This window comes from Lactuca sativa, chromosome 5 (genome assembly GCF_002870075.4).
Source record: "Lactuca sativa cultivar Salinas chromosome 5, Lsat_Salinas_v11, whole genome shotgun sequence".
In the NCBI taxonomy this organism is placed as follows: domain Eukaryota; kingdom Viridiplantae; phylum Streptophyta; class Magnoliopsida; order Asterales; family Asteraceae; genus Lactuca; species Lactuca sativa.
Genome location: NC_056627.2, coordinates 337,836,200 through 337,908,288, shown reverse-complemented (window position 1 = coordinate 337,908,288; position 72,089 = coordinate 337,836,200). Strand labels below are relative to the sequence as shown.

General features: G+C 34.9%; 3 protein-coding genes across 4 annotated transcripts; all 3 read left to right on the top strand.

Annotated features, from left to right (window-relative positions):
• The first annotated feature begins 27,965 nt into the window (after positions 1–27,965).
• LOC111921048 (calcium-transporting ATPase 1, endoplasmic reticulum-type) lies at positions 27,966–32,642 on the top strand. Its single transcript, XM_023916634.3, has 9 exons — positions 27,966–28,227; positions 28,639–30,112; positions 30,192–30,264; positions 30,346–30,467; positions 30,546–30,827; positions 30,915–31,292; positions 31,380–31,489; positions 31,562–31,790; positions 31,871–32,642. Exons 2-9 carry the CDS (start codon positions 28,700–28,702, stop codon positions 32,450–32,452), a joined length of 3,189 nt encoding a protein of 1,062 aa, XP_023772402.1. The 5' UTR covers positions 27,966–28,227; positions 28,639–28,699; the 3' UTR covers positions 32,453–32,642.
• Positions 32,643–48,752: 16,110 nt separating this feature from the next.
• LOC111921047 (histone H4) lies at positions 48,753–49,548 on the top strand. Its single transcript, XM_023916633.3, has 2 exons — positions 48,753–48,946; positions 49,045–49,548. Exons 1-2 carry the CDS (start codon positions 48,768–48,770, stop codon positions 49,373–49,375), a joined length of 510 nt encoding a protein of 169 aa, XP_023772401.2. The 5' UTR covers positions 48,753–48,767; the 3' UTR covers positions 49,376–49,548.
• Positions 49,549–55,433: 5,885 nt separating this feature from the next.
• Positions 55,434–60,299, top strand: LOC111921046 (protein GAMETOPHYTE DEFECTIVE 1). 2 transcript variants are annotated; one of them, XM_023916632.3, is made up of 7 exons: positions 55,435–55,966; positions 56,197–56,271; positions 56,408–56,488; positions 56,585–56,739; positions 56,826–57,652; positions 59,809–59,926; positions 60,021–60,299. In XM_023916632.3, the coding sequence occupies exons 1-7, from the start codon at positions 55,541–55,543 to the stop codon at positions 60,043–60,045; spliced, it is 1,707 nt and encodes a 568-aa protein (XP_023772400.1). In that variant the 5' UTR covers positions 55,435–55,540; the 3' UTR covers positions 60,046–60,299. The 2 variants fall into 2 exon arrangements, with proteins under 2 accessions (XP_042751421.1, XP_023772400.1); XM_042895487.2 differs by lacking the exons at positions 59,809–59,926; positions 60,021–60,299 and adding an exon at positions 58,257–58,617 and having other exon boundaries at positions 55,434–55,966.
• Positions 60,300–72,089: the final 11,790 nt, after the last annotated feature.

Genomic DNA, 72,089 nt, shown 5'->3' with positions numbered 1-72,089 from the left:
GAAAATATAAATTTTGAAAATAATATTTGAAAATTCTTCAAAAATTTTCAATTATTTTGCATTTTAAAAATGTTTTTTGTTTTATCTACCAAATGAATGACTAAGATTGCGCCTCACGGTTTCACAAAATTAGGTCGTCTCACATGAACTTAACCCTATATATATATATATATATATATATATATATATATATATATATATATATATATATAATTTAGGCCCTGTTTGAGATGTGTCTGACCGAGTCAAGTCAGACATTTTTGGCTGACTCGGTCAGCTAAAGGTGTTTGATAAACAAATTTTGGACATCTGACTGGGAAAGCAACATCTGACTGAGAAAGAAATGGGCAATTCACTAACTGAGAAAGGAAAAATAGTTTCCGATTGTACCCTTGCCCTAATTCAACTTTTCAGATCATACATTCACCCAAAAAAATCCATCGTGTTCTTCAATGTCTTCACCGAGTTCATCAAATGAAAATTACATTCACTGATTTCCAGATTAAAAACATCAGCTCCAATTACACAGATTATCTATTCGAATCTCATGGAATAACTCAACCTGATCGATCAAATAAGAGACGAAAAACATAACTAGATCTATAATCAGAAGTGAGCAAATAAGGGAAATCAATCGAGAATCATGACATCGATGAAGAAAAATTGATCCTAGCAAATAAACTAAATCAGATTGAATGTAAATCACAAATGATATATGATTTGGATATTCGTTTTGTCGATTCATAAACTCAAAAATGTGAATCGGTGAAATTTGATCGAACATATATGCATATTACAAATCAAAATTGATAAGAAAGAATGTTCGATCAAGAGAATATCGAGAATCAACGGACAAAAAAAAGAACACAAAATTAATGAAATTTTGAATCAATTGACGCAGGAAACGGGAATAAGCAGATACAAATTTATTGATTTTGGGCCAATGAACATACATTAGTGGACTGGGCTTACAAATCGGTTTGGATGAATAGTAATAGATAGAACAAAATTTGAACAATAATTGGATCAACACTTGGGATACATCAAAGCAATTGGGCTAAAAACAGGGTAAAATAGTCAATTTTTTATCAATCAGCATATTCAGTCAGGTGTACATTCAAACAACATGTTTTCTTACTCTATCAGAATTTATTACTCAGACAGATCTTTTCCAGTCAGCAACTATCAAACGGGACCTTAAACTAGTTAAATTTTAATGTCTATTAATTCTAAATGGACATGAAAGGACGCAATGTCAATAATTAATACATTCAATCAAGATCTAATTCCTTGACTTTTAGTTAATTAGTTAAACAATTAATTGACTAATTTAAACAATGAGCATAATGTTTTCCAACTTCTGTAAAATTGACAAATTTACATGTTGAACTAAATTGAGACAAATAACTTAAGGGGCAAGCAATGAGGCAACTAATATTTTTATTTTGTAACGAAATTTGTGAAAAATGTCGCCACGTCATGATAGAGAGGTCTCCACGACATGGTGCAACACGAAACCATGTTTTTCTAATCAGACCCACCACGTTGTGGAAAAGGATATACCACATTGTGGTAATTAGTGTAGATTTAAGCAAACACGATTTTTCAAGCAATTCCTTTTCTAGAACATTTAAAATCATTTAAATCAGGAACTAGATCAGGTCTGAGCATGCAAACTCAATTTAACACACAAGAACGAAAAGCTTAAAAGTGCAATAGATGTGTATATACCACTCTGGTACCACCGATGGGTTATGAAGATCATTAAACAACATTAAAGGGATATCAAAAACAACAATTTTATTTATCCTTAATAAGCCCTAAACCGAATCTATGAACAAATTATCAATTGAAACTTTAATATAAAAGAATTCATAGCTTGTAGTGTTGTAGAAACCCTCGTAGATCCTTGATTGATTGATGAGAGCTAAGAGTCCAACATGACTCCTCTTTCGAAGTCGCATCCAAGGCACTAAGATCAGCAACAACCGACAACAACTCATGCAACAAACACCATGAACGAGGACTCTAAAATCCATAACTGCTAGAAACAGCGACGCCACGTTGTGGCCAAGAAGCCACCACGACGTGGTGTATGGAATTTGGTGGTTGCGAGAATCAAGAGTGGTAACTAAATTTCTCTTAGACTTTTGAGAAATCTCAACATCTAAATTCGTCCACACTGCCCTCTATTTATAGGGAATTATATAAGACTCTAAAAGATAATTATCTAGTCACCTAATAATTAACCATATATAAATGATAATTATCTTACTGTTGGAATTATCTTCTTTTGTCCTCCGGAATATTCTAGAACCTTTAGATCTCAGTTAGCTAATTGAAGACTATTAACTAATTAGCAAATCAAGTCCCTATAATTTTCTCAAGTCGTTTATTGTTTTTTTTTTGCCTTTGCATGCAACACAAAAGACCCTACTATTAATAATAATATTACAAATTGTTGTAACTGTGGGCACAATTCTCCATCACATTTTACGTTAAAATTTTGAAGATTTATCACTAAATTTAAAACTACCAATGAATTTAATGTAGTACAATCAAATTAATGATAGTTAATTAATTAGAAGTTAAAGAGTTGTGTATGTTTCAAATTAATATGGACTAAGAAATCAATAACTTTGATATATTTTATGTTGAAAATTAAAAATTTAGCATTGAATTTAAAATTAAAATAAGCTTAATTATTAAAAATCAAATTAAAAATAGTTAGTTTGTTGGAAGTTGATGAGTTATGTATGTTTCAAATAATTAAATAAGTTTAATATACTAAAAATCAAATTAATGAAGGTGAATTCATTGGCTTGTGCAAAGTTTATATGTTTCAAATCAATATTTGTGAGAAATCAGTTATTTAAGTATATTTTCTTTAAATATTGATAAGGGGCACTGAGTTAAAAATTAAAAATGGGTTTAATGTATTAAAGTTAAATTAGTGATAGTTAACTAGTTGGAAATTAGTGGATATTGTGAGAGAAAGATAACCTCTATTATAAGATATGAAAAATAAAAGTGAAAAAAAAAATTAAAATACAATTGTAATTAATAAAAGACAATAGTTAAAATTACATATCATGTTTTTAATATAGGCTGGTAAATAATGTGCAAACATTAATACTGTTTATTAATTATTTATTTAAATAACCAAAATTTATTAAATATATAAACAATGATAATTTTAATATTAAATTTTAGATAACAGAATTTGTTATAACTAATTATCCAATTTTAATTATTCATTTTAAATAATACAATAACCCTTTATAATTTTCATAGCTCTAAACATCATTTACAATTTTCTTTTTGTTATAGCATAAATTCAAACATCTTTTATATCAACAACACCAAACAAACATAAACAATAGTTATATAAAATTTTAATTTTTAGATAAAAATTTTAATTTTATAAAATTTAATATAAAACTTAAATAAACATTGCATATACTATAATTGACATTGAGCTATCTATATTTCTAGGAAAATATAGATCCAACCGAAATTCATTTTCTATATATAGATAATATGATTGAGCTAAATGGAAAAACGTTTAGCAATATCTATATTTTGGTTGATCTCCATTTGTGATTTTTCTTCGAGTTTAGATTGAATGATTAATCAAACTATTGTCCCAAAACATTACAATTTTGATTATATGAAATTTGTCAAAAATATGAACACAAAACATTAGCAACATTACATAAACAGCTATGGCAAACAAAAAACTTTTTAAAAAAAAATAAAATATGAACTCACATATAATAGTTTATATAGCATGTTAAAACAATTAATAATCATTATTAAAAAACATTATTAAAAGTCATTGCGGTGTCTGGAAGTATGTATATATTATAATAGATATATAGAAACTTTAAGAAAAAATGAATTTAATTTATTAATTGTAGTCACCGTTTGGTAGCTTATATGTATGTATTCGTTTTATGCACTTTTCAACTATAGCTAATAAAACTACTATTTTTCACGGAACAAATATATTCGATTAACGATTAATGGCTATAATTTCAACTAATCAATAAGATATGATTTATATCATTACAATCATGGTTGTTAAAATTGTGATCTTGAATGTAGGATCGTATGATCGTACGATCCCACCTACGTAAATCGATACCGATTTTATCAGGATAGTTTTTTGGTAGTATATATATATATATATATATATATATATATATATATATATATATATATTAAAAAAAATCATTTTTTTACTAATTACATAGAATACCTCTTTTGAATTGTTTATCATTAAATAATATATTAGAAATGTACTTTTTATTATGTTTTAAAGTATTTATTATTAATCGGATGGTTAATTAATGGATGAATATGGATTTTTTATGTTTTAAAATGTTTTTGGTGCAATCTTACGAACACAATCTTGCAAAATAAAAAACGATTATATATAAGATCTCAATCTTAACAACCTTGGTTTACTTTAACTTCCAAATAATATAAGATTTTGTTTGAAGTAGACATCCCGAAGCTTTCAAAGCTTTGAGGAGAGATGCATTTCTTCTTTCAAATGCCAATCTCCAAAGTTGTGCATATCACATGTTTTGTGCAAATAACTTACCAAATGTGACTCAACGATAAATTAATCAGATTTAACATATTTTTGGTAAGAATGTCGGATTTGATTCGTATGTTTCTTTTAAAAGAGCATCTGTTTTTTTGACTTCGTGGATTAACAAGATCCATAAAAAAATGTCGATACCATAATTTAAAAAAAAAATTTGTTTTATGGAAAATTATAACATTCTTTGTCTTTTTTAAGTCCTATGTGAACAACCGTAAACAGATATATGCACAAATTTATTTTCTTGAAGAAAAAAAAACATAAAATTTTGTTTATTTATGTATATGCATTCTTTTATTGAATAGGTTAAATTCATACGAACAAACACAATAATACTTTATCCGTGTTGGTTTGCTTAAATTATGACGAAATTTACATTTTTAAAAACATGTCATCATGAAGGTTGTGGCTTATTGCCACGAAAATCACTAAATCAGTCACTTTTTTTTTATTTGCTGTAAAAAGTGGGGGTGTACGGGCTTTAAACACGAATACTAAAATAAAACTCATAATTCATAAATCCTCAAAAATATGCTCATTGTGTAATTGTGTGTAACGGTAATATCAAATGTTCTAAAATAAAATTTGGTGTGAAGCGTGACGGGATGATAACGTCGAGATTTAAGTTTTATGTACTTTTTTAATAGCCACATTTTTATAAAAAAGAACTACCAAGAAGCTGGATAAAAAACCAACTGCAAATAGTCATAAAGAATAGAGTTTTGGAACCATCGGATCCAAGATATGCTATTTTGTTACTTCTATAGTTCTACTAGAGAACAAATTGAAAGAATCAATAACAATACTTTCAAAAATATGACTTTTTTGTATGTTGTACGTCTTGAACACCTCATTATTCCTGTAAGGCTAGATAACCCAGGCCGTGGTGGTTATAATTACTTCAAGCTTTCTTTTTTTGTACGGTGTCAAAGGAATGTCATCCATCCATTCTGGTATCTCTAGAACATTCACAAACAAAAGAAAAAGGAGTTCAGGCCAATTAATCACTTTGTTCCAAATTTCATGTACCACACTATAACCAACAAACACGTAACCGCAGTTTTCAAATTAAGCAGAGCATAAAGGACATAACACATAAATCAAATCTATACACATGAAAGCCAAGTTATAGCGAGTAGGAAGTTCATCAAGAATGGCTCTCCAAAAAATGAATATTAAGTGTAATAGGCACTAGCCTGCACCAACACGTCCGAATCATGCCTTCATGCAATAAAATGGATTCAATCTATTTTATAGTGTTATTGATGGTAAAACACTCATCTAGATCAACACCTCACTCCTATATATCTGGTTGGTCGACACACGTAACATGAGAAAGAGGTTTGATCGAAGTCGAGAACTGAGAAGTCGTGCACCCATCATAATGGAATTGGCTACTCCATTCCCAAATCCATCCTCTAGCATTCCATCTATCTGCCACCCAACAATCTTGGACCTCTTCCAACACAAATAGTCTCTAGAAACGAGAAGAAATCCTCTCATTACTAATCCAAATGTCACTCCAAAAAAATATGTTTCTCCCATTACCAACTCTTCTAAGAAAAAGGAGTATGGAATAATTTGAAGAGTATTAAGCTTATCATAAAACTTCATGAGATTAGCCCATACCCCCTCTCCTCAGTTTTGAAGAGGGCGCACTTAACCCGTCGTGGACACCATGAATATTATGAATCACCTTAACGCAAAGCGCTTGATTTTCATTATAAAAACGCCACCTCCATTTTAAGAGCAAATTCATATTAAAAGATTGTATACTCCCAATACCCAATTTACCTTTTTGTTTAGAATTTAACACCACATTCCATTTAAACCAAGGGTCTTTCTCTTCGAATCACTACCACCCAAAAACAAGAACATAAAGACTCAAGATAAGAGTGATGGTATGTATCGATCAGATACACTTCAAGTATAACGATGAAAGTAAAACTAAGAACATAAAGTAAATAACAAAGAAAGTTCTGCAGATTGTTCTTTCACAAAGAAAGAATTTGTCTTCACCAAGAAGACGGTTTGTCACAAAGACGATTGACACAAAGCCGAACTCTCTACATTAGGGTACATTAGGGTTTACCCTAATGTAGATTATATACTAATCTATACATGTGAATCCCATGATTTACAGGATTGTATCTTATCTATAATAAGAATCGATCTTCATAACAAAGATAACAGATCTTTTATCTATTATATACTTAGCTATATCATTTCCTAATATACAAAAGATTACAATAGAATAACTATACTATGCGATGATGCTAATAAGTTTGATACATTGACGTTGGTAGTAGTGAATACACTGATCCTGACAGATGTGTAGAGTGTTTGACTCATCTAATCATAAGGTGTGGCCTTACAATCTCCCTTTATCTGATGATGTCACAAAAAATCTTTAATGAGTTCTTTAGCTCGTGCTCCCCCTAAGAAAAAGAATGAAGTTTTAACTCTTGAGCTTTAACGATTGCTCCCCTTGGGAAGATGAATGACTTCCTGTTTTTTATTTTCAAGCAGTTGAGGCAGTATTTATGAATTGCAGCAGACAAATGATGAGCTAAGAATGTTGATATCAACTTAAGTTCCCCTTAGATTGTGCTTGATTGAACATACAATAGTTCTTCATCTTTGGCAAGATTATTCTCCCCTTTTTTGGCAAGATTATTCTCCCCTTTATTTTCATCAGCGTGTGGTTTCATACACTGACTCATTAATCACTTTTATTATAAGAAAAATGGCAAGAGTGGTATGATGCGTGAAATGCATTCTGGTACAGAATGTACCCATCGGCATAGATTTTTCAAGTATTCATCAGTGTCTGGTATTTGACATTGAATCATCTGTCACACCCCAAAACATGAACGGCAGAAACGTTCGGGGGTGGAGGACGTCATGTACAGTATCACAACAATGCATAATAGTAAACAAGCAACAACATCATCCATTGCATTAATAATATAACTTCAATACAAATGTGTTCTGTGTAGTTTATAAGACACCAAAATTATGAATCAAAATAAGATATGAGTCTTGAACGTGCTCCATCTTCTCAAAACCTGGTCATCGGTACATGTCTACTGGTGACCTGAGAATACAAGTGATTTTGAAAGCGTAGATCGACATTAAAGCTGGTGAGTTCATAAGTATTTTAGTGTCATTGCTTGTATGAAATTGTTTGTAAATTTTCGATGTAAATTTTTGTAAGTGTTTGTGGTGATTGTTTGTATCTCCTAGAAAATCCTATATTTTCTACTAAATAGCAGCCTTCTACCGAGGCCCAAATGTTCTGTGTGTTGTGTTGTTTGTAAAAGTGTGTATCATTCCCAAGTATGACTATCATTACCAAAATATAGTTTACATTACCGTTTATGTGAGAAGATCACAATGTGAATGCAATGGGAAAATAACAGTGTACAGTAGTATTGTATGTAAGTAACTACCAATGTACTAACTACCTTAAACCAATTTGTTAATTAAGGTAAAATGTGATGTGATTGTAACCATACTTGATCGACTAGTATAACACGACGCTCTAAGGCATCGAAATGGTATGATATTAGTCACCCGTAGACCTGCAGGTTCCACTGTAGTTAGCAGCAAGGTGTAGGATAGTCAATCCCGTATAGATCTATACACCAATTCACGCTCTCCATCCAGGAGACTCTGGTTGCAAAACATGACACAACAGTAGATTGTCATGCCATGAAGTAGTGGCTCACATTAATGTTATAGTGTTCTAGTGTTTGTATAGTATGTTCTAGTGTATTGTATGTTCTCTCTGTACTAGTGTATTGTATGTTTTCTTGTATAGTGTAGTGTACGTTGTCTTTGTTTCTCATCATAGTATGTTCTTTCTGTTTCTCATAATAGTATGTTCTTTCTATTTCTCATAATAGTATGTTTGTATTGACTCATAAATGAACTGACTCTTGTATGTTTCATTGTTCTAGTAATTGTATTAGATACTTCCTAAACTATACCTATTATAGTTTACTGGAAATGTTGTTTTCATGAATGAACATGTTTGTACACCTTTGCTACCCAAAGGTAATGAACTGAATGAAGAACTTTAATATCTATATACATACATATAATATATAACTAAGATTCAAACGACCTTCGTACAAACAACTGATACCCTAAGTCCACAACCAAACAAGGAACAGGAAGTAAGGCGAGTTATCAGTTCTAAGTCTTTTCAATCATACTTATATAACTATATCTATATAGACATGATTTGACAAAATATAAGTTTGAAAGAGTTTAAGTAAAGAATTTAATATGTAAAAGAGTTTATAAAGCGAGTTGAAGTAGTTTGTTTGATATCACAGTCTTGAAATATAAGAAAGCCATTTGCTTGATAGTTATTAATCACATGTGATTGATATAATAACTATGATGTTTCTACTTGTATCCCCCCCCCCCATAAAAGCATTTAAAATCATTTAAAAGATAATTTAAGGGGTATGAACCCACCTGTAGTGAGTGATACGAATGAAAGATCGTTTTTTAGGAAGCTAAGCTTCAAGTGAAGACTCGAGCACAACGGATCCTAATAAGCATATAATGACACATATATGTATATAATTAGTGTTTATATAGCTAATCATGTAAGGAAAACACCCTAGGACTTAGGAAACACTTAGATTGAAGTGTTAGAAGTACAAAAGGGTTGCATCTAAGGGGTGTATGGCCACACAATTGTGTTTACGGCCAAGTGTTCACGTCCCTTAGTGTTTACGGCCAAGGTGTTCATAGCCACATGAGTTTACGACCGTAAACTCATGATGCTTTTTGCCAAATGGTGTTTTAAATTCCTATAGTCAACAAGGAAATGTTCTAGACTCAAATCCAAGCCTTAGGAAGAGTTATGACCACAATTGCACCCTTAACAAGGGTTTGCGGCCAAGGGAGATGCTCTTGGCCGTAAACTCCTAGTGTTAATGGGAAATGGAGGTTTTCAAGGTGCTAATCAAGTGTTCTTACTAGATAACAAGTATAGGGAAGTGATACTTACGATATAGAAGCTAAAAGAGTTGATTTTGGCCCAAAACACTATTGTGTGTTCTTGGTGTTCTTGAAGATTAAACCCAAAAGATGAAGTTAATGGATGAAATCAAAGGGTGATGCTAGTTAAGAAGATGTATCAATTAATCAAGGGATGAAACACTTACATCTTTGAAGAATAAAATGAAGATCCTTATGATACTTGAGAGAGAAATCGAGTTCTTGACTTAGAATGGTGAATAATGAGGAAGAAGTGAGAGAACATCATGTATAAGGCATGAGTTTATGGCCACCATGAGTATACGTTCATAAACTCATATGGTGTGGCCGTAAATTCCACATGATGAAGTTTAAGGCTTGATTGGTGGTTTAGAACTTCAACTGACACTTCCTATCACTCATTCCTTGGAGGTACTAGGCTTAGAACACTCAAACAGACTTTAAACAGTGCTAACAGATAGCAGAAACAAGTATGAATTTGATTGAGTTGAGTGGTTGTACAAAATAGAAATTTCGGGTTGTCACATCATCAAACTTTATAAGAGGAATTTAAGGGAAAGAATGGATTGGTGTGTAAGATAAACTATGGTACATAGTCTAACCATCGGCACATACTGTCGAACTTTTATCAGTGTGTGGTTTTACACAGTAAATCATCAAGTTCTTATAAAGAATACTTGTAGGAAAGAATGGATTGTTTCAGTTACACCGAGGGGAAATCAGCATGTATCATTAACAAATATAACCTATTAGCAGGAAATGGTTTAATTCTTACATCAAAGAGTTTTAGTTGCAATCTAGAATCAGATATTTGTCGTCAATTCATAATGGTACCATGTCATACCTCAGCCTAGGAGGTCAGGGAAATAAACAAACCTTTTTCATTTAAGAAACAAACAAGTATCTCTTACATTGATGACTATGCAATCAGTGTAAGCCATTCGGTTATGCTCAATGTTACATCAGAACAAATGACTTGATGCATACAGCAAGCATGCTTCGAGGGACGGAGTCAGGTAAGAGATGATTAACTAAGAAAGTTATCACCCAAGCCTTACAATAATTTTCTGATTAGGACCATGCAATCTCACTTTGAAAGTTTAGACAATGCTAGACAGTCAGCATGAGTGGGTGACTCAATGTTCTCAACAGATGGTCTCACTGATGAGAAACTTAGAGAGATTTTGTCACAAACAGTATCATGCTTATAGGGATGATGATGTGTCAGAAGTTACATATTAGGCTTAGAAAATCTTCCATCAGATTCCCCTAAAAATATACAAATACAAACAGAAGAGTTAGTCAAGAAAGAAAATATTATTAACAGCGAAATATGTGCAGCTTTTTCAGAAAGTAGACAAAGATGCATTCCATCAAATCTTTAGAATTTAATGGTCATTAATGCACTTCCATTTTCCAATATATATACTCCTTGAATTTTTGGCTATATAAGAGAGCAAACAAACAAAGGTATGCACATCAATATAAAACTCATAATAAACCACAAGTAATGAAGCCTTTTATTATTGAAGCGTTATAGATGGATTCCACGCTTCATATTCAACAGGAGCAAGAGAGAAGTAAAGATCAGTCTTTGTAACCAACGAGTTAACTAACTCAAATCCATAAAACCATCGTGTCTTCAAGATCAACACGAGGGCATTCGAGGTTTTATCAGATTTTGAGAAAGTATATGAAAACAAGACTTACTGCATTGATGGTTGCTCTTTGCATCCATAACAGTGAGTAGAGGAGAAAGAGGGTTTTTCCAAGAATAAGAGGACATGATGCCACTCTTTTTCTCAACACCCATAACATTGAGATCTTTCTGCTCTTACAAATTCTGAAGAAAGGAGATGTAGATAAATCTTAGATAGGTTTGAAATATGTATAAGAGAGAAACGAATACTTGTAAATATTAGAAACAAAGCTTAAACATACTATGTAAAAGTCTATAAACATAATAAAAGTAGCATTTGTTTTTGTGTTTTTTAGAAAGCAAATAGAAGCAATGTTAAATAAAAAATTATTAAGCAATTAATTCAACGAATGCATGCCAAAATCTGTAATCAATTTGTTTAAAGTCTTCTCATCCAATCCTTAGTGAAAATGCCATCCATCTGATCAGTGGATGGAATGTAAAATAACTCCAGTTTTCCCTTCTCCACGATGTCCCTAATGAAGTGATGATGGATATCAATGTGCTTGGTCTTGGAATGATGCACTGGATTATGTATCATCTGAATAGAATTGGTGTTGTCACATCAGATGGGAGTCTTTAAGAAATTTATACCATATTCTAAGAGCTAATTTTGAATCTATAAACTATGAGCACAACACCTTCCAGCGGCAACATATTTAGCTTCAGCGGTAGAACAAGCCACTGATGTCTGCTTTTTGTTGGACTAGCTTACCAATCTATTTCCAAGAATTTGAGCTCCCCCTGAAGTGCTTTTCGATCAATGTCACATCCACCATGATCGGAGTCAGTGTATCCCACCAGCTTGAACTCAGAATCACGAGGAAACCATAATCCAAGATTGGGTGTATGCTTTAAGTACCAAAAGATTCTTTTCACAACGAGTAGATGAGATTCCTTAGGATTGGCTTGATAACGAGCACACAATATAGTAGCAAACATAAGGTCCAGGTGACTAACAGTCAGATTGAGCAGAGATCCTATCATTCCTCGAAAGAGAGTTGCATTCACATTAGCGCCATTTATATCAGCGCCAATAGACGCTGATGAGGACATTAGAGTCTTTGTCGGCTTGCAATAATAGAATCCACACTTCTTCAGCGTATCTGCAATATATTAAGCTTGGCAAACAAAAATACCAGCATTTTGTTGTTTGACCTACAAACCCAAAAAGAAAGTTAGTTCACCCATCATGCTCATCTCAAATTTTTTGGCCATGATCTCCGCGAATTCTAAACTTAGCTTTTCATCAGTGGATCCAAGAATGATATCATCAACATACACTTGGGCAAGAATGATACGAGATCCTAAATGCTTAAAGAACAAAATGTTTTTAATCTTTCCACGTTTGTATCCACTTGAAAGAAGATAGCTTGCCAAAGTGTCATACCACGCTCTAGGTGCCTACTTTAAACCATAGACAACTTTATCAAGACGATACACATGATTTGGAAACTCTTCACTTTCAAACCCTGGAGGTTGCTTTATAAAAAATTATTCTTGAATATATCCATGTAAGAAGGCAGTCTTGACATCCATCTGATAGACTTTGAAGTTCTTGAAAGAAGAAAATGCAGGAAACAAGTGGATTGCTTCAAGTCTAGCAACAGGAGCAAATGTTTCATCATAGTCTTCAAGCTGACAAAAACCTTGAGCCACATGTCTATCTTTCTTTCTTATCACAATCCCATCCTCATCCATTTTGCTCCTAAAAACCAAGTGAGTGCCAATGATAGTCTTCCCTTGAGGCTTTGGAACAAGAGTCCACACACGATGACGTTTAAATTCATTTAGCCTATCTTGCATATCCTTGATCTAGTCAGCTTATTTCAATGCATCAACAACATTCTTTAGTTCGATCATTGAGATGAAGTTAAAAAAAAACATGCAGAAGTTGTTGCTAATTCGCTACGGGTGAGAATCCCAGAATTTACATCTCCAATGATTTGAGATTCAGGATGATCTCGAAGAATTCTTGGATTAGAACTTTCATTTGTATTACTTTGAGCAAAGTCTTCCTGATTTGATGGTTCAACTTTTTCGGGGATGGCAGCCTGATCTTCATAGATAGGTTGTAAAGTGATTAGTTGATCAACATTTGGTACAACAGGCTCAACGTCACTTGGCAAGAACTCGGGAACTGGGTCTGAAGGACTATAAGTAAGTTCATTCATAATTGATGAGGGGTGATCAACTCAATCATGAATGAACGATTCTTCATCAAAGGTGATATGAATTGTTTCCTCAATAGTTTGCCTTGAAAGATTGAATACCCTGAAGGCCTTGGATACGCTAGAGTAACCTAGAAATACTCCTTTATCAGCTTTAGCTTCAAACTTCGAACGCTCATCTCCTTGATTCAAGATGTAACAAACACATCCAAAAACATGAAAATAGGATATGTCCGGTTTCCTTCCTTTCAGTAGCTCATAAGCAGTGTTTCCATGGCGCTTAACAATTGTAGATCAGCTTGGGGTATAACACGCTATATTGACAACTTTTGCCCAAAAAGAGAAATGAAGACCAACTTCAACAACCATAGTTCTCCAGCTTCAATGAGAGTTATGTTTCTTCTCTCTGTAATACCATTTTGTTGGGGATTTCTAATAGCAGAGAAGTTCTAAGAAATCAGTGTGTTTCAGAAAAAATCTTCTATATAGGAGTTTCTGAATTCAGTCCCATGATCGCTATGTAATGAAAAGATGAGAAAATTCAGTAAACCTAGACTACAAGAGTCCAAGTGTTGAAAATACTGAAACAAAGTTTCAGAATCATCAAGTGGCAAGTAATGCGGAAACAATCACCAAGTTAATGATAAAAACATTGTAAGTTCAAGATAAATGATTCAAAGGTGCTCATATTCATAAAGATTCAGTTACATGTGTTGAATGTAAAACACACTAAAACTCTCAAGTGGCTCTCTGAGAACTAGTCTAAATAGTAATTGTGCATAATGAGCACAAATGAAGCAGGAAGAGCAAGGAAGAGCCACTTTATAATGGATCCCAAGGGTCCTATTTATAGGCTTTGGGAAAGCGCATGACATGGCTGACCATCAGGTGTTGACACATCATCATGACTTAGTCATCAGTTGACACCTTTGCCCTACTTAATGGAGAATGGATGGAATATTCCAATTCCGTTAGTATTCCCTTAGGGTTTCATCCAAGTTATATGTCTTCATAATTCTTGAGCCTTCTTGATCAACATTGAAAATGTGATGAGCAACATGAGCATCATGTTGCTCCATGGTCTTCTAAGATGCCATCAACTTCCACAAGTGTCGTTGATCAAGTTGAGTTGCTTCTTGAATGTTGGACTGTGTCTTGAACTTGAAGATGTATAACCACGTGTTCATGATGGACATAAACGAATTGCATGTGTCATTGAGTACTTGGACGTGCCAAGATATGTCATGTACAATCTTGTTGAGCCATCAATGTGATCATGTTGATCCATTGACTTGTTGGGCCACCAAGTATTCATGTTGATCCATCACCCTCTTGTTGAGCCATAGATTTGTAAATGAGCCAACAATGTTTCTGATGAGCCATCAGTATTCTAGATGATCTACGAATATCTTGATGCTCCACATATGATCTAGATGTTCCATCTAAGATCATGATGATCCAACTTGCTTTCACCAGGTGCTCCATGCAAGCTGCAGGTGCTCCATGTTACCAAGTTCTCCATGTTCAACAAGTGCTCCATGTTCAGCAAGTGCTCCATGTGTACAACAAGTGCTCCAAGTTCACTTCAAGTGCTCCAACATATGATTCTTCAAACACTTGTTGAATCTTCAGGATTTTTCCAACCTGAAACATCCTGATAATCTTTGTTAGTGAGATATAGACATAGACTCAACTTATTTCAAATGACAATCACATAAAAACATTTCTAACAGTTTCCCCCTATGTGATGGTTACTGAAATAAGGAGTACAAAATTAAAAAATAAATAAAATTAATAACATGCAAGATGAATTTTAACAAAAAGATGAATCATTGGTAGCACAAAGAAAACAACATCCACATGTTTTTAAAACAAAACAAAAACACACAATCTAAAATTTGTTTCTCAAGTTTATTAACCACTATCGAAAACTTAAAAACCAAGTAAGTTCTTTAATGATCTTCATTCTCAGTGAATTATCTTGATCTCCTGTTCTCTTTAATAAACCAATGATGCCTTGATTGAACTCAGAAGAGAATGGATGTTTTTGAGAGATTCTCATAAATCTCATTCGACCTTTAGAAGAGAATATAATTCCTATGTGTGGTTTCTTTAGTATGTTCCCAGGTGACTCATTTTCCATATTTAGATCCAAATTTGGTTCCTCAGCTTCCTTTTCTCTTCGCTGTCCAATCTCCCAGTCAACACCAAAATCAATAACCATGCCGAGCACATATTGACTTAGGCGTTGTAGGACATCTACATAAGCTTTATCGATACTCGCCCTCTGTTTCAATCAAATTATCAATGCTCTGATATCAGCTTGATTTATTCTAGGGACATCAACTTTAGAAAAAATGAATTCAGAGTTATTTGTCCTTTTCCCTTGAAAGAATGCATATGGCATCTTTCTAATTTTCTGTATGTCAATTTTGCTAATTGAAGTAATCTTGAAGTTTGACCATGCAGAGAAAACTTGAATTGGTTTCTTCAGGAAGAATCTTTTCTTCACCTCTTCAATGTCTAAATCAGGCTCAAATGGATAAATTGCACTTGGCCATAAATTGAACTTCATACCGTTCGGGGGTGCAAAAATATCCCAGTTTTCTATAGTGAGGTCTGAAGGAGGTGTGAAGGAATTTGTAGGCTTGACGACCTTGATCTTCTGATAAGAATCTCTATCAAGATTGAAGAAGATGGTTCTTTTAGAAGATCGTGTTCGAAATTGTTCACCATGCCATGTACTTCTTTCTTCAGGCGGGATATCTGAAGATTTCTTTTTTAGAAGCACCTTATGTTTAGACTTTAACTGCTTAGCCTCAAGTTGCTTAGCTAACTCTTCATCTATTTCCATTTGAGCTTCTTTATCTAAATCCCTCAGACCTGAAGACAATCTTCTATTTTCCTCTATCTATGGGATCAGTTTGAGGAAGATTTGGTTGAGCAATTTGTGCTGATATGGTGACAGGTTTAGTGATGTAAACATCTTTCCTTCTTGGAACTTTAGAGTTGGATCCTTGATCCCTTGCTATCGAAAGAGTTCCTTTTCTTTCTCTGCCATCTTTGCTCTTTTCTGTTGAGCTTTTAATCGTTCATCAACATGCATTTTGTTGAGCGACTCTAGTTGCTCTTGTCTTCTTTTCTCAAACTCATTTGGTGAGTCTGGAATTTGATGTATGATAGGAGACTGACTTGATCTGGAATTGTTGACCTTTTCCCCCTCTGGTTCAGGTGGCCTGTCATTTGAACTAGATAACTTTTCCAAGATCAAGTCTAGCTTGGAATTAGTCAAGGTAACTTTTTGCCGAAGTTCACGTATATCAGAAGAAGAAGAGTGTGTTTTGATATCCTTGACTTCATTGACTACGAAGTAAACAGTCTTCTGAAGAGGATATATTTCACATGAGTAGTTGTCTTTCTAGGAATTGGATCTTGAGAGATTTGCAATTTTAGATTCCAATGAATCCAATTGACATTGAACTTGCTCACTGAATGCTTGAAAGGGAGAGATGTAGGATGATGCGGAAGCTTTATATAGTTCTACAATGGACTTCGATCTCAAGAGTGGAAATGTACCGGTCTCTAGCAGCAACATCATTTTGTAGATGATCTAACTTGGCTTCATAGACAGACTATAAACTGGATAAGGACTAAATAAAGTCATTTATCTTCTGATGCATCGGAGATAGACGATCTTCAATAGTGTTGTGAATTTTCTGATCTATAATTTGATCCTCCACATGTTATGAACAACTAGTCCCTTGATATATGAAGTTGTGCCTTCAAAGTCTTCAATAGTGACCTGAAGTTTTTTCACCTGTGCTTCTATTGTCTCATTAAGGATACACACATTATCTGACATATGTTTAAGATACCCTTGAAAATTGTCCAGATATTCAGAGTGAGAAGATGTATGAAAGAGAATTTCCTCAATACCATCAGCTACCATCTGGGCAGTTAGTCTAATACGTTCAGGCTCATGTTCAGATGTATTTGCTTCATTTGTATATGCTGGAGTACCATCGTATTGAGGAGGATCAGGTGAGAAATAAGAGAACTTAGCTTCTTAAGTATCATCATGTTCTTGATACTCTTTTTGAGGTGAGGGGGAGTAATCATCAAGATCAATGTTGAATATCCGGGTAGATGGTTTGGAGTATAGGACAATTGACATGTCATGTGGTTCATCATCAACTATCATTCCTTCACTGGAAAGTATGTCTACTGTTTGCATTGGAGTATCCTCATCTTGATTATCTTGTACTGGAAAGCTTTTAGGAAGATCTTCAAGCTTAGATTGATTTTCACCATCTTGGTCATCGTCCTCAAGTGAGTTATAATCCAAGGAGACACGATTGCTTGGACTTTCAAGAACCGACTGAAAGCCTACTGGTGAAACTGGAGTTGGGGAGGATGGTTCACATAATAAGATAGAGCCTGAAACAAGGAATCTAAGACAAAGAGTGGCTTAGAGGTTGTACCAGATTTAGGAGGAGATGAGGGCATATCTAACTCTACTCCAAGATTATCATCAGAGACGGCTGGAGATGGGATAGGAGGTGGTTGGTCTGACTTTGCTCGCTTCTTCTTCTTTGCCGACTTCTTGGATGCATGATGTGAGTGCTTCCTCTTCATTTTAGGAGACGACGTAGTTCCCAGGATGTATCTTTGATATGAGCGTAGAGAGGCACTATTTTCATCCAGCTTTGCCAAGATAGTATCTAGAATAATGACTGGATGTGAAAACCTAGAATCAGATGCAGTACAAATCCTATATGCTTTCATACGCAAGAATTGTGGTTGTGGGCCTTCTGGAGTTCCTTCTGGTGTAAGATTGCTATTATTGATGACATCATGAATAATGATAGACCACCAGTGAGGATGATGAATCATGAACTTATTCTTTGAGGCAGAGAGAAAGGTAAGGAAGCTTCCCAAAGAATAGACGCGTACTCAACATTGATGTCATAGAAAAGCCTATACATGACAACCCAAAGATCTGTTGTAACGCAACTGCGTCCACCAACTGATCCGAAAAAACACCGAGTGAGGACGGAACTGAGAACTGCCATGGTGTGGGAAGGAAACCTTACCTAATTCTTGAAAGGTTTGGTTCAGTGTTTTCTTCAAATTTGTACCCCATGTCCTTGAACATTGTCAACAATTGAGCAGAAGAAGGTGTGACAAATATCAAGGGTTTGTGAGAACCATTGCTTAGACCTAAAATGATTGCGAACTCTTCTTTAGTTAGAACCAAGTTAGTTCGAAAAAGATCATATTCAACATCAAGCTGTTTTGACTTCGCTCTTGGAGAGATGGCGGCAAATTGAAACACGTCTGAAACAAGAGATTGTGGAGTTGGAGAAGTAGAAAGGAGTGCATATGCCAATGGGTACTTTTGTAAATATTCAACTATAACACCGAATTATGTAGGTTGTTCTTGATTTTTAAGAAGTGCAATATAGCTGGATGCAACCATTGTGATTTTAGGTGATGATGAGTTTGTCACAGTGGAAGGTCCAGTTGCTTGAGATTTGGACGCTTTATGAGAAGCCCTTGCTTTAGAAGTGTGCCCACGTTCTTTGGAAGCCATGTATTGAGAGAGAAAAAAAGTAGAACAAAAATTGGAATTAATTGTTAGTTAAAGAGATATAGCTAAAGAGTAGTAGCATATAATCTTAACTAAATACCAAAAAAAAGGAGGGGTTAGGGGGTGTTAAAAGGAAAAAAATGTATGAATTTGCATTAACTAAACAAATTTTTGACTTGAGTAGCATTATTGATTCAACTATAGCTAACAGGAATCTGCAAATTCAAATTCACTAAGTATAGGCCTGAAAGTGAATGACATTACATGTAGGAATAAAAGAGAAAGGACTTGATGTCATATAAAAGAAAAAAATTGATGTTATTAAATCATTGTAAAGGTGAAAGGATCAATCAAAATTGCTAAGTCATGGCCTATGATGACTATGGCATATCAAATAAAGATGTCTTTAGAAACTAACAGAAAATTAGGTATCATAGAGACAAAGTGACAACTATATATTTATGTGTGCAGTAGTTGTGGGACAGGGTTTGGTTGCGGGACAAATTGGAGTCTTCAGGTAGAGCAGTGGGGAAAGGTACATGTAGGTGTGGAAGGTAGTATTGCGTTTGTACTACTGGAAGCACAGGACCTGTACTCGAACCAATGTTAGATCTGATGATTTCAAAGAGGTACGGTGCGGGAAGATCCCTCATATGGAAATCCTGATCGTTGTGATTTATGATATTTCAATTCAGCATGGTGATGACATGATTTGGAGCGGGGGGATCAGGACCGAGATCTGGATCTGGGGCGGGAACAGGAGACACTACTGATGTCATTGATGAGAGGTTGCATGATCTTATTGCAATTGAGGTTACCAGGGGTATCCTTGACGCCACCCCAGTCATTTTTTGGACGGTCAAGGAAAGGAGAGGCTTCGGGCATTCAAAGCTGAGATTGATGTGGGCCAGTTTGGGGCCCGAACTCCTTCGTTTTGGGAGTTCAAGGCGTGCCGAGCGCCGGAGTTTATCGGGGTCAGGGACCCCATTGTCAGCCGACGCTGGGTGGCGGATATCGAGAACGCTCAGCGCATGAGTTCCTGCCCGGATGCGGCAAAGGTTGGGTTTGCTTCTTTTATGATGAGGGATAAGGCCCGGGATTGGTGGGGCGAGGTTACTAGCCAGGTGGCGCCAACCGGGGTGGCTGAGATGACATGGGCTGAGTTTGTTCGGCGATTTGATTCAGAGTTTGCACCACCCGTTGAGGTGCAACGACTAGTGGGGGAGTTTCATGACTTGCAGCAAACCACCGAGACTGTGGTGGAGATCACCGCCAAGTTTCGAGAGCGAGCTTTGTTGATCCCGCAGTATGCTACCGATGAGGAGATGAGGCGGACCCGATATCATTCCATGCTAAGGGATGATATTCGGGAGTTTGTGAGTTTTATGGGGTGCAAAACCCTAAATGAGATGGTGGAGAAGGCCCGTGAGCAAGATATGGAGTTAGACTTCCGCACCAAGCGGAAGCCTGAGCAGGCGTAGGCAGCAGTAGGTCAGGCTAAGAAGCCTAAGACCTCGGATGCATCTAGTAAGGGCCAGCAGGGCCGTGGCCGGTGTGCCAAGTATGGGAGATCTCATGGGGGAGCTTACCGGGGGTCGAACCCGGTGTGTTATACATGTGGTCAGCCGAGCCACGTAACAGGGACTGGCCCATAAAGGGCTTGATATGTTTCCACTGCAACCAGATTGGCCACAAAAAGGCCGATTGTCTGAGGTTGCAGGGAGGGGGAGGAGCAGTGGCGGCACCTGCGCCCACCACAATGAGGATTATCGATGGGCGCCTTGTTAAGGCAGATGCTCCAGCATTGAAGAGCCGCACATTTTAGCTGACTACCGAGGAGGCACCGGCAGCGCCAGATTTTGTGGCTGGTACGTATTTATTCTTCTCTGCTCTATGTATCTGTTTCGCTTATGTGTACTATATGCTTGAATAGGGACCTTTTTGGTCAATGGTATGTCTGCTCATGTCTTGTTTAATTCGGGTGCTACCCGATCGTTCTTATCTCTTGCGCTTAGCAAGAAGTTCCGGGACACGCCGGGAACTTTGAATTCCCCGCTCAAGGTGGAGATTGCAGATGACCGCACCGTTAGTGTTGCGAGGGTGTATTGGGATTGTCCTGAATGTGCTTGGCGAGAGATTTCATGTCGACCTAGTCCCGATACCGCTGCGAGGGCTGAAAGTGATTATCGGAATGGATTGGTTGGGGGCCAACAGGGCCATGATTGACTGTGAGCATTAGTTTGTGAGGATTCGAACCCCAAGTGGGGGAGAACTGGTGATACATGGTGATAGGGCATCGCAGGGGCCGACCCTCTATTCGGCTGCGAGGGTTAGGAGGTTCCTGCAACAGGGTTGTTCAGGATTTCTGGCTTATATCTCGGATACAAGGGTAGAGACCACGAAGGATGTAGGTAGTGTGTCGATTGTTCAGGAATTTCGGGATGTTTTCCCCCGAAGAGTTACCAGGAGTGCCTCCGGAGAGGCAGGTGGAGTTTCACATTGATTTGGTGTCGGGTGCCGCTCTGATAGCAAAGGCACCACCCAAGATGCATGAGTTATCTACACAACTTCAGGAGCTGTTAGATCAAGGGTTCATTCGTCCGAGCAGTTCCCCGTGGGGAGCACCGATCTTTTTTATGAAAAAGAAGGATGGATCCCATAGGATGTGTATCGATTATAGGGAACTAAACAAGCTAACGGTGAAGAACCGTTATCCGTTGCCGAGGATCGATGATTTGTTCGATCAGCTGCAGGGTGCGTCTTGGTTTTCCAAGATTGATCTTCGGTCAGGGTATCATCATATGAGGATTAGAGACGAGTACATACCGAAGACGGCTTTCAGGACTTGGTATGGGCACTATAAGTTTGTGGTGATGTCATTTGGGCACACCAATGCCCCAACAACATTCATGGATCTCATGAACAGGGTGTGTAAACCGATGTTGGATCGGTCAGTGATCGTTTTATTGATGATATCCTGGTCTATTCTAAGACTAGGGAGCAGCACGAGCAGCACTTAAGGGAGGTGTTGGAGACCCTAAGGGCGGAGAAGTTGTATGCCAAGTTCTCCTAGTGTGATTTCTGGCTGCGATAGGTACAATTCTTGGGGAATATCATCAACCAGGAGGGTATTTCGGTTGATCCAGCCAAGGTTAAGGTTGTGATGCAGTGGGAAGTACCAAAGAATGCATCAGAGATTCGTAGCTTCTTGGGTTTAGTGGGTTATTACCGAAGATTTATCCAGGATTTTCCAAGATTGTTGTGCCATTGACCTATTTGACCAAGAAGAATGTGACGTTTCGATGGGGTATGGATCAGCAGTTGGCCTTCGAGACCTTGAGGCGGAGATTGTGTGAGGCTCCGATCCTTGTACTATCGGAGGGATTAGATGATCTGGTGGTGTATTGTGACGCATCGATTTCAGGGTTAGGTGCAGTACTAATGTAGAGAGGGCACGTGATAGCATATGCCTCGCGACGGTTGAAGCCGCATGAGGCAAATTATCCTACTCATGATCTGGAACTGGGGGCAATAGTGTTTGCCCTCAAGATTTGGAGGCATTACTTGTATGGAGTGTTGTGTACCATTTACACCGACCACAAGAGTCTGAAGTATTTAATGGACCAGCAAAACCTCAACATGCGACATAGAAGGCGGTAGGATGTGCTAAAAGACTATGATTGCGAGATTTTATACCACCCAAGGAAGGCCAACGTAGTGGTCGACGCTTTGAGCCGTAAGACGGCAGGTTCCCTGATTGGGAATGTGTGTTTGAGTATGACGGTGATCTCTCCATTGTTGGAGATAATCAAAGAGGCTCGGGTTGAGGGAGTGAAGAAAGAGAATTGGAAAGTAGAGAGGATCCGAGGACAATATCCTTTGTTTGTCAAGGATAGTTGAGGCCTCTTGACGCAGTGTGGTCGGGTGTGGGTACCGACGACTGGGGGAGTGACACAGAAGATATTGGAGGAAGCGCATAAGTCCAGGTTCTCTATACATCCAGGAGATACGAAAATGTATAGGGACTTGAGGTTGAGTTATTGGTGGTCCTGCATGAAGCGGGAAATTGCTTGGTTTGTAGAGCGGTGCTTGACTTGCAGGAAGGTCAAGGTCGAGCATCAACGGCCTTATGGTAAGGTCCAACCGCTACCCATTCCCATGTGGAAGTGGGAGGAGATCACGATGGACTTCATTATGAAATTTCCAAGGATGGAGAGCGGTGTGGATGTCATATGGGTGATTGTAGATAGACTGACGAAGAGTGCTCATTTCATTCCGATTTCTGAAAGTATATCCGCGGAGAAGTTGGCGGATAGTTATGTACGAGAGGTGGTGGCGAGACACGGGGTGCCAGTGTCGGTAGTCTCTAACAGGGATGTTCGATTCACATCTAGGTTTTGGAAGAAGTTCCACGAGGAACTGGGCATCCAGTTATATTTTAGCACGACGTATCACCCCCAGACAGATGGCCATACTGAGAGGACAATCCAGACACTGGAGGACATGCTTCGAGCATGCGTGTTAGATTTTGGAGGTATTTGGGACACGTACCTCCCACTGGCAGAGTTTTCATACAATAACAGTTACCATGCCAGTATCGACCGAGCTCCATTCGAGATGTTATATGGTCGGAGGTTTCAAACCCCAATTGGTTGGGATGAGGTTGGACACCGGGTCATGGGAAGCACTGAAGTAATGCTCAAGACTATTGGGTTGATTCTGCAGGTGTGCGACCGGTTGCGGGTCGCGCAGAGCCATCAGAAAAGCTATGTTGACCGGCGGCGATCAGATCTTGAGTTTCAGGTGAGGGATTTTGTGTTGCTGAAGGTGTCATCTGGAAAGGGATCATCATGTTTCGAAAGAGGGGCAAGTTGGGGCCTCAATATATAGGCACGTCCAGGATCACGGCCCGGGTGGGCAAGGTGGCATATCGCTTGGATCTGCTAGAGGAGCTTAGTCAGATTCACAACACATTCCATGTGTCGCAGCTTCGGAAGTTTGTCACTGACGAGGCTGCGGATGTCTTGTTGGATGACATTCAAGTGGATGAGAGTTTGAATTACATTGAGAAGCTTGTTGCGATTCTGGATAGGAAGACCAAGGTTCTTTGGAACAAGGAAGTAAGGTTGGTAAAGGTGCAATGGCAGCATCGAAGGGGTTCCGAATGGACTTGGGAGCCGGAGGAGGAGATGTGAGGGCACTATCCGGAATTGTTCGTTTCAGCAGACTTCGTGGACGAAGCCTAGTTCAAGTGGGGGAGACTTGTAACATCTATTTTGAGGATTGGTTGGAGTTTACCATTTAGGGGAAATTGTATGCATGGACTCGGCGAGTTGGGAGTCCAACTCGTCGAGTAGGGTCGTGGCATCTTTGACGCGGGTCGGAACTGACTCGGCGAGTCGGAAGGCCCGACTCGGCGAGTCAGAGATGTTTAGAGAAAACCCTAATTTCAGGGTTTCCCCTTATATAAATTTCATTATCCCCCTAGTAGCCTCCCTTAACACTATAGAAGAATGTTCATGCCGCAAACCCTCTAGTGTGTGAAGTAAGAACAATTGGGAGCTTATCTTTGAGATTTTGGGGGAGGATTCCAAGTTTGAAGAGGAAGTATCAAGGGATAAGTGTTAGATCAAGCATCTATTTCGTGTTGGGCATCCGTATGAGGTATTAATCTGCTACCTTAAGCCTTAATTTCTTTTTGGAAGTTATGGCCAACCTTGAAGAGATGGAATCAAGCTTGGATCTGGACCTATCACAAGGATATGGTTTCAGATCTAGACCTTCTTTGGTCCCAAATATCATAAAGTCACATCTTTTTATAAGCTTATCCCCTCTCCATGCATGAAAACCTTGTTTGAAGGTTAGTTTTGGTGTTTTGGCCATGTGAGGCCTTGTATGCACGTAAAGTTTGCAACTTTACGTGACATCTTCACTAGGAGATTATGGATCTGAATTTTGAGACCTTAAATCTCACTGGAAAGGACCGAATACATGAGAACTCGTCGACTTGCTTTGGTGACTCGGCGAGTCGAGAGGGTTTTCTCATTCACGACCAAGGGTTCACGGTTGAAGGTTCACGACCAAGGGTTCACGGTCAAGGGTGTTCGGTTGGAAGTTTACGGCCGTGAACATCAAGGAACTCGACGAGTCTCTCGGGTGACTCGGCGAGTCGGTGAGTGATGTAAGGAACTCGACGAATGGCAGGTTCTACTCGACGAGTTGAGGTCAACATTGACTATTGACCTTGACTTTGACTTTGTCCAGGGTTGACTCTGAGGGAATTTATGGGATGGTGTTAAGTGAATCACTTGCTGGTTATAGGTAGTTGAGAAGAGGCAGCGTGGGACATATCTGATTCAGCGTTCCAGTTCAGCATTCCAAAGGTGAGTCTTCTCACCATATCAATGGGTCTAAGGCACCAAGGTCGGGCCATTTTATGAGATGCAGTTTATTGATTGAATATGTGATATGATAGTATGTCATTTGCCTGGAAGACCACGTAGGGGATCCCGTGGCATTTGGTATAAGACCTTGGAGGGTTTCCATGGCATCCTAATATATTTGCTTGTATAGTTTGCATTATGTCTTGTTTGGTAGGAAGACCTTGTGGGGGTTCCCAAGGTAGGAAGACCATGTGGGGCTTCCCATGGCAGATAAAGACCACATAGGGGTTCCCGTGGCATTCGGTGTAAGATCCGGGAGGGTTTCCAGGGCTTCCTTATTTGCTGAATGCATGACTTATGTGACATATGTAGCTTATGGCTAATTTGATATGTGTTATGTGGTTTGTGTGTGGGATATGCTCTGAGGGACTCACTAAGCATTAGTTTACAGTTTGTGGATTTGTTTCAGGTTCATCTGAGTCCAAGGGCAAGGGCAAAGCTTGATGACGTGGCGTGCACTCTCTCTCAAGCGATTTTATGGGACACTCTGATATTTGAAAATAAAGTTGTAATGAACATGGATTTGAAAATAATTGTTTTGGAGTTTCATGATTTATGGAAATGTGTTGATTAATTAAAAATGAAAAGATTTTGTCGTTGCATGTTTTTAGTAGAGCTGGCTTTAGAGAATTTGTCAAAGATGGTAACAAGAGGGGGATGACGATGATATGTTAGAGAGGGAGAGAGAGGATGTGGGTGTGGGTGGGTGGGTGGGTGGGTGGGTGGGTGTGGGGGGGGGGGGGGGGGGGAAGGATGGTTTAATATGTAAGTTAGTATTTTTTTTAACTGTGTTTTATAATGAATTTACCTAACAAAACTCATCATGCAAGATTTTGAAACCATAAAAACCAATTGGTATTTTACAAGGTTGTGCTGTGATATATATCTTTTGGAAACTGTAAAGACTATTTGTATAATTTTGTCAAATATTAATTTAATCCAACTTGCCTATATTTAAATATTACCATGGCACATATTATTTGATTTATTTAGTTTAAAAACATTAATATATATTTTCTTCAGAAAATATATGTATTTTTAAAGTAAATAAAAGAAGCATATGCTGCGGATCCGGTTGTGTCACCATTGGTGGTTGTTATGTCATATGAAAGCGAAAGTATTGTAATTTGGGTTCCCACTTCCCACTCTTGCTTGGAAGTTTCCACCTCTTGCCTTTATGTTGCATTAAAATAACAGAAAAACTATTTTGTCTACTAAAGTTTTTTAGACTTTCATAACGACCACAATAGTCTTATCTCATACATTTCAGCCACCGAATAACTTTCGTCATGGTTTCTTCATATAAGAATTTGTAAGAGAATCATTAATTGATGCAAGATCTTATTGAAGTTATTTATTCTGCACTATATGCACATGATCTATTTTTCACGCACCAGTAAACAAATCGAATATCTTGATTCACGACCTTATATTTCCCAATTAAATACTTGTATTTTAATTTAAAGCAAGTATAAATTCAAAGATCGGTAATCGTCTTCGAAACTCGTATCATATTTTTAACAATTTAAATATATCAATATATTCTTTGATATCCAATTTTTCTGCGAGATGTTTGAGAGATGATTATTTAATGTGTATATTAATTTATTGCAGTTTTTTAAGCTAATAAGTATTTTTGAGTGTCTGTATACAATAAAACCAACTAAAAATATGTACTGAATTAATTAAATAATTTTTGATATGTTATTTTTTTTCTAATTTATTTGAAAACGTTTATTATATCTAAAAACAAAATTACTCTTTTAAACAATGTTTTAACTCTTAAAAAAGCATACATATTGCAGTCTCCTTTTTCTTGTCAAATTGGTAATTTCACACACACACACACACACATATATATATATATATATATATATATATATATATATATATATATATATATATAACATTATCTTAATATTATATTGTAATACCGAATAAACTAATTAGATTTTTATTAAACTTTATTTTGTACCGTATATTAATAAAATATTTTACATAAAAAATTACTGTTCTAAAGAAGCAATCATAAACACCTCATTTCATTGACAAAATTTCCCCTTTTTGTTATTTCCAGGTATTTCAATTTAAAGAAAATATTAAATTTAAATAAGAAAAAAGAATAATTGCCAAAACATGGAATCAGAAAACTTTTGTGTCCCAATTGAAAAAAACGAAACTTACAACGGTCTCGATTAGGTTTCCGCGAGGTGGTAATGTCAATGATTTAACCCCGCCCCTACCACGCTAAATAACTGCACCAATAATAACTTGCCACATCAGCAACACAAACCACTTTATGGGCCCACGTTTCTACGTGGGACACTGTTATTGGTGGGTCTATGCGGACCACTTCAAAAATAGGAGTCAAAAGGGGGAGCTCGCTTCCCTTAATCCCTTAATATATATAAACTAATTGATCGATTAAATTAAAACTAACGAAGCTTCAAGGAAATCAGGAACCCCTCTTACTTGTCTTTTAATCCAACTCGAATAAGTGCTTAGCGAAAAGTGCTTCTTTCTTCGTAGATCTGTTCCCTCATTCTCACTCAAAATCTTGCAAACGGAGTTCTCTTTTCTCTATAGAGAGAAATCAAACTCCAAACTTTAGAAAAGAGCATCACTTGCTCTATATATATGTTCGTTGCGTCCGAATATCGGATCATCTGCTAATTTTTTTTTATCAAGTTCAGGTAATTTTAACTTGTTTTAGTCGGTTATTGCATCGTACCTGTTTTTGTGCATAATTGCGTATGATTGCTGTGTTGAATAAGTCTTCTGGATTTTTAGGTTTTGGAAGTTGATAACTTTGTTTTGTCAGATTTTTTTTGATCGATTTTAGATTTTATTGTGAATTATCGTAGATCTTTAGATTATTGGAGGTTTTGTGAAGGTTAGGGTTAAGTTACTTGGATTTTGAAGAAGAAAATTGTAATCGACTGATTCTTATGTTTTATCGTCGAGTTTATCCTGTTTTGCATTAATATCGGTTGAATCGCACATGGAAATATAACTCTGTGCTTTTTTAGTTTTCTTTTGTGATGATCCATTGAATGCACTTATACGTATTCAGTTCTCTGATCATAGTTTATCGGTGGGTGAAGTTTTTTTGCAGACGGTTCATTCGAAGTTTTTTCTGTTATTGGAATTTAGCATATAGCATTGATGGGTAAAGGAGCCCAAAATTACGGGAGGAAAGAAAGTACAGACAAATCATCCCTGGATCGAAGTGAATATGCTGCTTGGGCAAAGGACGTTCAGGAATGTGAACAAAACTACCAGGTAGATAGCAAATATGGTCTATCTGATAGTGAAGTTGAGAAGCGTCTGCAGAAGTATGGAACAAATGAGTTGGAAAAGCATGAAGGACAATCTGTTTTCCGTTTAATTTTGGATCAATTCAATGATACTTTAGTTAGGATTCTACTTGCTGCAGCTGTGATATCCTTTGTCCTAGCCTGGTATGATGGAGAAGAAGGTGGTGAGATGGAGATCACAGCATTTGTCGAGCCTCTGGTAATCTTTCTCATACTAATCGTTAATGCAATTGTTGGTGTTTGGCAAGAAAGTAATGCTGAAAAAGCTTTAGAGGCTCTTAAAGAAATCCAATCAGAACAAGCAACCGTGATTCGTAATGGTAGAAAAATCTCAAGCCTTCCTGCAAAGGAACTTGTTCCTGGTGATATCGTGGAGCTTCGTGTAGGAGATAAAATCCCTGCTGATATGAGGGTCATAAATCTAGTCAGTTCAACCCTCAGAGTTGAACAAGGCTCTTTAACTGGAGAGAGTGAAGCTGTAAGTAAAACCACAAAACCTGTCCCTGAAGAAACCGATATCCAAGGGAAGAAATGCATGGTGTTTGCTGGAACAACAGTTGTAAATGGAAACTGTTTCTGTATGGTTACAGACACAGGGATGAACACCGAGATAGGAAAAGTCCATTTTCAGATCCATGAAGCTGCACAAAACGAAGAAGACACACCATTAAAGAAGAAACTAAACGAATTTGGAGAAGTTTTGACAATGCTAATCGGTTTAATTTGTCTTCTAGTGTGGCTCATTAACGTGAAGTACTTCCTCTCATGGGAATATGTCAATGGCTGGCCAACAAACTTCAAATTCTCATTCGAGAAGTGCACTTACTACTTTGAAATTGCAGTAGCTTTAGCAGTTGCTGCAATCCCAGAAGGTTTGCCAGCTGTCATCACTACCTGTTTAGCTCTGGGCACACGTAAAATGGCTCAAAAGAATGCCCTTGTTAGGAAATTACCTAGTGTTGAGACTCTCGGGTGTACAACAGTGATTTGTTCAGACAAAACTGGCACTCTAACCACTAACCAAATGGCTGTAGCCAAACTTGTTGCTATGGGTAATGCACCAAATAGTGTCCGATCATTCAAGGTTGAAGGCACCACTTACAATCCATTAGATGGGAAAATTCAAGACTGGCCAGCTGGCAGAATGGATGCTAATCTTCATACAATTGCAAAGATTGCTGCTTTGGCTAATGATGCAGGCATTGAAAAATCTGAGAAAGGTTACGTTGCTACTGGAATGCCAACTGAAGCAGCACTAAAGGTATAGTATAACTCAAACAAATCTTTTTTCTTTTCTTTTTTTAAATCTTGACACATAGATGTCAATCTTCTGTTTATAGGTTCTTGTTGAGAAAATGGGTCCTCCTTCTGGATTGAGTTCTGATTCATCTACAGATCACGATGACCTTATGGGTAAGAGATTATTACTTGTTTCTTTCATCTTTGTTTATGAACATGTGCTAAAATCTTCCTCTGTAATCCTGTGATTTGCAGTTTGTTCTCAGGAATGGCGTAAAGTTGAACACAGAATTGCCACTCTTGAGTTTGATCGTGATAGGAAATCTATGGGGGTTATTGTGACTTCAAAGTCTGGAAAAAACACACTTCTTGTAAAGGTAATAATGCATTACCTCCTCTTCTCTTCCATTTCTAGTTAAATCTTTTGCTTATTTTTTTTTATTAAATTTTTACAGGGTGCAGTTGAAAACTTGTTGGAAAGGAGTTCCTACATCCAATTACTAGATGGTTCTGTTGTGGAACTTGACAACAAGGCAAAAAAAGCTATCTTAGATAGCCTTAATGAGCTTTCCTCTTCTGCTTTACGTGTTTTGGGTTTTGCATACAAAGAAGATCCTCCAGAGTTCACTACATATAATGGTGATGAAGATCATCCTGCTCATAACCTTTTACTTGATCCAGCAAATTACTCTTCAATCGAAAGCAACTTGATCTTTGTTGGCTTAGCTGGACTCAGGGTAAGCTAGCTATATATTATGTGTTTATAGGCCTTAAATCTATGAAGAACAATTGAAATAATTTTTTATGTTAATTTATTTGTTAAGGATCCTCCACGTAAGGAAGTTAAACAAGCCATTGAAGACTGCAGAGCAGCTGGGATTCAAGTGATTGTGATAACAGGAGACAACAAGAACACAGCTGAAGCAATATGTCGTGAGATTGGCGTATTTGGTCAACACGAAGACATCAGTTCAAAAAGCTTAACAGGAAGAGAATTCATGGATCACAAGGATCAAAAAGGACACCTGTCATACAAAGGAGGACTTTTGTTTTCTAGAGCTGAACCACGACACAAGCAGGAGATAGTCAGGCTGCTCAAAGATGCTGGTGAAGTTGTTGCCATGACTGGTGATGGAGTCAATGATGCTCCTGCTTTAAAATTAGCTGATATCGGAATCGCTATGGGCATTTCTGGCACTGAGGTAATATATTAATTATTTATCATATAAATATAAATATTATATTTATTAAAAAAAACTATAATCTTTACTTTCAACTTGTTTGTCCAGGTTGCAAAGGAAGCTTCCGACATGGTTTTAGCAGATGATAATTTTAGCACAATCGTGGCTGCTGTTGGAGAAGGCAGGTCTATTTACAACAATATGAAGGCGTTTATCCGGTATGTTTACACATTACTTATAAAATATATTTAAACCCGTAAAAATTAATAATTAATAATATTTGTTAACAGCTATATGATCTCCTCAAACATTGGAGAAGTTGCCTCAATATTCCTAACAGCCGCCATCGGCATTCCGGAAGGTCTGATTCCTGTTCAACTTCTATGGGTCAACCTAGTAACAGACGGGCCCCCCGCAACCGCTTTAGGTTTTAATCCACCCGATAAATACATCATGAAAAAACCCCCTCGCAGGAGTGACGATTCATTAATCAACACCTGGATTTTATTTCGCTATCTGGTACTTATTATTTATTTATTTATTATTTTAATCCAAAAATCCAACGTTCTCATAGTCTTTAATTAAAAAAAAAATTGTAGGTTATTGGACTTTACGTGGGAGTAGCGACGGTGGGCGTTTTCGTAATTTGGTTCACCCACGACTCATTTCTCGGGATTGACCTAAGTCAAGATGGACACACCCTAGTGACATACTCCCAGCTCACACACTGGGACCAATGCAAAACATGGCAAAATTTCACAGTCGCCCCTTTCAAAGCGGGTGACCGAATCTTCAATTTCGATTCCAACCCTTGCGACTACTTCCAAGGAGGAAAAGTCAAAGCCATGACGCTTTCCTTATCCGTATTGGTGGCTATCGAAATGTTTAATTCCCTAAACGCCCTTTCGGAAGACGAAAGCCTGTTGACCATGCCACCATGGGTCAACCCGTGGTTGCTGTTAGCAATGTCGGTGTCCTTTGGGCTTCATTTCTTGATTCTATACGTTCCTTTTCTCGCACAAGTGTTTGGGATTGTGCCTTTGAGCTTGAACGAGTGGATGTTGGTTTTGGCTGTTGCTTTGCCTGTGATATTGATTGATGAGGTTCTTAAGTTTGTGGGTAGGTTGACACATGGGACGGAAGCTACTACACCAAGGCGTTTGAAGCGGAAAACAGAGTAATAAGTTTGTGTGTGTTTTTCCGAAAATACCCTTCAATTTGTTGACTGATATTATATGACTTGGACCATGGAGAAATTTCTAGCGATAGTTTTGGTAGGGAGTTAGTACGATATTTTTCTTCTTTGGTTTTATTATGTTTCCGGACATTTGGCAAATCTAATATTCGTTGGTGTCTTTTCTTCTTTGGTCATTAACATGAGTTGTTTAAACGTGTATACATTACTAATATGAAGTAAAAAAAAATGTGGAATGAGTGATGGATAATAACAGGTGAGGAGAGTTTGAATATGTATTTTCAGAATTAAGAAATGATATACGAAATCTTAGGTTAGGAAGATTGCGATTTACCTTGTTAAAAACTAGAAAATGTATTAATGTGGCATATATTTACCTTTCAAACTGTATTTAAGTTTAAATAAAATGCCGTATTTCCCATGTTATTATATAAAGATCATCCCTAGTACTATGAACACTACCCAACTGGTACTTGGTTGACCAAGTTGACCAAAGGACACCAGTAGATACCTCTTAACTGGTACTTGGTAGACCAGATTGTCCCATGGACTTTGGATTCGTCATATTCGATGCTTGACTAACCAAATTGTCCCACATACAATGAAGAATAGTGCAAGATTTAAGAATGATTTTCATTGTCCGAATAAGAGATTGGATCAGGTTGCATTATCCGAATAACATGCTACTCTTGGTGGTCTATGTTAATAACAGGTTTTTGTAATGTTTTTCTTATTTTGACACATCATATTTTAAAATGTCTTCTTTTAAAATCAACTAATGTATGTGAAATGTCTCATGTTTGTTTTATTTAACACTAAAGGCTATGTTTTGCGTACTAGCTGAAAAGCTAGTTGTTAAATAAAAAGCTAGCTGATAACTGAAAAGCTAGCTAATAAAAAATAACGTTTGGTAAAACTAGCTGAAATATATAAAATTACATAAAATGGCATGTAAGAATATATGTTTTTATAATTAATTAAGGGGTGTATTTGGAAAATTTTAAAAAAACTCCTAAAAAGCTAGTGTAAATAGCTTTTCAAAAAGCTAGCTTATAAGCTACTTTTTGGTTTACCAAACACGACAACATAAAAAAGCTCAAAAAATAAGCTAGCTGTGGCGCGCCAAACATGACCTAACTCACAAATCCCTTATCTACTCATAAACGACACATTTGTTTCTATCAAGATTTGAATATTCAACCTATTGGCTAGAGACACATTGAATCTTTAAGTATATTTAAATTGAAGAAAATGTTGGGTTGGTATTCTTGTCAACCATAATCAATGGTTTTTAAGTTTTAATCTCGTATCTCTAGTAATTTAAAAAAAACATGTCTCTTGAAAGTTTTATAGTAAGAGGATCTATTATATTCCGATAAGAACGCATGTATACAATAGTTATATTTTCTTCTAATAATAATTGTATTACGTAATTATCTCTAAGACTAATTTGTCATGATTTTCCATTATAAATCTAGTCATGCTCAACCAAAGCCCCCCTACTATCACTGATAAAGTCGAATGCAAAAGATGTGACATCCTCTGATTTTTAGAACTAATTAAAACTTTTTCTTTACATTTTTAAAATTGTTGCGAAGATCCCATAATATTTAAACATTTTGAGTACAAGTGATTGCCTCGATTTATTAAAACTTTAAGGATGTCATAATCAATACAAATACATAAGTTACAACGTAAAGATCTAATGATCCTGATCATCATGACAAACTTTCCCTTAATCACTCATCATCCTAATCAAGTTCAAGTGGCTTAAGTATTGATATGTGTGATGCATATAAACTAAGTGGATCAGGTTGGAAAACTTAGTGAGATACATAGAGATTTCAATCTCATAATAATGTTATGATAATATTCCCTAATTAATTATCAACCCTGCAAAATCAATTGTTACCAAACAATATATATATATATATATATATATATATATATATATATATATATATATATATATATATATATATATATATATATATAAGCTTAAGCCCAATTATATATAAAACCCTTTATCCCAAACGTACCCCGAAATGATCCTCACAAATCCTAGTCCACGGTTATCAGGAAGATAAATCGTTTAACAGAGAGGACTTGACTACACTGCTAGGGGTTTCCATGGTTGGTGAAAGTCATAAAGGCACCCGAGCCATCAAAGTATTTAATGAATTTACTCTTCATCTACATCTATAAGTTATGAGCCTATACTAGCAACGTAATTCACAAGACCGCCTAGAATGGTCGAGTGTTGTCACCTACCATGGGAGATGACCATACATACCGTCACAGTTGCCTGATTTGGACCCATAATTTATGGTCATCCAATAGAAATACTAAGATGTACTCTCGTACGGAGCTACCATACATCGACACCTGATAGTGTCATAGGACATAGTTCTACTCTCTATTCCTAACACATATACCCTTCACATGATGCTACCCACTATTCAAACTTAATTAAACTAAGCATCCTTTATAAGTTTTATTCCTATAATAGGTAAGACTACCCAACTTATGAACGTTTCTTGAAATACTAATTCTATTTTAAGGTCCCTGTGTATTTTATGGTGAACCGTTTGTTAAGGTTATCCTTCATAGACTCGATTTTGTCTTTGTCATTTTCAATCATGATGATGTCGTCCACATATTAAAGCCGCCACAAAGCTACTATATAGTTTTAGATGAAAAGGGAGTAACCTTGCATTGTTTGAACTCGAGGTCAAAGAGAGACGTTGTAAACTTTTGATACTAGTTGTGCGAAACCTGTTTAAGCCCGTAAAGAGATCTCTTTTGTTGGATCAGGTGTCTAAGCCCATAACTATAATTGGTATGTACTTGACCCGAGAGTAGCATGGTCCATTCGGGTTGCATATCACCATGACAGTTTGATAGGATGGATACTTGAGTAAGAGGTTACTTATGATTTATTAAGATATTATAAGTTCTAATATATTAATATGAAATCATATTATTTAATTAGTATTGATCAATAATTAATTTGGAATTAATTATGTGATCAAAAGAGACTAATTAAATATATGGGGATTGATTTGGTAAATCAATGATTCTTATAGTGTGGGCCAATTGTTATTTAGGATGGGCTATACCAATATGGTATTCCATGGATAGTGTATAGAGGTTTAACCCATGAAGCCTAAGTAATATGAAAGGTCATGGGCATAAGGGTTTTCACGGGTGTAACCCCAAACTTTGCCACGCTATAAAAGGACTCCCTTAGCACCCAAAATCGACGACTAGAGTTCTTGAAGTTCATTAGAGCCGATTTTGGAGCTAGCAACATATCTCTCAAGCTCTCCTTTGTCCTAATTGTGCTGTGAACCGTTCGAGGCATCACACTTGGGGTGCTAAGTTCTTAAAGGCCAAATACAACAAGTTCTATAAGCTAAATAAAGAGGTAAACTCATAACTAGTATTTTATGTTGTTTATGTCAATTGTATGCTAGTTGTAGGCTTAATGCTTTGGAAACAATATTGCATGTATAATTAGAGAAAACATAGATTCAAAGCATTTAGGGTTGTATGTACACCATAAGATGTTGTAGTATACTAAAACCCAATATCTTTAACCTGCGAACTCTTTTTTTACCTTCTTTAAATAAGCCTTGTGTAATCTTCATGTAGACTTCTTTATCAAGATCCTCATGAAGGACGACATTGTTCACGTCAAGTTGGTCAACAATCCAATTTTATTGTTTGTTATGACTATAAGAGTTCTAATTGTAACGAATTTAGCTATTGTAGAAAATGTGTCATGGTAATCAACCCCTCCATGTTGTGTGAAACCCTTCACTAATAAGCGAGCAATGTACCGTTTAACTTTACATTTGGTTTGTATTTCACTTTATACACCCGTTTCGAGTCTATAGCGTGTTTTCCTTCCGGTAAACCCTCGAGAGTGATGGGTTTTATGCATAAGAAACATTCCTATGTGCTCATACAAACCCTAATGCTTGGATCTAGGTTTCACTATTGAACATGCTTTGATTCCAAGACTTACAAACCCTAATCTAGCATATAAACAACTGAAATAACATATAGAATCAGATCTAGATGTTTACCTCTTCAATGATTGACTTAGATCTTGTATATCTTCTTCTTTTGAGCCTAGAGTCACAAATGCAACTCCTCTAATGTTTCACAAACCCCACAAGCAAGAAGGCAATATGAGAGAGGGAGAGGGAGGCTAGAATTCGGCCTAGGGTACTCTTAAAATCAAGTGATAGCCGAATTCATGCCCTAAGGGTCATATTTATAGTTGCAGATTACTAGGGTTTCACTCTAAACCCTAATGGACAGCTTAACCACAAAGCAGCCCATGGAACCTTCTGGAATAAGGCCCTTGGACGAAAATATGATGGTTACCCATCATAATTTCGTTCCCCCTTAAGCCCATTAGGTTTCCTTAACCTAAAACTCAACTATCACACATTTGACAATTTATACCCCTTTATTCAATTAATCTCTTTTGACCACTAAATTAATTCTTAATTAATTTATGACCAATACTAATTAAATAAATATGATTTCTCCTTTAATATATTATTCTTATAATATATTAATAAATCATAATACTCTCTCTTTCTCCTTAAATTACCTTGTCAAGTTGCTCTGGAGAAGGCAACCCAAAAGGACCATGCACAACCGGGTCAAGTACATACCAAATATAGTTACGGGCTTAGACACTATTCCAACAGTCTCCCACTTGGATAAGTCTAGTAACTATATCTCACATATGACTTCAGAATCCTATTAGCAATCGTAGCTCTTATACTTCGCTGTCAACTCTGATCAACTTGTCCTTTAGATAAGGGATCGTATAATCCTCTGTTTTGGATATTATGCTAACAATGCTTATTGTCCAGCAGTAGTTCCTTGATTTCCGATTTGTTTGACATAGAATTTAGTTGAACGCATCAACTTCATTCTGACCGGGACCGGCACATAAGTCAAAACAAATCATCAAGTGGCCAATATATCACTTTTATCCTCATAGAATAAAAGGAACAGATCAACTTCGACTCATATGCATCTATCATTTGCTAATGGATCACACACAATAATGTGTTTTATAACATCAAGTTACTGATGCGTTTACACATTATCAATGTATAACCAACCAGCAAACAACAACCATATCTCTAAGTTTTAAGACTATATGATGTTATCACTTTGCGATCACTTAAGATAAGAGACCACTAAGTGATACAACAAACTCGGGTTTAATCCAATGCTCAACTCATATTCACAAGCACTCATGAACTTTGCAGCAAGCCTTTGCTATGTCCAAAACCTTTCAGACAATCTACAAACAATTCATGACAGTCTTAATTCATATCTACTTCCAAAATATGAACGACTGTGGACCTTTTGAACAATCATATCATTCAGGAAGTCAAAACATGCAAAATTGGAAACAATAGATAAATAACCAACATGAGATAGTAACTTTACTCATAAATAATACAATTTCATTTATTCATCAAATGTCAAGTACAAACTATCTATTACACATTTCCTATCTAATCCAAACTTATATCATCCTTCAGCCCAATGCTCTTAGCGTGCTGCAAGTGTTTGACCCTACTCAGTCCCTTCGTAAGGGGATCTGCTGGGTTCTCTTCTGATGATACCCTCTTCACAACGAGGAGTCCCTCTTCTACCCGATGTCTAATAAAATGGTATTTTCTGTCAATATGTCGAGATCTGCCATGATCTCTCGGTTCCTTGGTCAAAGCAACCGCACCTTCATTATCACAGAAAATTTCCATCGGCTCTTTTATGGATGGCACAACTCCAAGGTCTCCAATGAAGTTCTTCAACCATATAGCCTCCTTTGACGCTTCGCTCGCCGCAATATACTCTGATTCGCACGTTGAATCAGCTACGGTCTCTTGCTTGGAACTTTTCCAAGTCACTGCTCCTCTATTTAGGGTAAAGACCCAGCCCGACTGCGATCGGAAGTTATCCCGATCCGTCTGAAAACTGGCGTCACTGTACCCTCGTACCCTTAAGTCATCACTCCCACCGAGGACTAGAAACCATTCCTTGGTCCTCCGAAGGTACTTAAGAATATTCTTAACTGCAATCCAATGAGCTCTACCAGGGTTCCCTTGATATCTGCTGACCATGCTCAAGGCGAAGGCCACATCAGGGCGAGTGCAAGTCATAGCGTACATGATAGAGCCTACTGCGGAAGCGTAAGGTACTTGACTCATATCAGCTATCTCTGTCTCTGTACTCGGGCTCTGAGTCTTACTCAACTTGGTATTGCTTTGGATTGGCAACTCCCCTTTCTTGGAATTTTCCATACTAAAACGCTTTAGTACCTTTTCCAAGTATGTATCTTGACTGAGTCCTATCAGTCTCTTTTCCCTGTTTCTAACTATTCTTATTCCCAGAATATAAGCAGCCTCTCCGAGGTCCTTCATAGCGAAACATTTCCCAAGCCAGGACTTGACCTCCTGCAAGGTTGGGATATCGTTTCCTATGAGTAGTATGTCGTCGACATACAATACGAGGAAGCTTACTATACTCCCACTGGCTTTGACATACACACAAGATTCATCTTCGCTTCGCAGAAAGCCAAACTCTTTGACCTTCTCATCAAAACAAAGATTCCACCTGCGAGATGCTTGTTTCAATCCATAAATGGATTTCTCAAGCTTGCATACTCTATTTGGATGCTTCGCATCGACAAAACCCTCTGGCTGATTCATGTAGAGATCCTCAGCCAACTTTCCATTAAGGAAAGCGGTTTTCACGTCCATCTGCCATATTTCATAATCATGAAACGCAACTATGGCAAGCATCACCCTAATAGACTTTATCTTCGCAACTGGCGAGAAGGTCTCATCATAGTCAACTCCGGGAGTTTGAGTAAAGCCCTTCGCAACCAATCGCGCTTTATAAGTATGCACTTTCCCATCCATGTCCGTCTTCTTCTTGAAGATCCACTTGCACCCGACTGTCTTACGACCCGGTACATTATCAACCAAATTCCAAACTTGGTTGTCGTACATGGACTGAATCTCGCTGTCCATAGCCTCTTTCCATTTTGCAGACTCTGGGCCTGCCATGGCTTCCTTATAGCTGCTAGGTTCATCCAAATTTACTAGTGTACTATCACTAATAAATGTATCCCCTTCAGTAGTGATATAAAAATCATAAAACTGGGGTGGAAAACTAGCCCTAGTGGAACGTCAAAGAGGTAGGGACTCGTCAATAGGTTCAACAGGAGTTTCCTCCTCAAGTTGAGTGCCAGTGTCTGAGGTTCCTTCGTTGCTTTGATCTTGAATCTCTTCAAGTTCAATTTTCCTCCCACTGTCTTCTTGGCTTATTAATTCCCTTTCTCGGAAAACCCCTCTTCTAGCAACGAAGACAACATTGTCACTCGGTCTATAGAAAAGGTAGCCAAAAGACTTCGGCGGATAGCCAATGAAATAACACTTCTCACTACGAGGTTCTAGTTTTTCGTGAGTCTCTCGTCTTACGAAAGCCTCGCAACCCCAAACCTTGATATGTGCCAACGAGGGAGCCTTCCCTGTCCACATCTCGTGAGGAGTCTTGGAAACCTTCTTAGTGGGAACTAAGTTAAGTATGTGGGCGGCAGTCTCTAAGGCATACCCCCAGAAAGCTATTGGTAACGAAGTCCGACTCATCATAGAACGAACCATGTCCAACAAGGTCCGATTACGTCTCTCAGCCACACCATTCAATTGTGGCGTTCTCGGAGGCGTCAATTGCGAAACGATTCCGCATTCTTTTAGATAGTCGTGAAACTCAAGACTTAGGTACTCTCCTCCTCGGTCTGACCGAAGCATCTTGATTTTCCTGCCCAGCTGATTCTCCACTTCATTCTTAAACTCTTTGAACTTTTCAAAGGTTTCCGACTTTTGCTTGATCAAGTAGATATATCCATATCTGCTATAATCATCTGTAAAAGTCACGTAGAAGCGGCAAGCATCCCTTGTGGTGGATCTAAAGGGCCCACACACATCGGTGTGTATGAGATCCAATAAACCCTCACCCCTTTCACAAGTGCCAGTAAAGGGTGACTTGGTCATCTTCCCAAGTAAACAAGACTCACACGTGTCATCGTCCCTAAGGTCGAATGACTCCAACACTCCATCCTTTTGGAGTTGGGCTATGCGTTTCTTGTTGACATGGCCAAGGCGACAATGCCACAAGCATGCTTTGTCTAGACTAGTAGACGAATCAATATTCAAAACATTATTTCCAAAATTATCAACAATCATCACAGATTCATAAATCCCATTACAAGGTAATGCATTGAAATAAAAGACACCATTCAAATAAACATTAATAGAACCATTATTATTATCAAATGAATATCTGAAACCTTGTCTAAACAACCCGTGAAAAGAAATAATGTTTCTTGCCATATCTGGCGAATAACAGCAATTCTCTAAATCTATTCCTAACCCATTACTCAACACTAAAGAATAAACACCGACTTTGGTTACAGGCGAAGATCTTCTGTTTCCCATAATCAGGTTCATCTTCCCATGCTCCATCTCCCTACTTCTTTTTAGGCCCTGCAAATCAGAACAAATGTGTTAACCACATCCTGTATCAAGAACCCATGAAGTAGCAAATGATGAATTATTAGATTTAATAGAATACATACCTGCAAATGTGGGCTTGATCTTCCCATCTCTTATGTCCTGCAGATATTGAGGGCAGCTTCGCTTCCAGTGGCCCTTTTGGTGGCAATAGAAGCACTCTGCTTCTTTAGGATCGGAAGAGGGTTTAACGGAGCCAGCTTTGGTCCCACTTGAGGATGAACCATCACGGGGTTTCCCCTTATGGTGGCTCTTACATGGAGCCTTCCTCTTCTTGCCCTTTCCTTGACCTATTGCCATCACAGGAGCGGCCACAGCAGGGGACGGTGCAACGGATTTGTCTTTGAGGTTGCTCTCAGCAGTCCTCAAAAGTCCTTGGAGCTTGCTCAAGGAGACCTCCTCTTTGTTCATATGGTAGGTCATCCTGAACTGATTGTAGCAGGAGGGCAAGGAGTGGAGGATTATGTCGATAGCCAAATCTTCATCAAACTTAACATTAAGTTTGAGAAGACGATCAACATACCTCTGCATTTTCTGCAGATGAGAGGTTAGGGATTCTCCACTCCCCATCTTAGCGGTGATCATGTTAGTAATGATCTCATAGCGCTCTTGTCTCGCGCTCTGGTGATACCTGTCCAGCAAATCCTGATGCATTTCATATGGATACATGTCCTCATAGGACTTTTGGAGTTCGAGGTTCATGGTGGCCAGCATGATGCAGTGAACTTTCGTGGCATCACGCTCGTGGGCCTCAAAGGCGGCCAATTCCTCAGGAGTAGCAACATCTGGGATGATCTTCTCAAGCTTCTCATCGAGGACATATTCTTTGTCCTCGTAGCGTGTGATCATGCGAATGTACCTCATCCACTCGTTGAAGTTTGAACCATCAAATGTCACTTTCTGACACAAGTTCATCAACGAGAATGACCCAAAAGCGTTGTTGTTGTTGTTGTTAGCAGACATCTGAAAAGAAAAGGAACAAAGTTTTGATTAGAATTGAATCCCTAATTAAACACCCAAATGAGAAATTAGGGCTAGGATCCAACAACATTATTTACAACTTAGAAAGGGATGCCGTACTCTAAAAGTAAATAATTTGAAGGTAAGTGAATGACGATTCACTAATTCTCACCATGAAAAGCAATTTAGGTTTTAAATGTATTGAAAACTCCTAGATCTTTGAGATTCATTGAACTTTTCAATTGCATGTTTAAATCTCGATATGCATTTCAAATTTGCGACTGGGATGCCGAGGATCGCAAACAAATTTGTGAATAACCAAGCGAATCAACGTGGTGCACCCAATGTCACTATCACCCAATCAATGTGCCGGTAAACCACACACGCTCCATTGATCTATGACCAACATCGAGTCACCCTTCGCTACCTATGTCATCCCCAAATTGATGTGCCGGTTAACCACACGCGCTCCATCAACGTTTGACAAGGGTACGAAGTGTAATTCCATGGATTAGCATCATTTTCACATTTTACCCTAAAGTAACTAGGAATGGGAATTTGCAAAAATCATGTAGTTACTTTGTATTCAACATTATAGTTTTAATGAGTAGAGGGTTGCCCTATCCTACCCGTTCGGCTAACGACCCTCCACCAGTCAAGCAAGCGGTAGGTGTGAGTGTACACCCATTAAGCGCCATTTTATAGGCAGCAACCTTATACCCACCTTATAGACCGGCTTCGTGAATGAGGCCTACTAACGGTAAGACTAGCATTTAAGTTATAAATATATATATTAATTAAGCTTGTAATATATAATAGTATAGGGTTGAATTTTAAACTTATAAAATTCTAAGGGTTTGAAATTTAAATTATTCAAAATTAAACTTTTAATTACAAAATTCAAATTTCAAAACTTGAGGGCAAGTTTTGAACTTTTCAAAACATAAGGGATCAAATAACAAATAATTCAAATTAACCAATTAATTTCATAATTATATATATTTGACCTAGTCTTAATTTTAGTCATTAGATAATTACCAAATAATTTTTAAATAATCCATATTTATCACATGAATAACTAATATTTAAAAAGATTTGAAATTATCTATTCTTTTGGCAAGGATAAACACTTAATATAGATAAAATTCGGATTTTACCTTCATAAAACAATTAAGCATCAAGTCCAAGTCAAAACAGCAGCAAAAAAACCGAAAAACCGTAATTCTGACGAACTGACTCGCCGAGTAGGGGCCAACTCGCCGAGTCCAGGTAGTGACTCGCCGAGTTGAGTCGGGCAGGGACCAAAAATCGTTTTCTCAGCAAATAAAGCAGTTAAGCATCACATACAACTGAAACCAATCAAAGCTCTGATACCACTGATGGGTTTTATGCATAAGAAACATTCCTATGTGCTCATACAAACCCTAATGCTTGGATCTAGGTTTCACTATTGAACATGCTTTGATTCCAAGACTTACAAACCCTAATCTAGCATATAAACAACTGAAATAACATATAGAATCAGATCTAGATGTTTACCTCTTCAATGATTGACTTAGATCTTGTATATCTTCTTCTTTTGAGCCTAGAGTCACAAATGCAACTCCTCTAATGGTTCACAAACCCCAAAAGCAAGAAGGCAATATGAGAGAGGGAGAGGGAGGCTAGAATTCGCCCTAGGGTACTCTTAGAATCAAGTGATAGCCGAATTCATGCCCTAAGGGTCATATTTATAGTTGCAGATTACTAGGGTTTCACTCTAAACCCTAATGGACAGCTTAACCACAAAGCAGCCCATGGAACCTTCTGGAATAAGGCCCTTGGACGAAAATATGATGGTTACCCATCATAATTTCGTTCCCCTTAAGCCCATTAGGTTTCCTTAACCTAAAACTCAACTATCACACATTTGACAGTTTATACCCCTTTATTCAATTAATCTCTTTTGACCACTAAATTAATTATTAATTAATTTATGACCAATACTAATTAAATAAATATGATTTCTCCTTTAATATATTATTCTTATAATATATTAATAAATCATAATACTCTCTCTTTCTCCTTAAATTACCTTGTCAAGTTGCTCTGGAGAAGGCAACCCAAAAGGACCATGCACAACCGGGTCAAGTACATACCAAATATAGTTACGGGCTTAGACACTATTCCAACAGAGAGTCCATGTCATGTTTTCTTCAAGAGCACGAATCTCATTCTTTCATAACATCTTTCCATCGTTCATCCTGCATGGCTTGGTTGAATCTCTTTGGCTTGTCGTGGGATTTGATGACCGCCAAGAAGGTTTTGTGAGAACTAGAAAAGTTATCACAAGACATAGAGTTTGAGAGATGGTGTACCGTAGAGGGGTCTTGTTTGGAGATGGGTCGTGAGGGGTTTATAAATATGGGAAGTTAGACATGAAAATCTTTAAAACATGTCGGTTGAATTTTGAACCTTTTAAAACGTTATAATTCAAAGTTGGTCTCTTGGTTTACATTGTCTTCGATATGGCTTTGTGGTCCACAAAACGGTGTGGTCAAAGTCTTGTCGTGGCTTTTTTGTTTCATCAAACCCATCCTCATGAACATGCTCTTGTAATGGAATGTTAAGTTCAAAAGGCCCATCACTTTATCTTTCATTGATTTCGGTAATCTTGGTATCAATTCTTGCGCTTCCAGTGACAACATGATATTTAACTGTTTCAAACAGGTCCTCATGTTAACAGTTGGAAGTAACCTTCTTAAAAGGAAAGAAGTCTTCGCAAAACTTAGTGTCTCTCGACACAATTATTTTTTCTTATAGATCATAAATCTTATACCCTTTCGTTTCTGATGGGTATCCCAAGAAGTCGTTGGGCCCCCTCGTTTCGAACTTATCTCCAACGGTGTTTGTGTTTTGATAATACACAAGGCAACCGAAAACTCTCAAGAAATCGTAGTCAGGGCTTTGATTGTGGAGTAAGTCGAAAGGTGTTTTGTTGTCAATTACATTAGGTGGTAATCGTTTAATGATATATGTGGTCTTCATGACACATTCTCCCAAAAATATTTTTGGAAGTTTAGCTTCAAATCTTAACGCCCGAGCCGTCTCAAGAAGGTGTCGATGTTTCCTTTCGACGACACCGTTTTGTTAAGGCGTGTGGGTGCAACTGGTTTCGAGTAAAATCCCATTTTCTTGGTAAAAGGACAACAATTCATTAGATGTGAACTCCTCGTCGTTATCACATCTAAACCTTTTGATATTTTTGTCAAATTGTGTTTGAATCATTTCATGGAAAGCTCTTAGATGCCTACCAACTTGATGTATGAGTTTTAAAAGAAACAACCAAACACCCATACTATAATCATCCATGATGGTTAAAAAATAATGTGCCCTGGTAAAGGAGGGCGTATGATAGGCACCCCAAATATCACAAATTCACAATGCAATAAATCAAAACATTCCAGTGTATCTTCACTAGGTACCCGATACACCGACAAGATTAATCAGAGGCCGTAAAATATTGATTTCGTCAGAATGAACAAGGACGGGTGCTATGAGTTCGTCGAAAATTTTACATAAAAAAATGTGAGAAGCCCTATTACCGTCTTCCTACCATTCATTTTCTAAAAGGTTTGAGGTTAGTTCAGACTAAGCTTAATTATGTTGAATTTATAACAATTACGTATGAATGTGGTGTTAAACTCCATATGTATGTAGACCATTTTGGTAATACTAAAATGCATGAAGTATTTAATAATATTCAAGAAAAAGTGCTTGATGATTAAGAAATAGTTGACACAACAGAAATGATATAAGAACCCAAAAAATTTGAGAGATTTAACTTTTAGTCAATTATTAACCAAAACAGCAAAATGGTCATTGATGAGAATTTTATGAGCTTATGAAGTTGTACAATTTTTATTTTCCTCTTTCGTGTTTTTTTTTTTTTTTTTTTAATTTGCCTTTTTAAAATTCCACTTTAAACTTTTTATAACGTTTCAAAATTTTTATTTATGTATTTTCTTGTTTATACATTTATTAAAAAAAAACGTTTACAGGGTCAAATGATTTGAATTTTTAAGAGCCGATTTCAAATTAACCTATATATTTTAATTTATTATTCATTACTATTTATTAAAACTCAATTTAGGTTCGATCTAAAATGTTGTTTTTATTGTATAACTATTTTAGATTTCGATTATCTATGCATAACTTTTTTTATTATTTTCTTCACAATTTTTAAATTTTCTACTTACTTTTATCAAGTTATTTTTAAAGTCCTTATAACGTTTCAAACCTTTTATTTATGTATTTTTACCATACAAAAAGGTTTATCGGTGCAACTTGTTTTTTGTTTTTTTTTGTTTTTTTTTTGTTTTTTTTTTTTTTTTTTTGCATTCTCACTCGTTATATATATATATATATATATATATATATATATATATATATATATATATATATATATATATATATATATATATATATATATATATACTAGGCGAATGCCCGCGCGTTGCGCAGAAACACCTATATAGTTGAAATATTTACAAATAGGTAATTTTTTAAATATAACAATAAAGTTGTTGTTAAATTTGATATAATAGTTTGTATATATACTAAATTGATATAATATATTGATTATTTTGAATTATATGATAATATATACATTTATTATAATTCATAATCTCAATCATTTGAATGACTTCTACCCGCGAGTTACATATGAATAAAATTAAATATAATATATGATTTGATGTTATACATAGTTGTTTTTATTGTTAATTAATTTTTTAAAATTTATTTGCTTAATGTTTTAATTTCTATCATTATAATTATTTAAAACATCAAACATTGTTTTTTTTATTTTAAAGCTAACAATATAATCATTTATAGAGAGTTGTTTTTAACTATTGTTATTGTAAGTTATTTTAAGCTACTTATTTGGAAACTTTTAACGATTATAAAAATATATTTAAGAAATATTTTAGTTAAATTGAAATTACAATTTAGTTTTTGCTTTTATCACTACAATTTATCACTTTTAACTATTTACAAAATATTCTTTAGTTTTTTTAAATGGAACTGAAATTTATATTTTAGTTGACATTGTAATGTGCAGAAACACCTATATAGTTGAAGTCTTTACAAATATATATTTTTTAAAATATAACACTAACGTTGTTAAATTTGATATAATAATTCGTATATTAATTTGATATAATATATTGATTATTTTGAATTATATGATAATATATAAATCTATTATAACGCATAATCTCAATCATTTGAATGACTTCTACTCGCGAGTTACACATCAATAAAATTAAATATTATATATGGTTTAATATGATTTATAGTTGTTATTTTTAACTAATTTTTTAAATTTTATTTGCTTAATGTTTTAATTTCTATCATTATAATTATTTAAAACATCAAACATTATTTTTTGATTTTAAAGGTAACAATATAATCAGTTATATAGAGTTATTTTTAACTATTGTTATTATAAGTTATTTTAAGCTACTTATTTGACAATTTTTAACGATTATATAAATATATTTAGGAAATATTTTAGTTAAACTGATATTACAATTTAGTTTTTGTATTTATCACCATAATTTATCACTTTTAACTATTTACAAAATATTATTTGGTTTTTTTAGTGGAACTGAAATTTATATTTAAGTTGACACTCTAATGTTATATTTAAATTAACAATTTAAGTATTTTGTCAAAACTGTTCAAAAATTGTAGCTTTAAACTGATAATGGTTTACATGCAACAACATTTTAAATATAATAAATTAAGTATAGTATGTTAAAATTTAAAGACATAACTTCATAAATAGAAGTAAAGATATTATTTTAAAATTGAAATTTAGTCTATTTGTGATTATACTTTAGGTTTGATATTTATTTAACCTTATTAACCAACTTACAATCATTATTAGAAAGACACTACAATTTATCACTTTTAACTATTTATAAAAGAATATTTGGGTTGTTTAAGTTAAATAAAATTTATATTTAAGTTGAGCCTATAATGTTATATTTTAATTAATAGTTTAAATATTTTATACAAATTATTCAAAAATTATACCTTTAAAATGATAATGGTTACATCCAACAATTTATTAAAACTAATAAATTAAGTATAATATGTTAAAACTTAAATAACATAATTTTATAAGTAGAATTAAAGATATTATTTTAATATTCAAATTTAGTTTGTATATGAATACACTTTAGATTTGATATTTATTTAACCTAATTACCAAATTATAATTATTATTACAAGGAAATTAAAAAGTCATGGGAGTTTCAAATGAATGTGGTGAAAGGAAAAAAGAATGAGGGTTTCAAATGCATGAGATTCAAGAAAAAATACTAGCTTTATATATATATATATATATATATATATATATATATATATACACAAAAACTTTACAAAACTCATTACGAATTTGTAAAAAAGAATTACGAATTTGAATGATCTTATTTTTTAAAAGCATACTTAGAATAAATGAAAAAATGTTAAAAAACAATAATTAAATTATATAAACAAATAAAATACCAAAAAATTAAAAAATAAACGAACAAAAAATAATATGATTCTAAATGATTTAGATGATTAATATAAAAAATAAAATGAAATTTGAAATTAATTTATATTAAGTTCATTAAAATAATAAAAAAATTAAGTACTCAAACCCGTCTTTTTTCCCAAACATAAAGCACATCTGCCATGTCACATATCCGCGTGATTGTCCCCTCATCTCACTCGTCCATTCTCTTACATCGGCGGATCCCAACACATCAAGGATCCAGCTCACCCCCACTCCCCCCTATATATTCAAATCCCCTCGTTTCAGTTTTTCATCGTCTGTTCTTCGTTTCCCCTCCTCTACAGAAGCTTTTATTAAGGTAAGTGTGTTTCCCTCAAAAATTTTTCTTTAAGATTGATCGATTTTTAATCCAAGACGATTACATTAACCCTGATTTGAAACAAATTTCTATTCCAGACTTTCAATCAATTTGAAAATGTCAGGACGTGGAAAGGGAGGAAAGGGATTGGGAAAGGGAGGAGCAAAGCGTCATAGGAAGGTTCTCCGTGACAACATTCAGGGGATCACGAAGCCGGCGATCCGTCGTCTGGCGAGGAGAGGGGGTGTGAAGCGTATCAGTGGTTTGATATACGAAGAGACTCGTGGAGTATTGAAGATCTTTTTGGAGAATGTGATCAGAGACGCTGTTACATACACAGAACATGCTCGCCGGAAAACTGTTACAGCCATGGATGTCGTGTATGCGTTGAAGAGGCAAGGCCGTACTCTTTACGGATTTGGTGGTTAGGGTTTGTCTGTTTAGAAAAAGTCTTGCTATCAAGAAAGAAAATGGTTAAGGTTAGGGTTAGAGTTCTTCCTATTTGGGTCGGGTTGGGATCACACTGTTTTTAAATTTACTCGATTTAATGTAATTAGTTGGCTATGCAATCAATGAGTCAATGAGTTGATGCTTATTTTAAACTTACTGTTCTGACTGAATTGACAGTTACTTGTTTTAGCTTGCTCTTTTGTTTACCTCTTCTCGGATGTCTTTTCCAAGAAGGATGCAACAGCTCCGTTTTACCCATTTAACCTCTTTGAAATATTACAATTTTTGCTTGTCTTGATCTTATATAACTCCAGGAACTAATCTTTGAGAATTAAATCATGGCACCATCTATCCTTCCAAAAATGAGTACAATTTTAAGCCCTTGTTTTCCTGCAAAATAGTTTATCAAGATAAATACCCCACACCTCTAAATCCCAAGAAATTTGATAAATAGCAAGCCACACCCTAGGAATACAACATTTAGCTAAAAGCTTTCCATCAATACAATTAATGTTATGTATCTACCCTAATAAATGAAAATGTTTTTGCCAAATGTCATGTTCTCATTTAGTTCGACACATGTCATTTTGTAGGATTTTTTTATTTTTTCTTTTTCCACTTGGCATTTTCTTGTGCTTTTAATTTTCTTAAATTTAAAAGTAAATTCCATATTTTATGTGAGTTTATTTATGTTATATAGAATCATTAAATTAATTTTCAATAACCATACCAAGAAAAACCTACAACTACAAATTGGGGCAATAATCAATTCTTCCATAATTAAATGTTTACACATCATAATTTTCACTTATACAATAACTTTTTCAAAACAAAAAATGTTATGGAATCCAATTATAAACAAAGAAATTAGTTTTCATTTATTAGGGTAGATATATTGAAAAACTTGATCCTTATTATTTTATATTCAACTTTTTTAAATAAACCCGTGTAATACACGGGGCTCACACCTAGTTGCTTTAATACATGAGTACCAAAGAGAATCATGCTAAATTTTTAATCTCCACCACCATTTCGCAAGAAGCGTAATATTTATGTATCTAAGACTGTTCGGTATGGTTGCAACCGACGAGTTCGTGGTCTAGGTGGCCACGGACCATGACCGTGCACACCACCCCTGTGGCTCGTGGTTGGGACAACAAATGGAAATGGCCAATGCAATTGGCTATTTAGTAACGACCATATTTAGGGTTTAACTTTTTTATTTTTTATTTTTTTTATCTTTCGAACAACATTAAACCTCTTCTATAAATACCATACTTATTCATTCATTTTACTCATATAATTCATTTTTCTTCTTCTCAAAATCACATACTTCTTTTGCTTGATAAATTCAAAACCAATGGCTCTTAAAAGGATGAATTGGTGAGAAAATGAAGAAGAGAACTTAACATTAGCATGGGTAGCTGTTTCAGAAGACCTAGAAATACCTCATAATTTTTGGATAAAAGTTGGAAACGATTTTCATGATTTAATGGGTTGCCAAAGTCGTAATCTTGATGAAATATGTTCGAAGTTTCGCGACATGAGGGTTAAATGCCTTGAATGCAACGAAATTTATAACTTTGTTATAAACAACGTAAACGAAGGCGACCTGTTTGGTGTGATCATGTACCAATATGAAGACACGAAACACACACCGTTTAAACAAGTCAAAGCTTGACGAAAATTGAGAGTCCCCAAAATTTGGTCATTAAAAATAAGGGTTAAAAACTAGTTTAAGTTGTTTGTAGTTGCATTTTTATGTTTTTTTTTTTTTTTTTATTATTATTATCTTTTTATTTTACATTGTCTGTTTTAAATTAATGTAATCTTTGTTGTATTGTATAAAAAACTAATTTAAAAAAATATGTTTTATTGTTTTTGTGAATTAAATTTAAATAAAAAATATGTTTTATTGTGTTTTAATGTATTTTTGAATGAAATTTAAATAAAAAAAATAAGGTGGAGTGGTGTTTAGTGGTAGGTATCCCATGATTAGTGGTAAGAGTGTGATGATGATGACCCACCATTATAATGGTTATTGGTGGGTATAACAGATGGTCTAAGGCTACCAGCACCAAATCCCCTAAGCTTTTGGGTCTAGTGACCACATCCCACGCAACTCAATGTATTTTTCTAATATTATCAATGCCACCCGAAATAATTCTTCTCTAAATTCTCTCCAAAGTCCAACATACCTCATTATCATTTTAATAAGTTTTATAATTTTTTTAAAATAAATTAGATGAGAGAATTTTGTTCATATATTTCTAAAATTTTATACTTATGTTTCTAAAAGTTATCTTTAAATTTGTTTTTATTATTACAAAATCTTCCAAAGATCTCAAACTTTGTAATTGAAATTATAGGGGTGAATGAATAATGGTGTCTATTGAGTTAGTAAGTAAGCTGGTATGTATGCTCGGACTAGTAGCATGAGTTTTTTTTTTTTTTTTTTTTTTTTTTTTTTTTTTTTTTGACTGGATCATGAGGTGAGTTTGTTGAAATCTATTTTGATGAAAAAAAATGAATGAGAGAAATGTGATACGCGGTTGTGTGAAACTGAAAGTTAAAATCTTGGCATTATTCTTATAGAGTGGTATTTAAAATATAATAATAATAATAATAATAATAATAATAATAATAATTTATTTTTTATTTGAAAAATGATTGTTGAAATGAAAGAGGGGATAAAAGAAGAAAGAAAGATGTGGTGGTTTCTTATAATGGTTACATCATTTTTCAATGGCCAATAGAACCCATTTTCGAGCTTGTGTGAATATGGTAGTATCTGCTTGTGTTTAGATTACATAACATAAGTATATGTCATATATAATGTTTCCATCCATTTGTATATGTATACATACTCATCTGTATACAAAATACCCATTGGTTTTTGGAGTATTTGGATTTGTTGTTATTGACATTACTATCTTGATAGTTCTTAGGTTGAGAATTATTGTTCAGAATCCACATATTGGTTCAACCTATGCGAACCATTTTCCACATTGTCTCAATGTTGTCTAGTACTATGGTATTAAAGAGATTTGATGTTGTCACGTCGATAGTTTCACACTTGAAATTGTGAAGGAAAAGATCACTTCTATATCTTTTTATTACAAAAATTCATAGAAGTTTATAGGGAATATAAAAAACGAATATTTTTTTTTAATGAAGATAACTCAAATGTCTTGTCCTTCAATTGAAAACTATATCCAATGATTTGTGAAAACCTTTATTGAGTTATCGTATGTTCTTTTATCTTTATTCTATTACTTTTCATTTAAAGTTTAATAGGGTTGCTTAAATGACCATGACTTTTAATGTTTTAAGTCTTACACACAATGAAGAAATCGAACACAAATCTGATTGGTTTAGTAAGTCACATGCTTAAGGAATAATAATAAATAAAATATCATGATTAGTTTGGATATATATATATATATATATATATATATATATATATATATATATATATATATATATATATAAGCTTAGGTACATAATAGACACATATCCCTAACCCCATATATATATATATATATATATATATATATATATATATATATATATATACACACACACACACACACAAACACACACCCTCACACCATAGTAGCCCCTCCCCCCCCCCCCCCCCCATCGAGAGGGACCAAGTGTTTTTATATATTGGTTTGTTGAAATGTTAACGTATGGTATGTTAGTAAGCATTGAGGGTTGCGCTACCGAATGAGGTAACACATATTATAGACGATTTGCACAGATGACATGGGGTACAAACTTCCTCAACTAGTATGTTTAGACATTTACACAAATGAGCATTGAGGGCTACGCTACCGAATGAGGTAACACATATTATAGGCGATTTGCATAGATGGCACGGGGTACACATTTCCTAACTAGTATGTTTAGACATTTTCACTTTTATGTTAAACATATGTGAATATTTGTTTTAATCACTGTTTTTAATGTATGTGCAAAACTTTGTTTATTATTATTATTATTATTATTATTATTATACCATTTAACTTTGTTTTTCAAATCCACAAAGTAATTGGACCATCAAATAAGCCTTAAATGAAACATAAAAACATAAAACAACTTTAATGTTTGTCATTAATAGAAATGATCTTTATATACATAACCATCTATCTTTGTTTTTTATGAACAAAACTTTTGGATAGTCGTACGATAATTTTGCCTTTTTTTATCAACTCATGCTTTCGCTCCTCTCATTTTCTCACAAATTTGCCCAAAACTCACCCTCTACAATCCCAATGTGCTCGCTTTTTTATCCGGTGGGCAGTAGCCTAAATTTATTTTTTCATATCCACTATCTGTTTTTTCTTGGCTTCAATAGTTCCTAGCTTATCCTTCATTTGTTGGCCGAGTCGCTTAGATTATGCTTTTGGTTCTTTGTACCCTGATTCTTTAGCATCTACCTGCCTCCTAGATTCAAAATTTCCCCAATGCGTTAACTAATTGTTGGATTTGAAGGACAATTAGTGTTGTGAATGAATTTCAGATAATGGGAAGACATTTTCAGACAATGACTTAAAGGGTTTTATTATGAAATATGTTATGACTGACTTTTGGTGAGAATTAGGTTATGATAAAAAATGGTTTAAATATACTTTGAATATAGAGGTATGTTAGAAATCTAATGAAATTGAATTTTAGATATAAAATCATAAATAATTAGATGGTATTGACGTGATAATAAAGTGGTATGTGAATTTTGATAGTTCAATTAATTATAATTTTAGGAGGGCGTTGTTAGATAACTTGTAAATAAATACATTTTCAATTATATTTGGATTTATTACATTTATTTGGTAACAATAAAAGCTAATTAAAAGTAACTCCGAAATCCTAAATCTATCTCCGGAATACAATGTCGGAGAAAATATTTTTTTGCAAAAAAGACCATAAAAATTAGTTGTGACTGATGAGTATCTTTTTACCAGCACATTATACTATTGAGACACAAGCCCTCTCACATTAGTTCACTTAACATCCTAAAATAAAATATTGATGTTAATACATTGGCCATGTCAAATAAAAAGAAAGTTTGAATGTATATCCAAAATTTGGATCAAAGACATCGATCACATCTTCTCGACTTTGAAGTTAGACTTATTTAGGGCATGTATCTTAAGCTAAAGAGACTGGGATCTGCATAGCTCGACCTATGTGAGGTGAAATCTAATGTGGAGCTCGGAAAATGAGGAGAGCTCCAGCTCATCATGTCGATATAACGAGGTTTTGTGTAGAGTTCAACACACTTTTGTTATTTCTCTCCCTTTGATAAAGAAGGAGATATGGCTAGGATTGTAAACAAACTGAACCAACGAACTATTTGTGAACCGTTCGGCGGAAAGTTCGTTTATTAATAAATGAATAAACATGAACACAAATTCGTGTTTGTTTAATTAATTGAATTAACATGAATAATGGTCTTTTTCGTCAAATTATGTTCGTGAACGTTTGTTTATGTTGTTCGTTCATTTAAGTTCCACTTATGTTCATATTTGCTCAATTGTGTTTGATTACATTATTATATTATTTGTTTGTTTATGTTCATATGTGTTCAATTATGTTTGTTTGTCTCCATCCATATATGTTCGTTTAGCATGTTCACGAACATAAGCAAACGAACATGAACTATGTAATTTGTTAAACAAACGAACATGAACAAGAAAACTTGTTTGTTTATCCGTTCATGTTTGTTTGTTTGTTCGACTACCTTAAACGAACGAACATGAACAACCTCGTTCATGTTCATTCGGTTCATTTACAACCCTAAATATAACTTCATTCTAATGTAGAGCTCGATACTAGCTACCAACACTCCTCTTAGCCTTATAGTTTATAGCCATGCAATGCATAATTAAACTCATTAAATTATGAAGATACCAAATTTTATATGGTTTCTAGACCTTGTACTTTATTGTAGAATAACAAACATAGGGGACTAAACTTGCATCAACTCAATACTTTAAGGTCTAATAAATCGGGGTGGATTCTCTCTATGGGTCGGGTCTCCTTAATGGAAAACCTAAACTCTTTGATTTCTTCCATAATCGATAATCGCTTCTTCCCTCCACCTTCTTACCTGTGTGTGAGACTGTACAGAGTTTGAGAATGGGGTTTTTCGATCTTAATATACCCTACACTGAATCCAACAAGCGGAACCCTACCACCGAAAAATCGATACGATTGAAACTCGCCGTCAAAGCCATGGAATTGGGTTACACCGGAGTTGCATACAACCGTACTATTACCGGAGTAATGTCGGAAGCAGACCGTTGTTCAATCTCTTTGTTCCCTCTTTCTTCTGTTCTCAAGGTCTCTCCTTCTATCTCCACCTCTGTAAACCTTCACCGCCGCCTCCTCAATGTTCCAACCTCCACACCCTTCCGTCAATACACTCGTCTCACGGTTGTTGTTGATACACCCGCACAAGGATCAGCTCTTAATTCTGGCAACCCGGTTCTTAAAACTTATGACATTGTTGCTGTGAGACCCTTGAAACAGGACGCCTTCGATCAAGCTTGTAAAAATTACGAGGTCTTGTTTTGTTTCATTTTTTTCAATGAATATTTACATCATACACAAGCAGATAATTAGTAGAGACTTGTTTGTGTCATAAGTATGTTCATAATTATGTACTAAGGTTTATTTTCGCTGATTTTATAAGGGGATACTAGATTCATAGATCCAAAATAAGCTTATACGTCAGTGATTTCTTTATTAGCAACTGATTTAAGATTCTGAATTCTGAATGTGTTCGCGTATAGGTGGATATAATTTCCATTGATTTTTCAGAGAATCGTTTTCGATTGAAGCAACCCTTGATTAAGGCTGCAATCGAGGTTATAATTCTGTAACTATCCCTATTTGATTTGCTTTTAAATCTTTTTGTTAGTTACCTTCTAGAATCTTTACAGAAGTAGAAATTTAGACATGGGTATTTGATTATGAGAAGATATTCTTGTTGTTGATATGCAGAGAGGAGTATATTTTGAAATTACATACTCAGGTCTTGTTCTGGATGCTCAGTTGAGAAGACAAATGATATCCAATGCCAAGGTATAACTATAAGATCTTCCATTTTTATTTATATCACACAACAGATTTATGGAATTAGTCTTCTGATAAGAGGTATATGCTATTTGAACTTTGAAGGTGTTGGTGGATTGGACACGTGGAAAAAACCTAATTTTTTCAAGTGCTGCTCCTTCTGTAACTGAACTTAGAGGACCACATGATGTTGCAAATCTTGCATCTCTACTTGGTTTATCAATGGAACGTGCTAAAGCTTCTGTTTCAAGAACATGTAGGTATATAAATAATGCTTTTTCAAAGTGTCATGTGGTAAATTATCGACTTCCATTTGTGTAAATTATGTTTCTTGCATGATCCACAGATCTCTACTTGAAAACAGTTTAAGAAAGAAGAAATTCTACAAAGAGGCGATAAGGGTTGAGTTAATCACAACTGATATTGAGGGAGCTGGTTTTGATGACTGGCTTAAGTGGGACCCAATCTCTAGTGGTGAAGGTGATTTGCAAATTGATGACATGGCAAAGTCATTTGCAGCCTCAAGTAAAGAATCAAAAACTGTTAAAGCCATTGATTTTGTTTCAGTCATTGATGGATTGTCATCACATGGATTGCACATTAAGGACATGGTATCTGAAACAAAATTAGAGTCATATCATCCTATTGAAAATAGTCAGACTTCATTGATGGAGGCTCAGGAGAAAGGAGAAAATGAAAAGTTTGAAACTGTTGAAGTTTTGGCTAATGTTGAGGGAGGTGAAACTTGTGCTATGATTATAGAAGAAGTGAATAAGATACCAAGTGATGAGGCTATATTAGAAGCAAATGTCAGTAAATGTGAAGAAGTTGACAAATTTTCTTGTGATGCATCTTTGTGTGAAGAGTTTTTGGAAGAAGAACACATGAAGGATGCAAGAGATGTGATAGCTACACCTGTTAGTTCATCTTTGCCCTTGTGTAGTGTATCTTTGAATGAAGATGTTTTAGAAGAAGAATTGAGTGTAATGGGGGAAAATGTTTCAGTTGCAGCTTCCAATACTTTGGCCACTTTAAGGTCTCATGATGAGTTGGAACATATCGATGGTAATTCAGTTGTTCATGAGCCATTGGAAGATATATCAATGGAAGTCCAAGAAGAAGTCAAAGAGCATAGTCAAATCAATCATTTTTATGCACAAGAGTCTTCATCAGGTACGTTATTCTTTTAGTAAAGCCTTATAAACTTTAAGAATACTGCCTTCTTGCTTTGAATTGTTTCTCATTTACATGAGACCTTACTTGTGCATCTTGATTTTAGTCTTTATCAACTATTGACACAATCTTGATATAGATGTTAATTGTTTATAATTAACATGTTGAACGAAATCATTTTTGTAAGGTTGGAGTTGCATCTTCAAAAGTATTTTCTTATAGTCATTGAAATCTTCGGGATAAAACTTCTTTACTAATCGACATACATCACCACTTTGAAAAGGCTAATTAGTACTTTTAGGTTCTAAAGTTGTTGAAAGATGAATCAACTCCATCGAGCTATCATTGAATTGATAATCTAATTCCATTGGTTGACACTTAAGTGCTTCATAAAAAATATCCATACGAGTAATGATATTCAAGTGCATGATGAGCCCCTTTACTAACGTAGGAAGAAGACAAGTAAGGGAAATCGGTGTTGCATATCTGGCAAAATGACTTAACAAGATAGAGCAAATCATCCATTTTTTGCAATAGCACTTTTGTGGATGCAACTAGACCTAATGCATTGAAAATAGCACAATAACACTTTTGGTGGATGCAGTGATGATGTATATGATATTATGATGCATGTTTGGGAGCATTACAAACAATTCTTTCATCTTTAGAGTTAAAAGTACCGAACTTCAAATTGCCTCCAACATTTCAAGAAAATTTCTTTTGCTGATGGAATATGGTCTTTCATTATGGGCTCTAAATGCAAGTGCTTGAGAGGCATACCAACGAAACCAATGAATAGTAGCCATCAATCTCAATCTATTATTCTTATGCTTTTCATCTGTAAATTTCTCACACATTTCATATATCATGTACCTTATCTAACAAATCATCACATACTTTTTGTCCAACATTGTGAAAAGATCTATATTTGGTTCTTATATGATGTACGAAAACACATTTTTTCACACCAACGTTTTTCTAAGTTTGAAATCCGTCTGTGGTAAAGGCTTGTTGCCCGTAGTATCCCGATCTACAAGGTTTGTTAATGAGAAGACATGAGCAATAAAACACAACATCCTGTGGATCCATCAAAGATTGTTTTAGAGGAAAATTGCCCAACATCTAATGGTCGTTACTTAGTAAAATAGAACAAGATCTTGGTTTATGTATTCAGATTTATGATTATCCAACAATTAGTCAACGAGTATTAATCTTGGTCCTCTTCAATCAACACTTTCCGTAACATTGTTTTCAAGTTTCTTGGCTTAAAGTAACTTCTTTGGTTTGAATATTTAATTACATTAGATGCTACATTTTGTTTCCTATGTTTTCTCTTTATGAAACCTTTTGGAAAAGATACTAAGGCCAACGAGCATTTACTATAAATGGATTTCAAAAATAGAAGAAAGTTGGTGAGAAATGTGTTTTTTGCATCATATGGCCAGGTCAGAGTAAATCTTTTCAAGATGTTGCACAAAAACATGTGATGATTTGTTAAATAAAGCGCACGATTTACATGTGTTTGAGAAATTTACAATGAAGAACGTAAGAATAATAATCAAGATTGATGGCTTATTGGCTACTATTCATTAAAGTTCGTTGGTTTGCTTTAAAATAGATGGACTTAGAGCCCATAGTGGAAGACTAGATTCCAATGAACACGAGAAGATTTCTTGAAATTTTGAGGCAATTGATACTTTTAGCATTGAGTAGCATTGAAATGAAAGAATTGTTTGGATTGTTTCACATTGCCCCAAACATGGATCATAAACATTAGTGTTGCATACACCAAAGTGCTATTTTCAATGTATTTAGACTAGTTGTATTTGTATCCACCAAAGTGTTATTGCAAAAAATGAAAGATGGAATGATTTGATCTCTTGTTAAGTCATTTTTTAATGTGCACAACATTGACATCTATGATTTGTCTTTTTCCTACTTTAGTGGAGGGGCTCGAGCTTGTAAGGAGCATATATCGATCATATATTTTAACATCGTTACCTTTTGAATATATTTTACGAAACATTTAATGAAATGAAAGATGGGTTATTGAATGACTCATTGGTATCAAGTCTTGGTGTTTTAATTATTTCAGGGATTAAATTGAGGAGTTTCATATTCCTGTTGAAATACCATTTTTATGTTGTTTTATGCAGAGAAAGTTAGAAGAAAGCAAGGGAGTTCACATGGATCCACATCATTTCCTTTTAAGCGCTTGTTGAGAACTTCACATTTCAAGAAATCTCGGAAGCACAAAACAAAGAGCAAAATTTTGTAAAAGAAACCAACTTTTTGTACAATTTTGCATTATTGATTTTTTTGTCATTAATTCAGTGATTAACAGCTCTATCATTGTTGGCTAATGCAGGAGTCTAAGCGAACTTATCGGATGAGATCTGACATCTAAGAAAGTTCCCAATTTTGACTTTTTTATTTGAAAATTTTGACCATTAGATCATGTTAGTGTGTTATTATATGAACTTGTGCTTGATGGTTCAATATCAATAGCATGTGTTGATCGCTTACTATTGAAAATTGAGTATGTCTTTTTACTATAATTTGATTTGATCATATTCATTTATACTATGTAATCATTTTTAGTATGTGAGTCCTTATTTTACTATGAGGAGATATGAAAATGTTTGTAGGTCCTATTTACTTGATCTGAAAAATAATGGAAGCCGATAGATGAAGGGGATTATGCTTTATTCATGTTTATTACGTAAGGGTTGTCTTCTAATAGGTTTGTAACTTTGGAAGCTGATAGATTATCTTGGCGACTTTTTTGTGTATCTGGTTCGTTCATCATATGATGAGTATTTGGTGTTCATATAAATAACTAGTGTTTTTGCTTACATTTGGTTGCTTTTTATATGTTAAACATTTGGGAAAATGACTGGTGGTGGTTTTTGTTTTTGAAGGGGGTAAAATGTTTTGGAATAAAATATGGATCAAAAGTCTTTTTACATGTCTTTAATCTTTATAAAAAAAGATTTTAGTGGCGGTGCTGGTAGTGTTGGTGGTCATGACAGTGGTGATGGCTACATTGGCGGTGAAAAATAGGGTTAGAACTTAAAAAAACGTCTTTCAACATAAAAAAATTATTTTTTTTGTCTTTTGGAAAGAGATCAAAAGATTTTTTTAATATATATATATATATATATATATATATATATATATATATATATATATATATATATATATATATATATATATATATATATATATATATACACGTGTGTGTTCAAATGACTTTCCATTCACAGAGTGACAGATAAAAGATATCAAAATGATTTTTTATCAAAAAAAAAACAAACAAACTCATTGAATGAACAAGATAATTAAATGAATTATTAAATTTTATTGTTATATTTGGTTGATTCAAAATATGAAATAAATTATTAAAACATTTTTTTTTGTAATAAATATAAAAGTAAGTCGAGTAAATTGATACATAAAGATTTTTTTTTAATTTATATTAATAAATTTTAATTAAGGAATTATATATGAACTTTTTTAGAAAAAAATGAAATCTTGAAATACAATTATAAAAAAATACATATACTTCTACTTGTAAAAAATTAAAAGAAAAAAAGAAAGACTTTTAACTATTTTGAAAATTTCAAAAAAGCTAATATTATTAGAGATTGAACGACTAAAAGTAATAATATATATATATATATATATATATATATATATAGGGTTGGATTATTTTGTTCTAACTATCTATTGTGTGCATGTAGGATTGATTCTGGACCAATCATTTTAGTTATTTTAAGAAAGTAATTAATGCATATTACATGTTGAAGATATAATGAGTATTAATTAAATCTTTAGCATTTAATATGCATTAATTATTTTCTTAAAATAACTAAAATGATTGGACCAGAATCAATCATACATGCACACAATAAATAGTAAAAACATTTGAACCTAACTCTCTCTCTCTCTCTCTCTCTATATATATATATATATATATATATATATATATATATATATATATATATATATATATATAAGGAATGAAAAAAAACCCTCTCTTAAATAAATACACTAGGTGTGAAACTCATGTATTACATGAGTTTATTTAAAAAGAATTAAATATAAAATTTTAACAATTTGAAAAGTTTGAATTTATAAGAAAAATGAGAAATTTTTTGAATTATTAAAATTAATGAGACTTTAATGTATTGAATACATTACATACATAAACCCTTTCCAATAAATACCTTAAATATATATTACCTTACATATCAAATGTGAATTTTAATTTAATAAAATGAAAAATATAATAAAATGACAAGTGGAAAATAGAAAAGTTAAAAATTTAAGAAAATGTCATGTGTCCAAATGAAGAAGAAGAGGACATGTAGCAAAAAACATTCATTTATTATAGTAGATGAGAAGAAAATCGCATTTTGTGCGGAATGCTCAATTCTATATCTTATGACAATTAAGCATTTTTTTTTCATTACAATGTAAAACTTAATTTTATTCCCTCTTCGATTATTAATTACTAGGCGTGAGTCATGTGTAATACACGAGTTTATTAAAAAAACAAAAGTTTAATATAAAATTATAAACATTACGTATTTTTAAAAATAATGCTTTTACATAAATACATAGGATATACGAATAAAATAAGTGATTCAATAAACACTAATAAAAAATATTGACATTTTAAAAAATGTGTGATATACTAATTTAAAATTTAATTATAAGATAATTGAAACTGAAAGGAGAGAATGCAGAGCTTTTATTATGATATTCTACTTTTATTATGATATTTAATAGAATGATCTACCTTACATATATAAAACCTTTGTAAAATATAGATATTAAATTTAAGAAAATAAAAAATACAAGAAAATGACAAGTAAAAAAAAAATAATTTCAAAAATAATATGTCAAAATTAAATGAAAATATGACATTTGACAAAAAAAAAAATATTTTCATTTATTAGGTTAGATTATATAACAAATGATATCATCTAGTTTGGTTTCATATTTAATTATGGCTTTATAAATCTTAAACAAAGATTTTAAAATTATTTGATCTTAACATAACATTGGTTAAAACACATTTTGTACTATTTATCTTTTATTTTGTTGAATACTTTGATATAAAAATATTCTTTACCGAAGATTGACAAAAGTCGGTAGGAATTTTAACGTGGGTAGAAGATTAAACATGAAGAAAGCTGGATTTGTTGGCAGACCCAACAGCTCTTTAGTTCTAAGACTGAACTCACTGAACATGCATGTGGTGTGGGGTTTTGTTCGAAATATAATAATATAATAATAATTAAATTTGTTTATTTTGAATTTTAACTGAAAAAGGAACAGAATTAAAATAACACATTCAACTTTACAAATCACAATAAAACCCATACTTTTTTAAATAAATCCTAAACTATTTAATCGAAAACACTATTAAAACAATATAAATATCACGACTATTAACGGCTTTTTGCATACAAAAATCTATTATGTTATCAGTAATTTACTTCATAAATTATGAAATTATTTTATTTTGTGCTAAAACTATTATACAAGTTTTTTCTTGGAGATATCATCGGTGACTTGTTATATCTTATTAAGTTATCACTGGGCATTTGCAAAACCATTTTTTTCATTAAAGTCATTAAAGTTTTATTTTATTTTAGAGAAACTATTGTTGTGTTTATTGTGCCGTAATTATGTTATAAGTTAGTTTATTTTTATGGTTTTTTAGATTGTAATGTTTAATAAATCAAAAGTAATTTATATGTTGGTTTTTAAAAAAATTATTAGGCTAATGTTAAATAAACTTATAAAACCCTTTTAAATTTCTTTTAAATATATAGTAATTTATTAATTATCATTAGAATCAATTCCCCACATTTACTTATTTTTTGTTTCACTTGTTAATAAACTTTACAGGTAGCTATTATATTAAATATATTTAGAAAAAAATATATTACTGAAACTACAAATATCTTTAAAATAAAGTAACTTAACATTTATTTATTTATTTTTAACCGTAGATCATCCCATTTAAGTGATTTGTCATTTACCGGTCATATGATTTTCAACATTATTCAATAATGATTAGATACCTACAAAAATTTAGACGATGATTTAAAATTTAATCATAATAACATTCTAAGAGTTATATCACGAGATATGATAAATTTGTGATAATATTACAAATATAATATGAGATGCAATAAATTTACTTAAAAATAAAATAATTCAAGAGTTGTTATTTAGTACTTATTTTAACGGGAAATCATTAGTAAAATCCAAATGTTTTGGATCAATTTACGAAACAGTTTTTTTTTTATATATTACAAAAAAAATCCTAAAAATCGGTAAAATGTTGCATTACGGTCATTTTCTCAATGTTACCTCACATCAGCAGGTAACCTGCAGTCTACCACAAAATCTCGCCGAAAGATCACCACCGCTTGGTAGGGGTTTTGTACCAGACTATGATGAGATTGTAGTAGAGGTGTTTGTTTTTCGAAAAAGTGGTTGGAGATGGTGGAAATTGGCGGTGACAAGTGACGTGGGTGGCGGTCGGTGCACGCTTCTTATGTGGAGGAAAGGTGTAGCTTTCATCTAGAATTTGTTGTGCATCTCAAGAAGGGTGGAATGATGGCGGTTTGGTCGAAAATGCACGGTGGGAGCAACAATTTCAAGATTTTCCGGCAAGTGTGTCACACCCCCAAACCGAACTGGCGGAAACATCCGGGGGCGTAAGACGTCATGTCAAGTATCACACGAATCTATTCGTAAGCAAAGTACAACAACCATTACATTAATAATGTATAAGTTTTTACATAAGTTCAACATTTGGATATTTAACATCAAAAGATAGGTACAGTTAAAAGACAAAAGACACATCACGATACTAGGCTGCCTTCTTGAAAGCTCTGGGAGTGTACCTGTCTACTGGATTTTTGAGAATACAACTTATTTTAAAAGAGAGGATCAACATTTAATGTTGGTGAGTTCATAAGTATTTAGTTATGGTCAGTGGCAGATGCCTATAGGGGCTGGGGGAGGCCATGGCCCCCCAACTTTTTGCTCCACTAAATATTGCAATTTAATTTTGATATGCTTTGACTAAATAGTAGTATTATAAATATTTTGTAATAGAGTCTCTGAGCTTCCAAATCAGGGAGGAGATACAATTCTAATTTTTCATTTAAATATACATTGTAATCCTTCTATAATTTAGATCACGACCAAGTGGAATAAAATTAAAAAAAAATCTTTTTATCGTACACTAGTCTCATATATATGATGTTGTAACAAAATTGGAGGTAATTTTTTTTTTCTTAAAATAGAGATGTTCATATAATATATTTTTAATATAAATCTAAAGTCTTTGATAATAATTACGAGAAATGAATAAAAACATTTGTTTTCTTTGATGAGTTTGTTTTTATAAGGTATAATTTTTTGTAAAGGCTTATTCGTAAAGGAAAAAAAAATTCTTTGTTTTTTTTTATATTTGGTTTGTACAAAACTAGGTCAAACATCCAACTTAATATACTAATAAATCGACTATGAATTTGTAGTGAGCCAAAAAATTAAGATCAATTAGAACTCTGAATTGTTCGGTATAAAAGACTATAAAAACCTTGAATGACTTTTATTGATATTATTAAAATTTTGAATATGGTTTTGGCCCCCTCACTTCTATTAATCATGTTCCGACCCTGGTTATGGTTGTTTAGTTTTAACAAAATGACTGAGTTTATTCCAGAAAGTCCTATATTTTCTGCTTTACAACTGAAAAGTAGTTTTACTCCATAAAACCGTTTTGATTAAGTTTTATTCTACTTATAACCTATTTAAGCATAATTTTAATCTTTCATAAAATTATAGGGTGTAAAATCCCCGTTTAGTTTTAAAAGTAGTTTTAAATCCCCATAAAACCTTTCCTTTTGTTTGTGGAAAATGATTAATGCAGTAATATTTATTAAGCATGCACTAGCATGCACTGCCGATGCTATCACACCCTTAATATTAAGATTATTAATTTGGGTTACCGTGTGATAAGTTTATAAACCATAAATCTACACTACTGGTGTAATGACAACCCTGTAAATTATTATTAATTAGGGTTAAAATGTGATAAGATTGTAACCATGCTAATAGACTAGAATGAACACGACGCCCTTCTGGCGTCGAAAAATAGTGAGGTGACATTTTGTCACCCCTTGGCCTTACCGGCTGGGACTATAGCTAGCAATCAGGTGTGGGATTGTCAGTTCCGTATAGATCTATACACACGATGCCCGTTCTCCCTCCAGGAGACTCTGGTTACAAAACGTGATACAACAAATGAACGACTGTATCCTGAAGTAGGATTTCACATTTTTTGTTTATTTGTTTTAAGTAAGGATTGAATGTTATCCCATTTTCTTAATAAAGTGGCTTTAAACCTGGTGAACTTATCTAGTAGGTATTTCATTTGTGTCATAAATTATAACTACTATAATTTATATGTTTTATCTGATTAGAACGATAATTCATAAAAGTACCCCTCTACTTAACATGGAGCAAAGGTGACTATATTGAATTGAGGTAACTTTTCCGTTCCTATAATACACTAAATATAATTAAGAAGGAAACGACCTTTGGACAGATAACTTCGCCATAAATCCACATCCAAACTAGGAAAAGGAGGTAAGACAACCCATCAGTCCTAAGTCCTTTAAATCTTATTTATATATCTGTATATATATAAACATGATTTCTGACCGTTATGCGGTTAACGTTCATATATTTATCTAACATGTATAACTAAGGTTTAACTGATAGTCGGATGATTGATCCTACCCTAAGCTCACAACCAAACAATGAACAAGAGTTAAGGTGATAACAATGATCCTAAGTCTGTTAAAGCTTATTTATACATAATTAACTATATGAACATGATTTAATCAACTAAAGTTTTGAGAAATTTAAAAGACAGCTCGACGATGTATCTAATCTTTTAAAAGGTTTTAACGTGACTCTAAAAGAGTTTACATGACTTAAGGTCATTTGGAGACGTTTGGAAATCTACTGTTATTATCATAGTCTTTAAAACATAAATAAAGTCTTTTCGGTGTGATTTGTCAAACAGATCCTAATCATCATATAATGATACATCTAAGCATGATATTAGTGTATAGAACAACTAACATGCTAGGATAGACACCCCTTGGACTAGGAAACACTTGAAATGAAGTGCACCAATCCCAAGTGATTGGTTTAAGGGTGTTTACGGCCAAAGGGAAGTGTGTTCACGGCCACACTAGGTGTGTTCGGTCATGGGGTTCACGGCCCATGAGTGTACGGCCGTACACTCATGATAAAGTATGCAAATGAGGTGTTTTAGGATCCTATCTAGCATCAAGGAAGCGTTCTTGGTCCCATGCTTAGCTTTAAGGAAAGTTTAAGGCCAACTATAAACATCAACAAGGGTTTACGACTCTATGAGGTGCGTACGGCCGTACACCCTTCATGTTCTTGCTACGATGGCCGATTTTAAGACGAATAACTAGTGTTTCTAGTAGATAACAAGCATAGGAAGCAGTTACTCACGATTTGGAAGCTTGATGAGGGTTCACGGCCACCAAGAACTAGTGTGTGTTCTTGGTGAAATGGATGAAGATTTGAAGATCTATCATAAAAGAGATGTTTTCATGGAAGAATCACTTACCACTTTTGAAGATTAGAAGGAGTGTTCTTGATGATAGTTGAGAGAGAAACTGGATTCTTGGCTTGGGAATGTAAAAAGTGAAGGAAGACTGAAGGATGATATCTATATATGGGAGGAGTTCACAACCACCTTGGGTGTACGGCCGTACACATGTACGGCAGTACACTCCTCTTAAAGGAGTGTTTGGCTCGAATGCAATGCTATGAACTTAAAACAACTCCTCCCTAAACCCAAAACTTGAATGCACTAGGCTTAGAACACTCAAACAGACCCTAAACAATGCTAAAAGGTAGCAGAAACGATCTGAATTTGATTGAATTGAATGTTGTACAGGATAGAAATTTTGGGTTGTCACAGAGTGCTTCATCTTCTCCTACGACTTCCATTCACCTTACACGCTTCTTTTCTATTGTTATCTCCTTAGTGTTGTCATTAGATTTCCTCTCCCCCTCACCTACGATCACTTCTACCCACCACCATAAACCACCATTGTCGAATATGCTTCTATCACCGCCGACAACCCTAGTGGTGGTGGTGTCGCATGATTTTTAGGCGGTAGTATGAAAGAATAGAAGATAAGGGTTTGCTCACGGTCGGAAGGAGAGGCAGTCAGGTGAAAATTATAACAGCCATTTCAGGAATACTTCTTTCGAGACTTAGTCATTTTAGACCTTCTAAATGTGGAATTTGGTGGTGCCTATGACGTGGTGGGGGAAGCACCATGACATGGCAAAGCTATATGAAGCCCACATTTTTTATGTACCAGGACGTGGCAAGGATATGGCCACGACGTTGTGACACATGGAGTGCAAAACCCTAATTTTAAGACCTAGAGCCCTATTTAAAGGATGTGATGGCTAGGGTTTACTCATTCTCAACCTCCATCATCCTCTCACATCCAGAAACAAACCATAGCCCCCTTGTGTTAATCTTGATGCTTATTGTGGTGGTTTGTGACCTTGAAGAAGGAAGAAAGGAGCTCCAAGTACAAGGATTCAACAAAGAAAAGTTCTTCATCACCTTCTTATGCATAACTTGGACCTTAAAGGTTGTATGTAGTCGTGTAGGATAGCCTGAGAACTCTTGATCTAGGCTTTCTTGTCTGTTACTTGTTTGTTTGTGGCTCTAGAGTGGGATCACCTATTTGATTGTCTATCTCACATCTGATTATATACAAGTATACAACTATGTATTCATTTGGTGATATGCCAGTTGTGACGTAGTGTACTATATGAGACCTTGTATGTGGTAGTGGGCTGTTAGACAGGTAGACTAGTGTAGACAGTTGCTTGTGTTGATTTTCTTGCTTGATTGTTTGCTGTTATATACGTCCACATATCTTGTGGTGGGTTGAGGTTGTATTGTTTTGTGCGGTAGGCCAAGATACCCGGACGGGCCAACGGTATCCTGAAGGCTAAATGCGGACCAACTATATGCTGTAGGCATGGGAGGCGAGTCGGTCATGGACTGAAGGCCGATACATGTATGCTTGTATGTATATGGAGGGGTGTGGTATTTTGAGGGAACTCACTAAGATTTGACTTACAATTATGGATTACATGTTTTTCAGGTACTATCGATGATCGTGGGAATGTAGAGACGTGACTGTACACACTCATAAGCAACATTGGGTTCCACATTTAGTATTATACCATTCCGACTTTTCATTTAATTATATTTCGAACAAATGAGTTTTATCTTAACTTAGGTTTTTCATGAAAATGGTGTTTTACCTTAATTAAAAATGAAAATTTTAGTTATGAATATAGGATGTTACAAAAATGGAGGCAAACGATGGTGTTATGGTGACAAACGATGGGGCAGTTGTGGTGGACGAAGAGTTACCAGCTGAAAAGGTACAAAAGGGTTGATTGTGCAAATGTTAGTCGGCTTTTATAACTTTTTCATAAAAAAACTTTATTTTGGACTAAAATGTAAATTGAACCAAATTTTTTAGACTTTACTGAAGATTTCCATACTGTAGTTTATGGAAATGTATTACATAATTTTTTTTAATAATAGTTAATTATTATTTTGCATTATATTTTATGTTAGCAAGCTTATTAATTAACTATTTTTTTTATCAACTAAATTTTCTGCTACAAATTCTATAAAACATATCATAACTTTTAAATCAACTTTTACAACATATAATAGAAGATGCAAAATAAATATTTTTCCGAAAATAAAGATTTTGTCTATAACTATAGCATATTCTCATATTTATACCTTTTCCTCTCAAATTTTGTTGATCTAAACAATTTATATTTTATAAGTTGCAATTTGTGTCCCTTATTATATTTTAAAGTTATCAATTACAATCTTCTCTATCTATACTCTGATATTTGGTTCTATATGGTATCAGAGTCTGAACACCACTAACCCTAGCACCCGTCAACTTTGCTGCCCTAAACCAATCTGTCGGCTACTCCAATCATCCATGGCCATTGTTACAACCTTCACCTCTATATAAAAGATAGCCCATAATTCCCACAAATTCGCCTTCACCTTATCACCCACAAATTATGGGTACTGGAAGGCAATGATCCAACCATTCTTGATAATCAACAACCTTTTTGGCTATGTAGATGACATCGTTCAGTGTCCAACCCAAAAGATTCAAGCAATTGCTGAAGCCACTCCTATTGATAACCCTAGTTAACCCTAGTTATCCCAATTGGATCTCCAACTATGGACACATTAAAATGGTTATTATCTCAACAATTTCTGAAGCTTCCTTTCAATACGTTCAAGGTACAACATCTAGAGAACTTTGGCTTGCATCAGAACGAGCATATGCACCCAACAACTTATCAAGAGAGTACACACTGAAGACTCAACTTCTCAAGATTGAGATGAAAGGCGATGAGTCTTCAATTGCCTATCCTACTCGTGCACATGAATACACCACTGCATTGGTCAACATTGGAGAACAGGTAAAAGACAAAGATCTTGTCATGTTAGTCATCTCAGGCCTTAGAGATGAATATAATGGTATGAAATCCAACATTTTGTCTCGTTCTCCTCCTTTTTTTTAATGAACTTTATGGTCTCCTCAGTGATCATGAGTTCATGATCAACAAACACAACCCTAATCAGATCGCAACTCCTCAGGCCTTCATAACTTCAACCAACACATCCTCTTCTCAGCCAAACACCATTCAATCACAACTAACCTCTCTTCAACAACTTACTTCACAACTTGGTCTTTAGTTAAACATCTTTACTCATCAACATAAAAAATAATTGACTGTAATCGTGATGACAGCCGAGGGCCTAATAACCGTTCACAATTTGCATGGGCTTCCACTCAAAATACAATGTATGGACACTATAATCGATGTGGCATCAGACACATTCCTTTACAATGTCCAAACCAGCAAACTAACCATTCTACCCCATCACAAGCAAACTTTACAGCCTTCTCGGACACTGGCTCGACCTCAGCTGCATCTTGGTTTCCTGACACAGGAGCAAACAACCATGTCACACCAAATTTGTCAAATCTTGACAACTCTGAAGCATACTATGGTTTAGATTCTATTCATGTCGGCGATGGTAAGGCTCTTCCAAATTTTCACATTGGCTCGTCCAAGGTCTCCTTACCACACAAAAACTTTACTTTCTCAAATATTCTTCATGTTCCCATAATAAAAAAGAATTTACTTTCTGTTAAAAATTTTTGTCTTGAAAATAATGTCTTTTTTGAATTTCATTCTTTTTTTTTTTGTTTTGATGGACGAAATTACCAAAACTAGTATCCTCACGAGCCCAAATAAGCATGTTCTCTTCTCCATTTTTCTGCATCAACTTAAAGTCATTCCCAAGATTGCTTTTTTAGCCATTCGAGCATCTTCCAGTGTGTGGCATCAGAGAATTGGACACCCTCATCAACGAGTCTTTAATTCCATTGTAATGCTTATTCTTTACCAGTTTCCACAAAAAAATCTTTTTGTAGTTCGTGTCATTTGGGAAAATCTTCCAAACTACCTATGCATGATTCAAATTTTCGTAGCAATAATATTTTGGATTTAGTTTATTGTGATGTTTGGGGGCGTGCACCACAACTTTCTTTTAATGGATTTCGTTTCTTCTTGCTTTGTGTTGATCATTATTCCCGCTACATTGGATTTTTCCATTAGCTCAAAAATTGATGTGTATTCCACATTCAAAATTTTTGTCACAATGGTTGAACGACAGTTTGGCACTATACTCAAAGCTATTTAAATTGATTGGGGGGGGGGGGGGGGATTCCACAATCTCCCCCTTTCTTTTCATCTCTTGGCATCATACATTGACGTCCTTTTCCACATACAAGTGAGCAAAACAGTATTGTTGAACGTCGACATCGACACGTTATCGAAACGAGCCTTACACTCCTTGCTCACTCTCGTGTTCCACAAAGATTTTGGCAGTTCACATTTGAAACAACAATGTATCTTATCAACCGCATGCCATCTCGTATCTCCTCCAACAAATCTCCATTTGAGATCATCTTCAAGAAACAACCAGACTGCAATTTTCTACGTGCTTTTGGATGTCAATGTTTCCCACACATACGACCGTACAATCAACACAAAATGGAGTTTAGGTCCACACCGTGTGTATTTTTGGGCTACAGTCCAAATCACCATGGATACTGGTGCTTGGATCTCGCTACCGAACGAGTCTACATCGCTCGTCATGTACAGTTCAATGAAGATGTTTTTCCCTTTCAACCTACCCTTAACCCAC

Coding starts and splice junctions, on each gene's coding strand:
- LOC111921048 (XM_023916634.3), top strand. CDS start 28,700: ATGGGTAAAGGAGCCCAAAATTACGGGAGGAAAGAAAGTACAGACAAA. Junction 30,113..30,191: donor CAACTGAAGCAGCACTAAAG/GTATAGTATAAC, acceptor TTCTGTTTATAG/GTTCTTGTTGAGAAAATGGG. Junction 31,293..31,379: donor TGGGCATTTCTGGCACTGAG/GTAATATATTAA, acceptor TTGTTTGTCCAG/GTTGCAAAGGAAGCTTCCGA.
- LOC111921047 (XM_023916633.3), top strand. CDS start 48,768: ATGTCACATATCCGCGTGATTGTCCCCTCATCTCACTCGTCCATTCTC. Junction 48,947..49,044: donor CTACAGAAGCTTTTATTAAG/GTAAGTGTGTTT, acceptor TTTCTATTCCAG/ACTTTCAATCAATTTGAAAA.
- LOC111921046 (XM_023916632.3), top strand. CDS start 55,541: ATGGGGTTTTTCGATCTTAATATACCCTACACTGAATCCAACAAGCGG. Junction 56,489..56,584: donor AAATGATATCCAATGCCAAG/GTATAACTATAA, acceptor TGAACTTTGAAG/GTGTTGGTGGATTGGACACG. Junction 57,653..59,808: donor TGCACAAGAGTCTTCATCAG/GTACGTTATTCT, acceptor TGTTTTATGCAG/AGAAAGTTAGAAGAAAGCAA.